Source organism: Schistocerca serialis, chromosome 9 (genome assembly GCF_023864345.2).
Source record: "Schistocerca serialis cubense isolate TAMUIC-IGC-003099 chromosome 9, iqSchSeri2.2, whole genome shotgun sequence".
Taxonomy (NCBI): Eukaryota; Metazoa; Arthropoda; class Insecta; order Orthoptera; family Acrididae; genus Schistocerca; species Schistocerca serialis.
The window spans coordinates 507365615-507437703 of NC_064646.1; positions in this window are offsets into that span (position 1 = coordinate 507365615).

Genomic DNA, 72089 nt, shown 5'->3' on the forward strand with positions numbered 1-72089 from the left:
GCACCAAATTTCTTGGTCTGAACTTGATGTTTTCGTGGTGATAAATCTAGGCGAATTGGGAGTGGCTTTCGATGTTCGAGAACTCGTCGCGCCTTGAGCTGGTGTCCCAGTTAGCAGGTGCTGTCGGAGCGGGGCACAGACTCAAACTGAAAGCTTACAAAGTAACAACAGGGCAGCGACTGACCAATTCACATACCGTTACTCGCCATCACTACTGCCAGTGGCTACTGGAGTCCGTGCATAATCGGAAAGGTGATACCGAAGAAGCGTAGCTACAGCTATTGCGGTATGTGAATTCTGCTTCTCCTTCCAGTCACAGCGATACATCGTAGTGATGTTGTCTGGTCTCCGTACAGGTCAGCGATTTTCAAACTTTTTGCGCGCACTGCTTCCTTGACCTGAACGCAAACACGGGCGGCTCGTTCGGCACATGACTTGTGACCCTAAGTGTGGGGATAATAAACTTAATTTTAAAAGAAGGTAAGAATAGTTATTTCTTTATCAACGGTTGATGTAATATATTTTAATCAACTTGTAAAAAGTTTTTCCTGCAACGAAAGCAATGGGAAGCCTGAGGTCTCCATCATCAATTCTTCAAATATTAACACAGGATTGGGAATCCCGAGTCGCATATCTTTGCCCCCCCTTTAATTCGCCATCTGTATTTCGTATTGATGACTCACTGTTCTTGAAAACGTACTTCAGGTAAGTAGAATGTAACAAGACGTATCGAAACTCGTAGGGCCTTGTTACCTACTTGCGGATACACTTGCTTCACCAAGCTCCAAAATTCGAGGAGTGATGAGGAAACTATCTTTGAGTTTTATGTGGAATCTGAAGAAATGTCGATAACTTGCTCAAGTTTTTCAGTGGGAAGTGTTGATGGAAGTTCTGTACTAAAAACAATTTTGATCCGGTTGTGTTGAGAACTTTGGAGCGTACTTCAGAAAGTAATCACTGAGGTGTAGAACTGCAGATGTAAGTCCTAACAAATTTCGTCGTCAGATGACGCTGGTGTTTTCTGCTAGCAGACGTCTTTTGGCCAGAAATGTCTCCCCCCCCCCCCCCCCTCGCTTTTTTATGTCCTACTTATGCGTCACTTGTTGTTCTCGTTCCAACGTAGCAGAATACTATCACTTTGTCTTCTTTGTGGTCATCAATTTTCATACCTGTTACGCCTCATTACATTCGTCTTTCCTCGGATAACTTCACACTGTATTCAGTCATACATCGCACTGGACACGCCACTCTCAGAGCGGATAGCAATGTTATTAGCGAATATTTCGTCTTGTATTACACTTTGTGGATTTTTTTTTTTTTTAATTTCCGTCATTGCTTCTTCGATGTGTAGACTGAGCACTTCTGTTCGTGGATTTTCAACGACTCACCCGGATGCGCTGGAAACGACTCGACCCGTTTCTGACAAACGTCACAGACTATCAAATAAGGAAAAGGTCGATGAGAGAGAGAGAGAGAGAGAGAGAGAGAGAGAGAGAGCTCAGGCGGCCCATCGCAGACGACGGACCGGCGCCGGAGTCGGCACAGGGAGATCTGGCAGCCGTCCACGGCGGCCGAACAGCTGTTCCACGCGCGGCGAACGCATTTGTCTGTCTCTGGCCGGCTTTTTGTGTCTGGCGGCGCGGAAGAGTCGCAGCTCACCAATAAGCTGTGTTCCCGGTCCAGCACCGGCAAATGTTTCCCCCGAGAGCGCGCTGAGGGGGGCTCGCCGACCAGCAGTTTACGTCACATCACAAGACTGGCGCTTTGCCGGTCTTGCAACTCACACACACTCAGCTGTCAAGTCTTACATTGTGTGTGTACCGAAGGACATCGCATGCGTATTTTGGAAAAGCCATTGTGCTGTAGTTTGTTCACTCACGTAATCTGGTAGGATTTGTAAGCATTCTTTCCCCTATTCACGTCTGAAAGGTGAACATGACGGACCGAAATTCATTTGTCTGCGAAAATTTTGTGATGGGTACTGTAAATTAAGAGATGATTGTGTTTTATTGTGTTGAAAGACTGCAGAATACATGTTCCGTCGTAAGATGTGTCTCTACATGATAAACAAACACCAGAAAACCTAACATTCGCTATATTTAATAAAACAGTGTAATGTGAAAAACCTAATACAAGAATCACATAAGACCACGAACGCTATGCGTTGAAGAAAAAAAGGAATTATAAGTATAAAACCGTAGTTAGAATACAAAATGAATCTAGGAGAATGAAACCAGTGATTTGATAAAACAGCACGAGCTGGCTACGGTTAAGCGTTATTTGGTTGGTTGTTAGTTTTTATCACAATAAATATTATATTTATAAATATCGACAAGTAAACGACCAAACGCATCAAATTTTTCCTGAAAACATATGTCTGTCACTATTTTCGACATGCTTTAACCTGCAACCGACAACTACTTTGCATCTGAATGCTTCGATCTGCAGACACACGTTTCAAAGACGAGGGACAGGCTTGAAAAACCAAAGTGAAATATTGACAAATAAACGTGAGTAAATTTATTCAATAATGTAGTTAGAATATGTCAGTATATGAGGGTAATGTACGAATCGTCGGATGTGCTTTGGACCTTACAATTTGCAGGATGATATTTTTCATAATACACGGAATGCAGTGTATGATATGAATGTAGTTTTCCGCATGCACTACGAATTTTCAGAGTTCCTAAGCAGAAGTACAGGTCGTTGACAGTTTGAAACTGCAAAATAACATTGGAAAATCTATAAAAGTTCCATCAGACAACCCTTCAAATGTAATATATATGAAATAATATGACTAGCGTCGAGAAAAAGTGTAAATAAAAGAAATATGAGTGAGACTCGATCCAGCGATCCACCACGTACGGAGCTTGAACGCTAACCAGGTGACCATCACGCGCCAAAAGGTTGTGTTCAGTCAGGGTCGCAACGCACTGGTAGCTCACTGACGCGTAAGACATGTCATGCGATTTTCACGAAGCCGACTGTGTGGTACGGCTTACTACTTGCACATCACGCTGTTCTAATGGACTACTAAAAGTGGGCGGGGTATGAAGTAAACCCGAGGTCCGAACGTCGTGGCCTTCCCTTATGACATGAAGAGTCTGGCACTGGGGAACAAGTCTGGCGGATCCCATCGGACCAGTCAGAAGTCTGTGACTAATTCGGCCACAGTAATACCGCACGACGGACATTTGCCACGTTTTTACCTGCTCCGAAGGGTCGAGTCCCGCCTCCGCCTCCGCCTCCGCCTCCGCCTCCTCCGCCTCTCCTGCTGCCCGACCCGCAGTAAAGGTACTTACTGAGCCTTTCCGCTGGTTTTCTTAACATAGAACCAGACTCTCTTTGGATTGTCGGCCACATGTCTAGAGAGAGTTTCGTTGTGGAAACTATTAAATGCATCTCGCATTGAAATCCGCACCAAATTTCGAGCCTCAGTAAAACTTCGCCAATCTTGCGTTCTTCTAAATTATACTTGCCCTTTTCGATGCTCCTGCAGCAGCTTTCTGTCGTGTTTTGTGTACCATGGGAGATCATTCCCGTCTCTTATTAATTTATTTGGTATGAATCTCTCGAGTGCAGTTGATACTATTTCTTTGAACTTAAGCCACATATGGTCTTCACTTGCATAGTGAGGAGACTGTCTCTTAGAAAGACGTCAACCGAATTTTTAGTTGCTTTTATAAATAGATATATTTCGCCTTTAGTTTTGGTGAATTTCTTTGTTACGAAATTGAGTCTCGCTACGACTGCGTGCTCACTAATCCCTGTATCCATCGTGATGCTCAGGATTATTTGTGACTAAGAGATCGAGTGTGCTTTCATAACCATTTACAATTTCAATGGCCTCGTGAAGTAATTCTTTAAAATAATTTTAAAAAAGCATTTAGAACAACAATAGAAGTTGTTTTCTATCTACAATAGAGCCTGAAAATGTATTTTTGTCGACATATGGAAGGTAGATTGAAGTCACTGCCAACTATAATTGTATTAGGATACCTATTTGCGATAAGACTCGAGTTTTCTTTGAAATGTTCAGCAACTGTTTCATCTGAGACCGGGGGTCGATAAAAGGAGCCAGTTATTAATCTTTCCGGTTGTCGAACATAACCTCTGTCTATACTAAGTCATAAGAACTACCTGTTTCAATGTCGCTTGTGAGCTGGAACACACATTACATTATTTTTCCGTAAGTTGTGCTTCTTGTTTCTGTTGTAGTGGAGATCATTGCAATTACGGCTTTTCCCTCCAAAACCTAGGATGCTTTCTCTGTGACCCTGTAAATACCAGAGCTAAACAATGTAGAACAACAACGTACGCTACTAGCATAGCATTCTGTATTACTTCATCCCCTTATTTCTAACATTTTAAAATTGTACTTCGACTTTAGGTAACATGTCAATCATAGATGTTCATATCTCTATTTAGTGAATGTATTTTGAGTCATGTTTTGAACATTGTCCCGCTACACTTTATTAACTAATGTTTCGCCGCAAGAGATATCGCATTTTAGAAAGTAAATTAACATGGAGTATGTCGTTCCTCTTTTCAAACATTCACGTACCCATTTCTTCTTTCCTTATTGTCTTTTGGGCATGCAGTTGTAGTAATTAAAGTAGACACAAATGCAGTGATCAAAAAGAAATGAATAGCGTACATTCGCATTCTCTTTACATCGATCCTTTCTTGTTGTTCCCATGGCGATGGACTGTTTCTATCGCCATCAGTAAGCGTGAAAGGACGCTACCGTACAGACAGAGGAATCTATATTTATACTTCGCAGAACTAATTACATACTGACATAATCGTCGCTATTGCTTTCGTTTACCAAAAGTTATAAATATTTCGATTTCGGAAAAAAAGCTCTGTATTTGGCCAAGATGTCGAAGAAGAAGGTCCCTTACGTACTGGTTGTATCGAGCAATATGTCAAGACGGCGGTTTGAAAGCGAACAGAAGAAGAACGAGGAAGGGCGTCCCTTACCTGGGGGATCGCTACCTGGCGAAGGGGCAAGTGTGGAAAATGTCCGGCGTGACAAATGACCGGCGTGGCAAACGTTCAGCATTCATACCGCACGAGGCTTTATCTGCAAGGCGCAGCCCCACCACCGCCTGCCGCGCCGTGGCTGCCAGGCGGGCTGCAGCCTGGAGCCCCCCTCCCCCCCCCCCCCCCAACCCTCCCTCAAAGTGCCTCCTGTGGGTACGAATGCAGTAGTACGGGGGACACAAGTGCAGGAGACGCGCTTTCCCAAGTATGCACTGAGCAAGGAAGAGTCTTAAGACAAAAGAAAGGAGTAACCACTCACCAGAAAAGAATTATCCGAATGGTACGGAAATCGGTAGGTGTGATGTACATGCGTAGACAAACAAATCATCACAATCTCAGACAAAATGGATGATTTACTAAAGAGAAAGGGCTTCACAAACTGAGCAAATCAATAATGCGTTGGTCCGCCTCTGGCGTTCGTGTAAAGAGTTATTGACGTGGCATTCATTGACAGACTTGTCGGATGTCCTCCTGAGGAACATAATGTCAAACTGTGTCCAATTGACGCGTCAGCTCGTCAAAATCCCGAGCTGGTTGCGGAGCCGTGCCTGTAATTTTGACGATATAAAGGGCCAATCGGAGAGAATTTGGCACATTATTCCTCAGGAGAACATCCAACAACTCTGTCCATCAACGCGACGCCGAAAAACTGCTTGAGTATTGGCCAGAGGTGCAGCGATGTCTTATTGACGTGTTGAATTTGTGAAGTTTTTCCTCTTGAATAAATCACCCAATTTTTCTTAAATTGTAATTTGTCCCTTTTACATTGCATCTACCGACTTACGTCCCATTCGGACAATTCCTTCGTGGTCCGTGTTCTTTTTTCTTTTGTTTTCCGTTTCCTTAGTTTGTATGGGGTCTATATAAGGGAAACAAACTCAATAGTATAGGAAGTAAATGAAAGAGAGATGGCAGACGTTATTCTGCGAGAAGAATTTGACACAGCGCTGAAGGGCGTTAAGTCGAAAGAAGATCCCTGCGGTAGACGCCATTTCCCCACAATCACTGACATTCTTGGCAGGCACAGCCGTGACAAAACTATTCCACCTGTTGTACAACACATACGTGCCAGCCGAAATGTCCTCAGACTTCCTTGAAGAATGTAATACTTCCAGTACCAAAGAAACCAAATGCCGTCAGGTATGAAAATTAACGAACTACCAGTTTAATAAACCATAGTTGCAAAATATGGACATGAATTATTTATATCTGAATGGAAAAAAACTGGTAGAAGTTGCGCACAGGGAAGTTCAGTTTGGGCAATAATCGTCGCTAGTTTTCTTTCCATCTTCAATGTGTGTTCTATCAACCCTATCTGATACAAATCCCAGACTGATGAGGCACATTCAAGCATTGGTCGAACAAAGGTATTTGGGAACTATCTACAGCGAACCTGAGTCTAATTCCTGCCTTACTGGCCATTAATGGTATGTACCCGTTTCATTTTAAATCGCTCCCCGATATTTAATCGAGATGACTGCTTCTGCTGTTTGTTTTATAATCGTGTAAAGATACAGTAATACATATTTGTGTTTATTTACGCGCAGTTTCTTACGTTTATTTATGCTGAGAGTGAACTGCCAATATCTGCACCTTTCCTTGCATTTCATTATAATTTTCTAGCGTATATAAGAGCACCATCCACGAAAAGCCTTACGGAAGTTCTGACATTATCCAATAGGTCACTTATACACAGTTTGTAGGTACTTTTTACTGCTGACCGAGAACAGCGTAGTGGACAACATTACATCAGTATTTACTTTGTTTACAGACTAATAGTAATAGCTATTAGAAGCAGCATGTTTGTAGTTTGGTTAGTGCTTCCAGGTACATGTGACAAGAGCAAGCCATCAATATTTATTTTCGCTTGGACAGCAGGTCGTGCGTTGAGGTGCGGACATGTGGACGCAAAGCGGGTAGCCTATATTGATAGGCGTAGTCCACTTACAAGGGGAACTCCCCGCCGCACCCCCTCAGGAGTTGGTGGTGAGAGGGCGCAATCGACAGCCCGTCAAAAAGTGAACACATGTCAAGCACGAAAAGCGGAAGAAGCCGTACTGAACTGTGAAAAAAGCTAAATAGAATCAGTGAGCGGTACAAGCACAATAAGTGCAATATAGAGTTGGCGGCAATAGCCGTGACGTCGTGGTTAAGTGGTGGAGATGTTGCATCGTAAAGCAACCGAGCCGTGTTAACAGCTCCATCGTCCACTTAACTCCCCTCCCCCATTCCCTCCGTCCCCCCCCCCCCCCTCGCTGCTCGCTGTATTCAGATTTGTTCGTTAGCAACAGCAAGGCGCAAGGAAGGAAAGAAGGGACCTATAATGAAACTTGATTCTGCACAGCGACCCTATTAGCAGCCGAAAGGAAGTGGCTTTCGAATGGGAACCGCAAATGGTTGATGACAAGGCGACAACTCTACCGAATTCTCCACCGCAAAACACGTCTGGTGTGTCATAGAAGGCAGCAATCACAGTACGTGTGTTATATTACAGGAATCTCTTAACGACGCCTGGTGAGTGACTGAGATATGCCTCCTTGCCCAATTTAGGTGTTCCTATGAATGTGAATGTGGTCACTCCCAAACAAATGATGAAAATATAATACTTTGTCACATAAGGTGCAACAAATGAACGGGACAGTTGCACAATCACACAGTTTTCCCTGTGCTCTGTAAAACTTTTTTTTTTTTTTGAAATCTTAGGGGACTTAACCGCTAAGGCCATCAGTCCCTAAGCTTACACACTACTTAACCTAAATTATCCTAAGGACAAACACACACACACCCGTGCCCGAGGGAGGACTCGAACTTCCGCCGGGACCAGCCGCACAGTCGTCAAAACATATGTTTTTAACGTTTTTGAAGTTGTGTTTCGGTTTGAACATTTTGACTCTTGAATTCCTCTGTTGTAACATAGTTCACACCCATTTATTTGTTGTTTCTGTGAGACGTCTATGTGGTATCTCGCCTACTCTGCCTATTCGTCACATTTACGTTCGACGACAATGTATTCTTACTACATCACTCATACTCTATAACCAATGCATAGTATAACTGCCAAGACTACATAAAGAGTACAAACAACATTTCAGTGACCGGACGGACAGTTGATAATTTTGTGAAAAAAATTAAATAAATGGTACAAAAGAGTTTTGACCAGGGTCGTCCGCGTAGCAATCCCACGCCGTGACAACTTTCTTTCTCTTTTTTTTTAAAAAAAAATTTGGAGCCTTCCTGGTATCGAAAGGCACGGTGGGGGCAAAGTGGGCAGGGGTCGCAACCCGAGGCCTGGCCACCACGTCCCGTTCACACCAAGGAAAGCGTACGGAACGTAGAGTAGAAGTACAGCGAACATAGTTTATTTATTTATTTACTTTTCTTTTCGTTCTTTTTTATTTTTGTTTATTTATTTTTGTCATTAATGCCAACGAGAATATCAGGAAACCGGCGTGACGTGAGGAGGAGGGCTCAGCAAGACGTCAGACTACTTGAGACTATCAACGTATATTTTTCCCAGAAGAACATTCCGATGACTGGTAAATATATCGGTTCTAAGTGTGGAAGAGGCGAGGACCAACTCCTCATGACAGGAACACCTCAGCTCTGGGGCGGGTTAAGGAAGACACTGCAAAGGAAATTGGAGAAAAATTCTCTATATTTTGGATTGCGGACAACTGCACAAAGTCGTTCATTGAGGAACTGCCGAAAGTCAAGTACACTTTTCTCGGCATCAGCAAACAAGTAGTGTGCTGCGTGTCCACAAATCCGCTTCACAGAGCTCCTCTTCGCTTACGGGATCTTAGTCACAAGACATATTACATATTAAGGTAGGCCTACTACATATAAAGATATCTGCACTTATACCAGTTACGCCCTGCATATTGTGAAAAGTAGGCATCCTCAACACTCACTTGGGGTGCACACGACTGTACTTTTACATCTGAGAAATGTTCAGTATGTGGTAGAACGTGCGACTTGATCTCAACAGGCAGAATGTATTGTATTGTTTTTGAATATTAACGTGACAGCAACGCGTGCCTCAGAACAGGCGTTGCAGGCTACTCGGTGCAGCGTCTTCTCTTCACACGGAATCGGCCACACGGTCATTCCGATGCTTGCATTCTACACATGAACACGTAAATAATTTTACTTAAAAAGTAAATACGCTGCGGTTAATAAACGCGCTCAGGTAGCTGACCCGGTGCATTTGCTTTCCACCGCTTCACGTTCAGCAGATTCTACTGAACCACCTTTATCGCGGACAGAAGGTTTTACCTATCAGAGACAGAGTCGTAGAGCCTTCAGTACGACACTACAGAAGGACACGCTCTTTCTCGCCGCCTATTAACGCCACTCCAGTAGCCAGTTAACGCTAGAAAGGAATGTTGTGCACAGATTCTTCCCTGAGAGGCGACCGAAATACCAAATTACTTTCTCATAATAGTTTCATTGATAAGACTCCTGTAAATCGACGCAAGAGCATCGAAACGGCATTCATGAGTTCCGAAACAATGACCACGTGGAACCATTGTATCCTCTTCTTCCTCCGTTTTTCATTCCTTTTTCTAAAATTTATTTATTGAATCTGCGTTTTCGATACGCTCCCATACAGCCATTTCAACACTGAATATGTGACTTTGCAGTTTGTTTGACAATGCAGAGTGTACATTAGTTTAAGTCGCACCGTGACACGAAGTTACATGGGTTTTACTAAGGACAAATTCCGACATAAGAAAAAATCACATCCACAATATACTGACACTAATAAAGACGAAAATGTAACACAGGGTACATGCTATATAAATCCTACTGGTAAAACAGTAAAAAATGATAAAAGGCCGTTGATACACATTTGGGATATTCCCAATTCGGCCTATATTAATAAAAACGTATCTACATTAACAATAAAAAGTTATTTTACACGTCCTATAAGAACTATTTCAAAAGCTGCCTATAATTACTTGAATATATGTGCAGGAGTATAAGTACAATCTAGACAGAACATGAGAACAGTATACAAGAACCAATTTTAGGTACTACAGCCATATGTCCAGATACACCAGCATTCAGACACATACCTATAGAAGGGACATAGTGACATACATTTATAGGCTAAGCATTCCACACCCTGCTGAGTACCAAATGGGAATATAGTCAGTTAATTGTGCTTTGGTCTTCTCCTGGCTTTCCAATTACCAAGACCATTAGATTAGCAGCGCAGGGAGCTATATCTGGATGTTGGCATTACTAACGAACTGGTACTGTATTTTATACATTGCTACATCCTTGGATCTAACAAGGTAATGAGACTGATTGTGAATTGTTGGCCAAGTGCCTGAAGACTCCTTCCAAGGACGCTGATGTGATACATGTTCCGAGGACATTGTAGAAACATACTGTTTGGTTCTTTCTCCTCTCTGCAAACACACAGGTGTTTTTTGAACTCCCAGTGATTAAATTTCAATTAACTGAAGCTCCTCGATGTTTGTGTCTTATTATACCATGGTACTCTTAGAATCGTGGTACGAAATAGTGCTTAGTGGCTGTCTTGAATTAAGATGTCCGCGACCAATCCTCTTGTCAGTCCTACGACAACTGCTTTCTGAGCATGGATATCGTATCTGTGAGAGAGAATTTATCATATTTAATAGGTCCATGTAGAGATGTTTGCTTTGCTGGGACGTCTACTTGTTCATTTCCAGGTATCCCAGAATGGCCTTCACCCATAACTTCACGATTTTTTGACCCTTTGCACCCGAAACAAAGCGTCGGTAATTGCTGCGACTATGAGGTTGGTACAACTATTATGATGGTTTCCTGAGAAACTACAGGGTGGGGCAAATAAAAGTAGCCCGGATAACAAGGTTCCAGAGTACAAAGAAACACAGCAGAGGAAAGGAAATACGGTACTATCTTGACCGTAGTAGTTGTTGAAAGTGACGACCATTCATCTCTTGGCTCTTTGGGCCTTGGTCAGTAAGCTTTTGAAGGCGGATCAAAGCCGGACTGGTGGAATTCCTGCAGTCCCATCCATTCTTTTCGTCTTCTAATATGTACATTTTATTCATCCTTGCTGTCTTTTACAATCAATCCTCCTTTATATGACAGATACAATCACAATTCCACATAAATCTACTAAATACGTCCGTTACCTACTACACTTCAACTAACAATGTTTCAGATTGCGCAGTGCTATGACAAGACCAAAAATTGTTTATCGCGCGTACACATCGATAGTACAATAAACCAAAATGACATGACCACCTTACAACTGGAGTCGACAGAGCATCTCCATGACGCTTTCGCCCTTATTAAATGAACGTGTGACGAAATGCGCTGCTGTTCTTTGGATCTTCTCTATTTCCTCTGTCAATTCTGTCTGGTCCGGATCGCAAATTGACGAGAAATATTCAAGTACGTACCTCCTTTGCAGTTGGACTACAGTTCTTGAGGATTCTTCCAATGAACTTCATTCTGGCGTCCGCTTTACTTGTGGCTAGTGTTATGTTGCCGTTCCGCTTTAAATCTCTCTGTATGCATACTCCTCGATATTTTATAGATGTAACTGCTTCCAGTAATTGTTCTGCGATCGCCTTATCATAAACTAATGGAACTTTACGCCTATTAGTGCACAATATGTTTCATTTTTGTTGTGCTGAGGGTGAACTGGCAGTCCTGCACCAAGCCGTTGGTTGCATTTTGGACTTCCTGAATTTTGCTAAAATTTTCTAGCGTTGCGATTTCTTGGAATACGCCCGAAATCACTTTTCCGTCTGAAGATTTCTCTGTCTTAAAAATGACGTGCTGTGCCCTGTTTGTTAACAATTCTTGAATTCTGTCACAAAGCTGATCTGATATTCCGTACGTCGCTCGTTGGGCGACAGTGCGGTAGTGTACTGAACGCCTTCAGGAAGTCAAGAAATACTACATTCACCTCGGCGCCCGAATCTACTAATTTCTGGGTCTCGGAGACAAAGACATAGAACAATCGAGGAATTAGCATTCTCCTGTGTGAGAGAACGATACTGGATAAATCAGCAGCTTCCACCCTATGCGACTGAGTATATGGTGACGCAGGCATTAACGTACGACGTATGGAAAAGTCCTGCAGCAGTTCGTACGAAGCGCTGGCTCCGCAGACTGATACCAAGACCAGTTTAACGTTTCAAAACCAGGGCCAAACTAACGGAACGGCAATGGATTTCCTGCCTCTCTATCACGATGTGTTCGTGGTGTAAACAGATGGGTACAAGTCTAATCACGGAGCTGGTAGTGCCTGCTGGGTATCCCGAGACAAACAAGGCCTGTACAAGCTGGATCCGCACTCCACTATTACGACAGCCGAGCTTATTGCCATTGTGAAAGCTCCGATATTCACACAGACGACCACAACAGACACTTTGGTCATGATCTCTGATAGAACGTGGGCCAAGTAAAAGTGGCCCGGACGAGTGGATACTCTTCGACGTGAATGAAAGCGTATAACCACACTCCGTGACGCGCACACCACGTGTACCCCCGTCACGTGATCCACATCTGTTCGGAGTGTAGTGCGGGCTGTCAGTACGAGTAGAGCAGGGGAGTTGGCCTTTGGCTGTGCTGCGGTGAGGACGCGCTGTTTGTGTTCCTGCCGCGGAGCGAGCGCTCGTGTTGTTTACATCGTACTCGGCCGTTTCGCGCGTGCCGTACTCAGCATAGATCACCATGGCGCACCAATACAGAAAATCGACGCTCAAATTTATGTTCCGCAACGAATTTGCACGGCCAAAAGCACTCGAAGTCGAACGATTTCTACGAGAAGAAGTTAAAATCCCGGCGACCGACATTCTCGGCATTCACTTGTCAATTGTGAATAGCATCGTATATGTCAAGATCATCAACGACGCAACATGTGAACGAATCCTTCGCGAAACGAAACACGGCCTCCATTTCTGCCATGCTGATGGCAGTGTGGGGACTGTACACGTCGATTATTCTGGCATGGGACTCCGCACGATCAGACTTTTGGAACTTACTTTCGAACTACCGGCGGAGGACGTCGTGACAGCACTGCGCCCCTACGGCACGGTGCATGATCATATTGCGGAAAAATGGACGCAATTCGAGACATATCCTGTGCTGAACGGAGTCCGCCAGGTCCGAATAGATCTAAAAAGACATGTACCTTCATATCTGAATATCGGTGTCTGCCGTGCCATCGTCATCTACGATGGGCAACGGAAGACCTGCTCTGGTTGTGGGAAGGAGGGACACCTCAGATCCGAATGTATCCAACGTCGAATCACTCAATTGCCGCCGACTGACGCGGATCCGCCATCGCAGCCGACGCTGCTTCCCGTCACTTATGCAAAAAAAAAAAAAAAAAAAAAAAAAAAAAAAAAACTGGTTCAAATGGCTCTGAGCACTATGGGACTCAACTTCTGAGGTCATCAGTCCCCTACTTAAACCTAACTAACCTAAGGACATCACACACATCCATGCCCGAAGCAGGATTCGAACCTGCGACCGTAGCGGTCGCGCGGTTCCAGACTGTAGCGCCTAGAACCGCTTGGCCACTCAGGCTGGCTCACTTATGCAGCAGCCCTCACGACCGTTACCGCTTCACCACGACAGCCGACATCCACTGCTGGGTCGCGGCTCCATCCTCCAATGCAGGGCGATGACGACACACCCGTTCCACAAGCTACGGATTCAACTCCGATGCCGCCGCCCCCGTCGACGGATAACAAGATAGATGACGATAGCATGGCCGTAGACTCGCTTATTGTGCCTACGGCTGCCTTTGTGCCGGGACGTCGTGAATCTCTGCCATCGTCTGACACAGAACGACACACCAGGAAGCAACGCTCTCCGAAGCGACGGAAGCGGAGGCATAGAGCAACTTCCGAACGGGATGCGACACAGCCTTCAGAGGACGACGACTCCACCTTCAATGACGACGCTACCACAGAGGCAGCCGCCATTTGCTGCAGTATGGCACCACCGAACGGAACTGAGGACAAACCACATATATCTACAGTGGCAAAATCGGTTGCCGATATGCAGGACTGATGCTGCCCACCACCTTCTGGAGTGCAAGCACCCATGCCGTGTCCTGAGGAAGCTAGGGAAGCCGATCTTGCTTTGAGTTCCCCGGCGTGGGCGGATGACTACGACGACGACGGCACCATGCAAGTTACGCCAACGGAGCCCACGCCATTGGCGCCGGCTCTCTAGAAAGAACTGCAGGTGAGGTTTGGGGGGATACGGAGGTGTCAATACAGTTAGAAGCGTCATAGGTAATTGCAGTCTTAATGGATAACTTAGCACCTGCGGTTCGGCAACAAGCTTATCGTATCGCCACGCTTAACCTCAACACGATACGAACGGCAGTGAAGATCCAGTTGCTGCGTGAGATGCTTCGTTCTTCGGATGTTGACATTGCCCTGTTGTTTTCTACGGTTATGTGACATATGACACCGGCGGACCGAAATGGCAGCGGTGCGGCAATACTAGTGCGCGACGGAATTGCCATCGAAGAAGTGACTTACCTTCCGTCAGGAAGGGGGCTGGCGATCACAGCACTGGGCACGCGCATCATTAACATTTACGCTCCGTCAGGAACTGACCAACGCCGCGAACGATCGCTGTTCTACTCGGAGGATATTGCCGCCCTCTTTATCAGTCGCTTCGATCAATATATCTTTGGCGGCGACTTTAACTGTGTGCTCCACCCCAAAGACCAAGTCCCACATTTCTCGACTTGTCAAGAACTTCGGCTCCTGGTCAAGAACTTCGGCTCCTGGTTCGAGATATGCTTCTCACCGACACGTGAGACAAGTGGAAAGGGGACAATGGTGTTCAGAATGGAGCAGCAGGTGTTCGTTGTTGGAAGTTGCATGACAAGAAAGTCATGGGCACGGTGTGGTCAGTTATTTTCCGAGAAGTTTAATAGGTCAAAGTGCCAGCAAAGAGTGCCATGCGAAAATGGCGTGTGACAATCTGTTTTGAACAAGTAAAAAGACATTCCGAGACGTGCTCACATACCAGAAAATGCGGCTGCAGTTCACCAGGAAATGGTTCACAGTAACACGATGCCTGTCGCAAGAGACGGCGCAACACGTCGATGATGCGGACGAATACTCCACCTGTGCCGGCCGGAGTGGCCGTGCGGTTCTAGGCGCTACAGTCTGGAACCGAGCGACCGCTACGGTCGCAGGTCCGAATCCTGCCTCGGGCATGAATGTGTGTGATGTCCTTAGATTAGTTAGGTTTAAGTAGTTCTAAGTTCTAGGCGACTGATGACCTCAGAAGTTAAGTCGCATAGTGCTCAGACATTTGAACCAATACTCCACCTGTACCTGCAGTCCTAGGTGGCCCGCCAGGTCACCTGATCTGTCAGTGTGCGATTGCTTTGTGTGTGGAGCCCTCACGTCTAAGGTATGTCGCAACAACCCTCCTAGTCATCAAGAACTGCAGCAGGACATTTTGAACAATGTTACTGTTTTTGAAGAGAAGACGTTTGAGGTAAGACTGCAACACTGTGCATCTAATTTGTAAATGATTATTGAGATCTAGTTATCTTTTCTCACTTACTCAGAGCCGAGAGAGAGACCACCCCACTTCCCCGATTCATCCACTAACATATCAATTGAGTAAGCTGTCTGACTTTTAAAGAAATTCTCTGTTAACATTGTACTCTCTTGAAATCATTGTTCACTTTGTTGAGCGTAGTACGGCTCAGACCAAAGTTACGTGTGAAACTCAAGCGAAGTTTTACTTCGTCTTTCTGAATATATACTTCATTCTAAAATCGTTGTCTTCGAATATCATTTCAGGGGAATAGTTACTCTCTGCACCCCACTTTTATAATTACGCATTATTACATGTCGAAATTTTATATGGATATAGGAATCTAGCTTGTCGCTGCCTGCTTCCTCTTTACTCTTTACTCATTGAAGAAATCTTCAATGGTATTGTCAAAACGCGAGGTAAGTGGAAATTTTGATTAGCGCCAGACAATTGCTTTACTTCTATCGCGCAGTTAATGTAATGACAGAGTGCATTCAAATCAGTTACAGTTCAGTTCAAACTGGGTTTTGTTTTTTCGAAGGTTAGCATACGAGCTTAAGTTGGATAACAGTCTGTGGGTACATAGTTTTGATAATGCGCAGGTTTTATAGAGTGGGAGGTGAAGTTGGGCTAAATTTCAGACAGAAAGTAATATGGTGGGCAGAAGCTACAACAAAGACGTAAGGCATCATGGTGTGCCATACTGTTGAATTCCGAGAGCGTACAGCCCTAGAAGCGCCTCCTTCCTCTAACGTACAGCTCGCGAGAAGACCATCAAAGGTAGAGTTAGAGGGATTAGATCTCTCGAAGAAGGTTACCAACAATCTACAACAATCTATTCTGTGTTTTCGCGGACTATTCGGTAGTCGAACAGGAGAGGGGGAAGTGTAATGTGTTTGCCACATGCTGTAAGATGGCTTGCGAAGTGCAGATGTAATTGTAGATGTAGCCTGCGTGGCGAAACATAGGCACGGAGCTAGTAAATAAATAAACACGAGTCATTCTTATCACCAAGGCATAAGAATCGTCAGCTTCAGGCGGAAGGAAGACGACATTTTAGAAACGAGTGCGAGCAAGCGTAGGTAAAACGTGCTGGCGGCGCTGTCTGGTGCAATGGACCACTGGAACCTACGAATGAAAAGTTTGTACTTGGGGCGTTCAGTAAGCAATGCAACACATTTTTTTCTTTGCCAGTTTCCGTCGAAAAAAGGCAGAATATGTTGTGGGACATTGTGGAGCTTTGCCGCTTCAGCCCCTGCAGTTTCATGAAGTTTCAATAGGCGGCAGCGCTACACGTAGCCTTCAAAACGGCGTCAGTGAGTTTCTACGGAGCAAAAGCACGGTGAGTGGTTGGGCGAGGCTCTGTTGTCACCGCAACAAGGTGGTGCAACGTGCCAGGCGCACACAGCTGTGACTCGTGCAGACACTAACTGGAGGTGACCGACGGACCACAATCAAACGCCTCGCTGCTGAAATAGACGTCCCTGATAGTAGTGCTGGCATACTCGTCCACCAGTTAGGTTATCCAAAGGTGTGCGCGCGCTGGGTACTGTGCTACCCTCAGGAAATTCAAGAAGCAACTTCAGAGTGTTCGTCGCCACAAAAATCCACACGAATTTTTATTTCTCCGTGGCAACCCAAGGCCTCACACAAGTGTATGCACCCGAGAGGAACTCACAAAACTTCACCGAACTGTTCTTCCTAATCCATCCTATAGCCTGGATGTCGCACCTTCCGACTTCCATTCGCTTGGCTCAAAGAAGGATGCGCTCCGCGGGAAGCGGTAGGTGAATGATGGGGAGTTTACTGATGCACCAACATGTTGGCTCCGACGTCAAGCAGCAGAGTGCTAGCGTGCAGAGATACTGGCTCTGCTAGTAAGGTGATGGAAGGTCGTCGCACTGAACGGAGATTACGTTGAGAAATAAGGCTTTGTAGCCAAAAGAGTGGGAAATAATGTGGTGTATTAGAATCCTGAATGAAATCAACCTGCTCTCAGAAAAAAAGTAGCATTACTTACTGGACGCCTCTCGTAAGTAAAGACTGTGACGCTGCGCAAGCGGTGTCGCTCTAGAGAAGACGAACGCCGCGACTAGACGAAATATTGTTCGATGTCTAAACTAGCTGAAAACGGACTAGAAACAGAGGAAGTTTACGAAGATTCACAGATATCTGTACTCATAGCGGCAGGCGATGCGTGACAGTAAAGAAGACGCGATATAAAATAGAAACTGGTGTTTAGAGCGTTTCAGGTCGTTTTCTCTTTGAAACGATGTTTTCTCACGTCTCCTGCCCACACTAAGAATCCGGTCGGTCTGTGGCGTAAAGTAGTACTATACCATGTACACAGCCAGAAAAAAGAAATGCGGCAGCTGCATGGACTGCGTTCAAGCCTATCTGCGCGCCTTCTGTTTTACATCTGTAGGTAGCAATTGCGCTGAGTTTAGAGCTGAACAGTATTCGCAACATTCATTCTAGCGTACAATCATTTCCCGCTAATGAGTACTTATTTCTGTCGTACAGCTTCATAAATCACTTACGAAGCAACTACGCGTTATTAACAATTTAACTTCTGAAGAGAATGATGTACCATAGTATTAAGTGGATGGCAAATTGTGCAGCTACATTAACGTCCCTTTTCGCATGTACTCTCCCCGCATACAATTTATAACAGGTTACCGTAATTGAATGCTGCTATTGGCATTTCTGTAGACAGGTTGCAAAAAGAAATTGTGTAAATACATGAAGTATTAATAACGATTGTAAAACAAATTACAAAGTTGGAATCAAAAACGAGTTATAAGCACACTAAAAATACGTACAAAACCCAAATGGCATTTGCGAAAAATGCAGTACACTCCGTAATGTAACAGTCAATTTCTAAGAAAAGCGTTTCGAAACAAGGTCAGAAATTAAAATCACTGTGTTGGTAATTATGGTTGAAGTTGTTCGGCACATCGCTTATGTGTCAGTGGGTTATGATTGCCCGTTGCAAAGCAGAAAAGCCGGACTCGACACTGTGTTTAGCCGGAGATTGTGCCCTAAAATACGGACTAACTATCTTAAATAGAAAGTCAGTTAGGTACTCTGTCTGCAGTTATTAATGAACTACATTGTTTGACGCCAGATCAGCACCAAACATGCTTAATCCTGCACACGCTATTAAAAAAAATGCTTTCACATTAACAAAGGCATCTGAGTTTATGCGTTGCATAGGCACATAATTTTCAAACCGTATTTTCCACGTTTTGTTTCCAAATATACTTAATAGAAAAAACATCTGAAAGCTATAAACATTTCATCTATAGTCGCATATTCAGACTAAACGTACTTGGCTCTGCACGTAAGAAATGGGAGCTAGACTTCGGGCTCCTCATGATTCTATAAATCTCAAAGCGGACAAAATAGTTAAAAATCTGTAACTCCTTACAGCTGTGAACACACAGCCTCCGGTTCCGTCAATCGACCATAAGGTTCGCATATCTTGAATATTGGGTTTGAATACGCCAATAAGAGGTAACATCTCTACAAAAATCATTCATTTCAACTTCATCAACGCGGTTATTTTGAGCAGGAAATAAAGAGCTCGTACTTTTCTAAAAGTGAGGTCGCACTCTTTTGTAAAAAATGTCCGTTGTTTCTTCATTATTCGCTCTCCTATATGGTCTATTATATCGTCGATAAAGAGCAAAGACCATGACTCAATAGGTAGGAACTCAGATCTTTTCGAGCAGGGCGTTTAATAACTGATATTGTTCTAGGCAAATACGTGAGAAACGGGTTAGAGAATTTTCGGGCCCTTAACAAACATTTTCTTAAGTTGCTGGTAAGAGTGGTCTGGATACGTACTTTGCAAATCAGCGTTTGTGATTCGCCGTGCAGCCGAAATATCACCCCCTGAATTTCATTGTGCATAATCAGCGTTTGTAATTCGCCGTTCAGCCGAAAATATCACCCCCTGAATTTCATTGTGCATCAACGGAAGTAAACGTGCGCCTTTGAGAATTTTAGGTCTCTACCACTGTCCTTTCCATAATCTAGGTGCAGTCTGTATCAAATCGGCGTTTGTGATTTAGATACCGTAGCAAATTTTCTAACATATTATTACTCCTACTCACTCAGAGGAGTAGCCCTACACAATACCCAGCCCCCACTATGAATGCTGTTATCAAACACGGTAAGAGTTCCAGAATGAGATTTTCACTCTGCAGCGGAGTGTGCGCTGATATGAAACTTCCTGGCAGATTAAAACTGTGTGCCCGACCGAGACTCGAACTCGGGACCTTTGCCTTCGCGGGCAAGGTCCCGAGTTCGAGTCTCGGTCCGGCACACAGTTTTAATCTGCCAGGAAGTTTCATATCAGCGCACACTCCGCTGCAGAGTGAAAATCTCATTCTGGAAACATCCCCCAGGCTGTGGCTAAACCATGTCTCGGCAATATCCTTTCTTTCAGGAGTGCTAGTTCTGCAAGGTTCGCAGGAGAGCTTCTGTAAAGTTTGGAAGGTAGGAGACGAGGTACTGGCAGAAGTAAAGCTGTGAGTACCGGGCGTGAGTCGTGCTTCGGTAGCTCAGTTGGTTGAGCACTTGCCTGCGAAAGGCAAAGGTCCCGAATTCGAGTCTCGGTCGGGCACACAGTTTTAATCTGCCAGGAAGTTTCACAGTATGAGTTGATTGAAGTTCTGAAGCAGCTGGAAATCGCCTTAACTAGTGTCAAACGATTGGCAACTGCTGCGAATCGGTATGTTGGAAGAGCTCCCGAGAGTCGTATCCCTGTGATACTTGTACCAGAGCCACCTCAAGTACCATCCTTTACTGAGGATCCTGTCTCCTCTGCAGAAAGTACTGGATCCATCATCACCCATCCACTTGACTGCGAGTGGTGTATAAGGGTGGACGGGGACCAGTGTCGATTCCACAAACCAGTAGCCTGAAGTGCATTCACTGAAACAGAGCCAGAGGTACTAACTTAACCAGTTTTGAGAAACCTGTTTCGTCCGGCATTTGGAGGACGCAAATACAAAAGGGCTTCGTCGGCAGTTCAAACGTGCGGTGAATGATGGCACCCATTAGGGAAATGTCAGCAAGGGACAGGAGAGGACGCCAGGTGCAATCTTTGCCTGGGGGCCTCATTCTACATGCTGAAGAGGCTATTCCAGCAACCACTGAGGGAACAGGGGGCAGCCAACTGCAGATGGAGGCCCGTTGGAACAAATGGTGCCTGTCGTCTGGACCCAGAGGTCATTCTTGAGTCAGTCCGGCGACTGTCAGAGGAGGTAGAGACGACCAGCCTTGTTTGTGGCGTTTCAATGAAGCTCACAATAATATGCAGCATTGTTCCCAAAATTGATTGTGATTCTCTGGTGCCGAGTCGAGTGGAAGGACTGAACCAGACACTCCGAACGTTCTGCGAAAAGCTGGGCTACGACTTCTTGGATTTGCGCCATCAAGTTGAGAAGCGTAGGCTGGAAGAGCGCCTATTCCGGATGGCGTCTGCCCTCAGGTCGCTGGTAGCTCCAGCGATGGTGCAATACTGAACGAGGTACTCCGAATAGCTAGGATCCCGGCGATATGCAAAACGGCTAGAGCAGTAGTTATCAAGAAGGGAAGTGATAAAGACCCAGCATCACCGAAAGCTGTAAACATCTTAGCGAAAGTTCAGCACGTCTGCTCTGTGATTGGTTGAAGGCGCACAGCGAGCTCTTGGATCTAAACCGAAGTCAATATTGTCACAGGAAAGAGAAATGCATAGATAATGCGGTTAGTAGAACCCTTCAAATCGTAGAAAATTCGTCAATGAAGTATACAGTTGCGCTCATAATTGACATCGTAGATATCATTCGATAATCTTTGGTGACCTGCTATGTTCGCACAGCTTCGAGATCTCAGGGTCCCTAAATGCCTATATCAGAGCTCTGTAGATTACTGTAGTGGGCGTAGCGTCCAGTGGCATTCGGGGCAGAAAAGGTAAACAAAAGTTTACCAAGGCTTCACAAGTGGTCCTTTATTCTGATATCTTAGAACTGAACCCGTATTACATCTGTTAGACGGGGCAGATGATATGGAAGGTGTTGTCGCATACGCAGACGACCTCCTAGGACCTACGGAAAAGGCGACCGATGTGCTTGTTCAGATGCAGCACTAGTGCAAGAGCAACAAAGTGACTACAGCTGGGCCGTGCAATTCTAAGCGCTTCTGTTTGGAACCGCGTGACCGCTACGGTCGCAGGTTCGAATCCTGCTTCGGCCATGGATGTGTGTGATGTCCTTAGGTTAGTTAGGTTTAAGTAGTTCTAAGTTCTAGGGGACTGATGACCTCTGAAGTTAAGTCCCATAGTGCTCAGAGCAATTTGAAACATTTTTGACTACAGCTGTTCTTAAAATCACATACATACTTCTCAAGGGAAGACTTTCTCTTGCCAGAAATCGTTCCCTGAGGCTTGACGGAATATCTGTAAAACGCAGCACTGTTTGTAGAGATTTAGACGTTCTTCTAGACGAGAAAAGGAACTTTCTAGGACATGTAAACTCTGTTACTCAGTAACCGGCTAAGCGTATCCATACGTCAGCCCATGCTGGCACTGCTCACTATAAATTATCATTGCATGTGGTGTGGTCGTACCACGAAGCCATTGTGGGCTTCGCTGCCAGCATCTGGGGGCATCGCCTTGGATTAGGCAGCTACAGAACAGTACTGCGACGAATTCAGTGGAGCGTGCTTCTGAGGCCCAGCGGTACCTTTCGCACTACACCTGTGGAGAGGGTTTCCTGGTAAACCTCGCCATATGACCGAAGGATATCGTGGTACGTTACAGGACGGCGCTCTATTAGTTGGGGCGTGAGCAATGTGATCGTGTGTACGAGGCCACGGGAAGGTATATTACTGAAAAAAGACATTTGTGAGCCTGGAAGTTAGACGAATGACAGTCTGACTGGGACACTAGCAGCTCTACAAGGTGGGTATACAGTGTATTCACAAGCTTTAGGAACAGGCCCAAACTGCTCGACGCTGCCCCTACTTGAGGTATGGTGCACCTATTAACAGGTCACGGGCCATATAGCAAACATCTGCATCGAGTGGGATGTAGTAGCACACCAATCTGTGGATGTGGAGAGGAAGGTTCCACTGATCTTGTCGTCGTCAGATGCCTTGTTTTTCGTTTACAGAGTGACTGCAGATCTGCGAACAATTGTAAGAGACCAAAACTTGTTGACTGTAGTCAATATGATAGCACGACGAATATCTAAATGGCAACTGCTTAACTTTCAGTGTATAAGATCAAGTGGACACTCTCAATATAAAGATAATGTCAACATAGCACAGGAAGTATTGCCTCAGTTACACATTATGCTAGCTACTTACAAATTAAATTAAGAGAAACTTAAAATTCATGTAAGGAAAAAGAAAATAAAAAGAAAAGAAAGAATGTTGTGGCCACCTACACGGGTATGTGCAGATCCGAGGACTTCCGAGGGAATCACATAACAGTGCGTGTGATGTAGGATAGTATAGGGACAACACGTTTGGAAGGAGGTGTAGTTGTGGTTAGTCAGCAAACCTCGAATTACTCCAAGGCTGAGAGTAACATATCGAGTAATGTTATTTACTTTGAACTTGATTTAATTCCTTTTATTTTGTGTCATCTTCTTTAAATAATTCTTACCTTTCAAATTTTCTGTTTTATTCCTGCGTTAATATTTCCATTTGTTGCTGTTAACATGATTTATTACTACACACATAATATAAAACATTGTATGTCAGCCTAATTGTTGAATATGTCCGACCTGTTTTAGACCTACAGATAACAGGTCTAAAATTCGTGGCAATAAATTGAACTGAACTGAATTTAAAGGACCCACGTTAACAGAAAGGCAAGATGGTGTGAGTTGCTTTCTACATGTTAGTCTGTGTTAACAATCGTTCAGTTCTACCAACAGAAATTTCTAAATTTTCCGTTTCTCTGAATTACATTGTTATTGTTCGCTTTACTGGTAACACTTTGTAATATAGACGTTCTGGCCTCAGCCTCTTGAGTTTCCCCAGCACTTTTGCCTTTCAAGATGTTTTTAAGTAGCTGTTACGTCAAATTAGGTGTACAGCTGATTTAGTTTTTCTAATATAACTGCGTAGGCTTCCGCGGCCTTTTCTAGTCTGTATCATGTTGATCAACGCCTTTCTGTCTTTAATTTAATATATCCACATCTCTATTGGTTCTATTTCTTTTCTTTTCTTGTTTCGTTTCAACATACGTAACCATAGTTTAAAATTCTACAACTAAATATCTTGATGAATCTCGTTTGTTAAAAAAATTACTCTTATTTTTCAATACTTGTTTAGTCATTGCAATTCTTTCTTCAGTATCCACTATACTTGTGTTGCAATCTGTTACTGTACTTCCCAAGTCGCAAAGTTCGTTTTCTTGCAACAGTATTTTATTTCCTGTTTTAATGTTTGCCCTTACTTTTCTGTTCGATTTATGTCATCACTATGTTAGTCTTGTTTGTGTTTACTTTGTGTTTGTTTGTCCAAGGTATGAGACAAAATTTTTAATACATAGTTCATGTCCTTCGTAGAATATGCTAAGACTTCCATATCACCAACAACAGAATGCAATGTGTTTACCACCGATTTTAATTCCTTTTGTGGCGCTCTTAATTCTTTATATTCCACTTTCTACAAATGTATTAAATGAATGCGGAGAGAGGTGGCAGTCTTGTCGGTTACCTCTTCTTGTCCTAGCGTAGATCTTATTGCCCCTGATACGTAGGGACTTCACAAAGTTAGTTACACTCATCGTCCCATGCTAAGACAATGTGCCGCATTGTCAGAAGAGAGTACAGGTTCTGGGTTTTCCTGAAGACACAGTTCTGCTACGGCTCGGATAACAGCTACAACAGCGTCCGAGTCAAATGGAAACGTATTCCAAAGCTGAAGTTGCGGGGATAGTACGATTCGTGTGAGCAATGCGCGTAAATGTCACACACAGTCACCGCGAATTCAGGCGGTGTGTGGACCAAATGCCACGTCGCGACCAGCTGCAGGTGGGTGATCGGCTCACACGGTTAAACGAAGGGCCGCGCAAAGGTGGTCGATGCTGACTCACCAAGTCCACGTTTTGCATCATTGTTTAAAGAGACTCGATAACTGTTGAACAATAATTTCACCTGTCTGTGTCATTCTGAAGTTTAGTGCAGCGTTCTATAAAAGTTACTTGGTCTGCCGTAATAACGTAAAAAAGCTTCTCTAGGTCAAGGAGCGTGGCGTACGTTGCTCTGTTCACCTCACTTCTTCAGTCTGATGTCTTTCGTAGCGCGATTATAGTTCCCTCAGTTCCTTTCCCTGTTGCTTAACGTTTGGTTAATCTTAGCTTTCAGTCCTTCCTTTATAATACTGACAAGGAAACCTCCCCATCGCACCCCCCTCAGATTTAGTTATAAGTTGTCACACTGGATACGCCTTGAAAAACTGAACACAGATCAATCGAGAAAACAGGAAGAAGTTGTGTGGAACTATGAAAAAATAAGCAAAATATACAAACTGGGTAGTCCATGTGCAAGATAGGCAACATCAAGGATAGTCTGAGCTCAGGAGCGCCGTGGTCTCGTGGTTAGCGTGAGCAGCTGCGGAATGAGAGGTCTTTGGTTCAAGTCTTCCCTCGGGTAAAAACTTTACTTTCTTTATTTTCGCAAAGTTATGATCTGTCCGTTCGTTCATTGACGTCTCTGTTCACTGTAATAAGTTTAGTGTCTGTGTTTTGCGACCGCACCGCAAAACCGTGCGATTAGTAGACGAAAGGACGCGCCTCTCCAATGGGAATGGAAAACATTTGATCGCAAGGTCATAGGTCAACCGATTCCTCCACAGGAAAACACGTCTGATATATTCTATACGACACTGGTGAGGGCATGTGCGTCACATGACAGGAATATGTTGTCTACCCACCTAACTTGTGCACTTGGCGAATGGCTAAAAAGATTCTTCTACCTTGCCCGATTTAGGTTTTCTTGTGGATGTGATAATCACTCTCAAAAAATTGATGAACATATAAGCGTTTGGTACATAAACTGAAAATAAAAATTTAAACTTTTCACCCGAGGGAAGACTTGAACCAACGACCTTTCGTCCCGCAGCTGCTCACGCTAACCACGGAACCACGGTACTCCTCAGCTTGCTTTCTCCTTGTTGTTGCCTATCTGGCGCATGGACTACTCAGTTTGTATATTTTGCTTATATTTTCATAGTTCCACACAACTTTTTCCTGTTTTCTCGATTGATCTGTGTTCAGTTTTTCAAGGCCTATCCACTGGGCCAACTGTGCGGGGGGTGCGATGGGGAGGTTCCCTTGTGAGTAGAATTTTTGAAGCATGGATTAGATGCTTGATTTGTACAATCATTGCTACCAGCCGTTTTTTTAAAAAATGTTAGACCGTCAGGTGGCACATAGCTGTAACACGGAACTAACACGATTCACGTAAGTGATGTTGCTGTTTACAGCCTCTCTCGGTGTCCTGAGAGATATCTCTATCGCTTACATTATATCGCTGACAGTAGTGCGGTTGTCGTGTACATTGTGACGATGGATTGTTCCATTGTTGTGTCAGTATTTCGCTTCAGATTTACGAACGTGATTGTAACGAGACGCCTACTATAAATTGTAACACAGAACTGTCCTTTACATTTGAACCGCGCGATCCAACGTGAATGTAGCATTTTTCTGTTTGTAAATACTGTCTCACTGTAGAGGAAATTAGATAGGTTGTGTTTGAGTGAGGTTTATACACATTGATTCAAAGTCCCTTTTACAAGCTTCTAGGGATTGTAGAGATTACGTAGCAGATGAAGTTCTGATTAGGAACACACGTCTGGAAATGCTCCGTCTGGACGTAAAACCACTCTGAGGATCGGATCACTTCCAAACCTCCAGCTTCACGGTACGGACAAAATGGTTCAAATGGCTCTGAGCACTATGGGACTCAACTGCTGAGGTCATTAGTCCCCTAGAACTTAGAACTAGTTAAACCTAACTAACCTAAGGACATCACAAACATCCATGCCCGAGCCAGGATTGGAACCTGCGACCGTAGCGGTCTTGCGGTTCCAGGCTGCAGCGCCTTTAACCGCACGGCCACTTTGGCCGGCACGGTACGGACATGGCGGAGACTAAAAGTCTGACTTGCGTGCTGTAGGAGAACATGGCGTGGGCGATGTTGCGAGTACTCTAGTACTCGGGTAGTCTGTCACGTGACGGAAGGCGTCCTCTTCAAAGTCTAGAAGGCGGTGCGGCGCGTTCCTAGAGCACCACAGCCAGCCTTCCCAGTGGCGAACGTATCGATGTCTCACTGCCGTTGTTGTGGTCGCACGAAGGTGGTATGTAGCGTCATAATTACAAGAGGGACTCTTCTCATCTTGTGTGCGTTCCACGAAGTGTGCGTTTTGAGAATGATCCGATCTTCAAACTTACTCTATATCAAAACGGTACATTTCGGGACATGAGTTTCTCATCAAAACATCATCTGCTAAGACATTTTTGCAAAACCCTACAAACCTGTAATGGCAATTTTGAATCAGCCTCTATAATCAGGTGATCTAACAACTCAGTACTCATTCACTGCGAGGACAGCATCGTTTCTACATGTTTCGAACATCTCGTTCTTACTTTTAGGAATACAGTTATTCTTTTTATGTAGCTTCATGGAACAGCATACGCTTTCATCAAAGCCAAGTAATTATTTCTTCGTTCTGAAATGAAAAAGGCTCGTAATGGACTAACTTTAACATAATTATAATCGTAATCAGAATATTGCGTCCTATTCACATCACCACCATACGCTGTAGTAGCTCGCTTTCCTCTCATAAATCATGCAACAAGCATGTATTCTTATCACTCCAAAAGTGACGAGCAGTGCGTAACAAGTGCTCATAAATCTCATCAACATGTGTAACAGACCTCCAGATATTACCGAACTTATCAGTAGTTCGCAAATAATGCTGCCAATATTTATGAATTTTTTTCGTTTCTCTTCCATACTTTCCGCTTTGTGCCGTTTCTCTCCGCCAATAACTGAAGTCATTGCTGACCTTCCGTAAAACACACTTACCTACTTAAAGGGGTCTCTTTTTTTTCAGGATTAGGAGCAATGGTCGCAAAGTTGGTTGTTCACCATTCATATTGGGAATATGGTAAGCCGCACACCTCTGTGGTGAGTGGTGAGCGACACGTGAGGCGGTGCAAAGCGCGACGCCACTGTACAGCGGGTGACTGGAAACGAGTGATCTGGAGTCACGAACCACGCTGTATCCCGTTAGATTAGATTAACTTAACTTAGATTCAGTTTTCGTTCCATGAACCCAAAAATAGCAGCAGAAAATGGTATAACGGGAGTAGGACTCGTTATGGACAGGAAGGTAGGGCAAAGAGTGTGTTGCTGTGAACAGTTCAGTGATAGGGTTGTTCTTATCAGAATCGACAGCAAACCGACACCGACGACGATAGTTCAGGTATACATGCCGACGCCGCAAGCTGAAGATGAAGAGATAGAGAAAGTGTATGAGGATACTGAAAGGGTAATGAGGTATGTAAAGGGAGATGAAAATCTAATTGACATGGGGGACCGAAATGCGGTTGTAGGGGATGGAGTAGAAGAAAAGATTACAGGAGAATATGGACTTGGGACAACGAATGAGAGTGAGGAGAAAGACTAATTGAGCTCTGTAATACATTTCAGCCAGTAACAGCGAATACTCTGTTCAGCAATCACAAGAGGAGAGGGTGTACTTCGAAAAGGCCTGGTCATACTGGAAGATTTCTATTAGATTACATTGTGGTCAGACAGAGATTCTGAAATCAGGTATTGGATTTCAAGGCGTACCCCGGAGCAGATATCGACTCAGATCACAATGTAGTAGCGATGAAGAGTTGGCTGAAGTTTAAGAGATAAGTCAGGAAGAATCAGTACTCAAGAAAGTGAGATACAGAAGCATTGAGAAATTGCGTTTGAAATTCTCTAAAGCTAGAGACATAGCAATAATCAATAGCTCAGTAGGCAGTATAGTTGAAGAGGAATGGACACCTCTAAGCAGGATCATCACTGAAGTTGGAAAGAAAAACGTAGACACAAAGAAGGTAACCGCAAAGCAACTATGGGTAACAGAAGAAATACTTCAGTTGACCGACGAAAGAAGAAAGTACAAAAATTTTCAGGGAAATTCAGGAATACAGTCGCTGAGGAATGAAATAATTAGGAAGTGCAGGGAAGCTACGATGAAATCGGAGCATGAAAAATGTGAAGAAATCGAAAAAGCAATGATTGCCGGAAGGACAAACTCATCGTACAGTAAAGTCAAAACAACCTTCGGTGATATTAAAGCAAGGACGGTAATATCAAAAGTGAAACGAGAATTCCACTGTTAAATGAAGAGGAGAGAGCGGATAAGTGTAAACAGTACACTGAAAACCTCTACAAGGGGGAAGATATGTTTGATGTGATAGAAGAAGAAACAGGAGTCGATTCAAAACAGTTAGGGTATCCAGTATTAGAATCAGAATTTAAAACAGCTTCGGAGGACTTACGGTCAAATAAGGCAGAAGGGATAGATAACAGTCCGTCAGAGTTTCTAAAATCAATGGGGGAAGTGGCAACAAAACGACTATTCACGTTGGTGTGTAGAATGTATGAGTCTGGTGATTTACCATCTGACTTTCAGAAAAATATAGTCCGCACAATTCCGAAACGACAAGAGCTGAAAATGCGAGAATATCGCACAGTCGGGCAATACAGATAGCCGTACAGTAGCTGCAACCACAATGGAGGGGTATTTGTTGAAAGGCCAGACAGACGTGTGGTTCCTGAAAGAAGGGCAACAGCCTTTTTAGTAGTTGCAGGGGCAACAGTCTGGATGATTGACTGATCTGGCCTTGTAACACTAACCAAAACGGCCTTGCTGTGCTGGTACTGCGATCGGCTGAAAGCAACGGGAAACTACAGCCGTAATTTTTCCAGAGGGCTTGCAGCTTTACTGTATGGTAAAATGATGATGGCGTCCTCTTGGATAAAATATTCCGGAGGTAAAATAGGCTCCATTCTGATCTTCGGTAGGGGACTACTCAGGAGGACGTCGCTATCAGGAGAAACGAAACTGGCGTTCTACGGATCGTATCGTGGAATGTCAGATCCCTTAGTCGGGTAGGTAGGTTAGAAAATTTAAAAACGGAATTGGTTAAGTAAAAGTTAGATGTAGTGGGAAATTAGTAAGTCTAGTGGCAGGAGGAACAAGACTTTTGGTCAGGTGAATACAGGGTTACAAATACAAATTCAAATAGGGGTAATGCAGGATTGGATTTAATAACGCATAAAATAATAGCAGCGTGGGTAAGCTACTACGAACAGCATAGAGAACTCATTATTGTATTCAATATAGACACGAAGCCCACGCCTCCACAATGGTATAATATTATATGCCAACTAGCTCCGCAGATGACGAAGAGATTGAATAAATGTATGATGAAATAAAAGAAGTTATTCAGGTAGTGAAGGGAGACGAAATTTTAATAGTCATGTGGGACTGGAATTCGATAGTAGGAAAAGGAAGGTGAATATGGTATAGGGATAAGGAATGAAAGAGGAAGTCGCCTGGTAGAATTTTGCGTAGGGAACGACTTAATCTTAGCTAACACGTGGTTTAAGAATCATGAAAGAAGGTTGTATACGTGGAAGAGGCCTGGGGACACTAGGATTCGGATAGATTATATGATGGCAAGAAACAAATTTAGGAACCAGGTTTTAAATCGTACGATATTTCCAGGGGTAGCTATGGACTCTGGCAACCATCATTTGGTTATGAACTGTACATTATAACTGAAGAAACCGCAAAAGGTGGGAATTTAAGGCGATGGGACCTGGATATACTGAAGGACCAGAGGTTGTATAGAATTTCAGAGCATTAGGGAACAACTGACAAGAACGGGGGAAATAAATTTTAGAAATTTCTGGTAAGTACTATGGGACCAAATTGCTGAGGTCATCGGTCCCTAAGCTTACACACTACTTAATCTAACTTAAACTAACTTACATTAAGGACAACACACACACACATGCCCAAAGGAGGACTCGAACCTCCGACGGGGTGAGCCACGCGAACCGTGGCAAGGCGCCCGAGACTGCACGGCTACCCCGCGCGGCCGGGAAAGAAATACAGTAGAAGAAGAATGGGTAGCTTTGAGAGATGAAATAGTTAAGGCAGCAGAGGATCAAGCAAGTAAAAAGGCGAGGGCTAGTAGAAATCCTTAGGTAACAAAAGCTATATTGAATTTAACTGATGAAAGGAGAAAATACTAAAATGCAGAAAATGAAGCAGGCAAAGAGGAATACAAACCTCTCAAAAATGAGATCGACAGGAAGTGCAAAATGACTAAACAAGGATGACTAGACGACAAATATAAGGATATAGAGGCATATATCACCAGCGGTAAGACAAAAAACAGTCTACAGGACAATTAAAGAGACCTTTGGAGAAAGAGAACTCCCTGTATGAATATCAAGAGCTCAGATGGAAAACCAGTTCTAAACAAAGAACGGAAAGCAGAAAGGTGGAAGGTGTATATAGAGGATATATACAAGGGCGATATAATTGAGGGAAATATTATGGAAATGGGAGAGGACGTAGGTGAAGAGAAAATGGTAGATATGATACTGCGTGAAGAATTTGACAGAGCACTGAAAAACGTAAGTCGAAACAAGGCCCCGGGAGTAGCCAAATTCCATTAGAACTACTGATAGCCTTCGGAGAGCCAGCCCTGACAAAACTCTATCATCTGGTGAGCAAGATGTATGAGACAGGCGAAATAACCTCGGACTTCAAGAAGAATATAATAATTCCAATCCCAAAGAAAGCAGGTGTCGACAGATGTGAAAAGTACCGAACTATCAGTTTAATAAGTCACGGCTGCAAAATACTAACACGGATTCTTTACAGACGAATGGAAAAACTGGTAGAAGCCGACCTCGGGGAAGATCAGTTTCGATTCCGTAGAAAATTTGGAACACGTGAGGCAATACTGACCCTATGATTTGTCTTAGAAGATAGATTAAGGAAAGGCAAACTTAAGTTTCTAGAACTTGTAGACTTAGAGAAAGCTTTTGACAATGTTGACTGGAATACTCTCTTTCAAATTCTGAAGGGGTCAAATACAGGGAGTGAAAGGCTGTTTAAAATTTGTACAGAAACCAGATGGCAATTATAAGAGTCAAGGGGCATGAAGGGGAAGCAGTGGTTGAGAAGTGAGACAGGGCTGTAGCCCATCCCCAATGTTGTTCAGTCCGTATAATGAGCAAGCAGGAAAGGAAACAAAAGAAAAATTTGGAGTTGGAATTAAAATCCATGGAGAAGAAATTACAAGTTTGAGGTTCGCCGATGACATTGTAATTTTGTCAGAGACAGCAAATAACCTGGAAGAGCAGTTGAACGGATTAGACTGTGCCTTGAAAGGAGGATAGGAGGATATAAGATGAACATCAACAAAAGCAAAACGAGGATAATGGAATGTAGTCAGATTAAGTCAGTTGATGCTGAGGGAATGAGATTAGGAAATGAGACACTTAAAGTTGTGAATGAGTTTTGCTATTTCCGAAACAAAATAACTGATGATGGTCGAAGTAGAGGATATAAAATGTAGACTGGCAATGGCAAGGAGTATAGATTTGTCAGGAAGTCCTTTCTGAAAGTATTAGTATGGATTGTAGCCGTGTACGGAAGTGAAACATGTACGATAAATAGTTTAGACAAGAAGAAAAGAGAAGCTTTCGAAATGTGGTACTACAGACGAATGCTGAATATTAGATTGCTAGATCACATGACTAATGAAGAGGTAATGAACAGAATTGGGGAGAAGAGGGATTTGTGGTACAACTTGACTATAAGAAGGCATCGGTTAGTAGGACATGTTCTGAGGCATCAAGGGATAACCAATTCAGTATTGGAGGGTACGTGGGGGTAAAAATCGTAGAGGGAGACCAAGAGATGAATACACTAAGCAGATTCAGAAGTATGTAGATTGCAGTAGGTACTTGGAGATGAAGCAGCTTGCACAGGATAGAGTAGCATGGAGAGCTGCATCAAACCAGTCTCAGGACTGATGACTGCAACAACAACATGAAACCTGATCTTTTGTCAGGCGATTGTCAAAATAGGTGAATTCATTACAGTAAACTGGAACTGCTAATATTTACAGAATTAATACAGTGCCAGAATGAAACATAGTTATGCACTTTTAATAAATTTATCATAGAAAAGATACCTAATCTTCATTGTTGTGAGCAAGTCCTGTCAGAACTGAAATCTAAGAGATATTTACTTAAGCTGATGTATCATTCCCTGTTAAGGTATAGAAGGAATAGCTTACCAAAAAGTCTTTCGAACACAGTTTAAACTGTACTTTATCTAAAACCAAGTTTTTGATGGTTGCTGGCAATTTATTGAAACTGTGTTTTCCTTAATATTGGACCCCTTTTTGGACCAAGGAAAGTGATTTTAGGTCTTCCTGCAAATAGTTCTTATTCCTAGACTCGATACTACGTATTGAGCTATTGGTTGGAAATAGAGATACATTATTAGCAACAAATTTCATTGAGGAATAAATGTACTGAGAATCAGTGGTTAGAATGCAAGGTTCGTCGAACAAGTTTCTACGTGGTGTTCTTGAATTTACAACACAGTGAGTCTTATTACACGCTTTTAGACGCTAAAAGCTTTCGCTTGGTTTGACGAGTTCCCCGGGATTTGATCCCGTATGTCATAATAGAATGGAAGTAAGCAAAGTATGCAAGTTTTTTATATTTATATCTCCTACATCTGACTTCATTCTCACTGAAAACACAGACTTGTGTAGCCGCTTCAGAAATTGGGTGGTATACCCTTCGCAGCTGACTTGGCAATCCCATGGAAGGGTTTGGGTTTGAAGAATGCCTGGAGAACGTAACCTGCTAACAATGAAGTAGTCCTACGGAGGAGGTTGTGTTACGGTATGGGGGTATTTTTCGTAGTTAGCGTCTGGTCTCCTTATTGCATCGAAGAAAACGCTAAATGCCGAAGGATATTAATACATTTTACAGTTCAGAGACGATGAGTGTTGGCGTCAGTAGGACAACGCACCCTGTCATAAACCAGCGTGTGTGAGGCAATGGACTGGACAACAGCATTCCTGAAACGGCCAGTCCCGACATGAACCCTGTGCAACACCTTTGGGACGATTTGGAATGCGGCTTCGCTCCAGATCCAACTTCTACCACCACTGCCCTGTGTGGTTTCGCCTCTTGAGGATCCCCAGGTGAGTTGACCGTCATACAGGTGAACGGTGGACACGCACCACATTAATTTACAGTAGCAGTTGTCCGGATATTTCTCGGCAAATAGCACACATACTCACAGCACCAGCAACATTTAATTCGGCGAATTACAACAGAGTGAGTCTTATTACACGCATTTAGACGCTAAAAGCTTTCGCTTGGTTTGACGAGTTCCCCGGGAGCTCGTAGTTGATGAAGTTGTGCACACATTGCACTCAATGTGGACGTAAAGGCAGTCACAACGGGTCTGGGCCACCTCCTTTCCCCTCCGCACAAAATCTGCCTACACCCGCCGCACATGTTGACGTCATGGCGGATGCTGTACACCTTGCTGCGAGCAGACGCGAATTACTCCGCAACTCGGCAAAGGTCGAGGAAGGGTCCACCAATCTATTAGGATTCCACGTCGTGCTGTTTAGCTACTAGCCTAAGAACGGAGCTTCAAAACGACGAAACTAAATTTCACGTAGAGTGTGTTTTATCCCCACATCCCTATAAGGGTGTCCTTTTTTCATTCTAAAATGTACTGTGGTGACAAAAAGTCATGGGATGGCAATATGCACATACAAAGATGGCGTTAGTATCGCGTACACAAGGTATAAAAGTGCAGTGCCGTGCAGCGCAGTGGTGGAGCTGTCATTTGTAGTGAGGTGATTCATGTGAAAAGGTTTCCGACGTGATTATGGCGGAACGATATTAATTAGAAGAGTGTGAATGCGGAATGGTAGTTGGAGTTTGACGCAATCAATTCAATATTCAGAGATCAACAGTGTGCCTAGAATATTAAATTTCAGGCATTACCTTTTAGCACTGACAACGCAACGGGCGACGGCCTTCACTTAACGACACAGAACAGCGGCGTATGCGTTGAGTAGTCAGTGCTGATAGACAAGCAATATTGCATGAAGTAATCGCAGAAATCAACATGGATCGTACTGCGACCGTCTCCGTGAGGACAGTTCGGCGAAGTTTGGCGTTAATGGGCAACGTCAGTAGACGATCGACGCGAATGCTTTTGCTAAAAGCACGACATCGCCTGCAGCGCCTGTCCTGGGCTCCTGACCATATAGGTTGGACCTTGCCGACTGGAAAACCGTGACTTGGTCAGATGAGTCACGATTTCAGCTGGTTGAGAGCTGACGATAGGGTTGGAGTGTGGCGCAGACCCCACGAACCCGTGGACCCAAGTTGTTGTCAAGCCACTTTGCGATCTGGTGGTAGCTCCATAACAGTAAGGGCTGCATTTAGATGGAATGGATTTCGTCCTCTGGTCTAACTGAACCAATCACTGATAGGAAATGGTTATGTTCAGCTATTTGGAGACCATCTGTAGGCGTCTACGGACTTCATGCTTCCATGACAATGCGCGATGTTATCTGGCTACAGTTGTCGACGATTGGTTTGAAGAACATTCTGGAAAGTTCGAGCGAATGATTTGGCCACGCAGATAGCCCGACATGAATCCCATCGAAAATTTATGGGACATAATTCAGAGGTCAGTTCGTGCACAGAGTCATGCACCGGCAACACTTGCACAATTATGGATGGCTGCAGGGAATTTTCAGCGATTTGTTGCGTCAGTGCGACGTAGATCCGCTGCACTACGTCGGGCAAAAGGAGGTCCCATGACGTTCGTCACATCAATGTAAGCACGAACTACTGAAAATAAATATTCACCCTTCCGTCATGAGACTGTATGCTTCAAAACCAGCGATTAAAATGATGATTTCAATCAAGTATCTAATCTCTCAGAATACCTTACAGTGAATTACACTGAAGCGCCAAGGAACCTGTTATAGTCATGCGTATTCAGAGATATGTAAACAATCAGAATACGGCGCGGTCGGCAACGCCTGCATAAGACCACAAGTGTCTCGCGCAGTTGTTAGATCGTTTACTGCTGCAACAATGACAGGTCATCAAGATTTAAGTGAGTTTGAACGTGGTGTTATAGTCGGGGCACGAGCACTGGGATCCAGCATCTCCGAGGTAGCGATGAAGTGACGATTTTCCCGTGCGACCATTTCACGAGTGTACCGTGAGTATCAGCAACCCGGTAATACATCAAACCTCCGACCTCGCTGCGGCCGGAAAAAGGTCCTCCAGGAACGGGACCAACTACGACTGAAGAGAATCGTTCAGCGAGACAGAAGTGCAACCCTTCCGCAGGCTGCTGCAGATCAACAAGTGTCAGCATGCGAACGATTCAACGAACCATCTTTGATATGCGCTTTCGGAGCCGAAGGCCCACTCGTCTACTTTTGATGACTGCATGGCACAAAGCTTTACGCCTCACCTGAGCCCGTCAACACCGATATCGGACTGTTGATGACTGGAAACATGTTGCCTGGTCGGACGAATTTCGTTTCAAATTGCATCGAGCGGATGGATGTGTACAGGTATGGAGACTCCATGGACCCTGCATGTCAGCAGGGGACTGGTCAAGTTGGTGGAGACCTTGTAAAGGTGTGGAGCGTGTGCAGTTGGAGTGATATGGGACCACTGATACGTCTAGATACGACTCTGACAAGTGACACGTACGTAAGCATCCTGTCTGATCATCCTGCGTCCATTCATATCCATTGTGCCTTCCGACGGACTTGGGCAATTCCAGCAGGAGAATGTGACACTCCACCCGCCCAGAATAGCTACAGAGTGGCTCCAGGAACACTCTTCTGAGTTTAAACACTTCCGCTGGCCACCAAACCCCCAAGATATGAATATTATTGAATATATCCGGGATGCCTTGCAACGTGCTGTTCAGAAGAGATCTCCCCCCGCCGTACTCTTAACGGATCTATGGACAGCCCTGCAGGATTCATGGTGTCAGTTCCCTTCAACAGTACTTCAGATATTAGCCGAGTCCATGCCACGTCGTGTTGTAGTACTTCTGCATGCTCGCGGGGGCCCTACGCGATATTAGGCAGGTGTACCAGTTTCTTTGGCTCTTCAGTGTATTATAGCTGTGGTTTTAAATCCCCGCAGGGATGTGGGAATATCACACTCACCGTGTGAAATCTTGTTTCGCAAGGATACAGACCAGTGATTCTCAAACTGCGGGCCCGACCCCGTGGAGGAATGGAGGGGGGAGGGGGGAGGGGGGAGGGGAGGACCAGTGGCGTGCAAGGGGGGGCGTTATTTTAGGAATATATATATATATATATATATATATATATATATATATATATATAATTTTTTTTTTTTCTTAGTAGGAAACAAATAGGTTTATCTTTTGCCGAACAAACGACATGCTGCTGATCTGGTTTGAATTTTGCCCGGCGTCGGTGCTAACGTTGTCGACGACGGTGAAATCGCTGTCTCGTTTTCAGCATTGTTTGAAATGATCGGTCGAGCTGTATGACGTCCTTCAACGTCACCAGGGAACAATTTCTGCACACGAGAGCTGAGCGGGCTTTGCTCCTAGGTGGAGTTCCTTCCTTCGATAGTCGGCGGAGTACCCTTGTCCCCTGAGCAATTAGTGTTTCCGTAACCGTCCCGCGCAGTGCAAGGCTTGGCTCGTGTACTTCAACACATTCTTATAGTGACGACTATAGTTACAGTCTTGTAATTATAGACTCTGCGAGGATCACTTGACTGCAGTATGAAGCGGTTCCTCACTAGCGACAAACATCAAGACAGCAGTGGTCCGTCAACTGCCGGAGGGGAGGGAGATACTGCAAAGGCGGAGGTATGATGAGAACTGTTTATTGCCATGCTTCACAAATACTGCAGTCAGTGGTGAAGAATGTCCGCAGTGTGTACTTTGTTTAATAATTTTAGTTGCTGATAGCTTGAAACCTAACAAGTTAAAGAGACACCTTGAAACCAAACATCCTGAATTAACGGGAAAAATCAAAAGATTTTTTTGTCAGGAAACTAAATGTTTTATTATCTACCCAGAAGAACTTTACTAGAACTACGAATGTGACGTCTAAGGCCTTTTTAGTCCTCACCAGATTTCTCATAGAATTGCTAAATGCAAGAAACCACACACGGTTGCAGAAACTATGGTCTTTCCAGCCAGCGATTGATATAGTATCAACAATGTTTGACGACTCATTTGCTCAACAGTTGAAAAGTATTCCTGTCTTTAATGACACAGTGAGGAGAAGAATTTTTACAAATTTCTGATTATTTACTCGAGCAGTTAATAGATAAATTGTGCAACAACTATTTTGGACTTCAAGTGGACGAAGTAACTGACATTCGTAAAGACATTCAGTTGATTGCTTATGTTCGTAGAATGAAATTTTCACTCTACAGCGGAATGTGCGCTGATATGAAACTTCCTGGCAGATTAAAACTGTGTGCCAGACCGAGACTCGAACTCGGGACCTATGCCTTTCGCGGGCAAGTGCTCTAACGACTGAGCTACCCAAGCACCACTCACGCCCCGTCCTCACAGCTTTAATTCCGCCAGTGCCTCGTCTCCTACCTTCCAAAATTCACAGAAGCTCTCCTGCGAACCTTGCAGAACTAGCACTCCTGGAAGAAAGGATATTGCGGAGACATGGCTTAGCCACAGCCTGGGGGGATGTGGAGACGAGATACTGGCGGAATTAAAGCTGTGAGGACGGGGCGTGAGTCGTGCTTCGGTAGCTCAGTCGGTAGAGCATTTGCCCGCGAAACGGAAAGGTCCCGAGTTCGAGTCTCTGTCTGGCACACAGCTTTAATCTGCCAGAAAGTTTCAAGTTGCTTATGTTCGCTTCATTGCTGAATTTAACATTCGAGAAGAATTTATTTTCTGTGAGCCGATACTGAAAACAGATACTGCTGAAAGCCTTTTTGATATGCTCAATATTTTTTGAAATCAAAACGGCATGTCATGGAATAGGTGCTTTGGAGTATGCACAGACGGAGCTCGCTCAATGTCTGGAACTCATGGTGGATTGCAAGCGAAAGTTAAAGCTATAGATCCTGATGCTGTATGGACTCGCTGCATGATACATCGGGAGGCTCTGGCCGCTAAAGAACTTAGTTCACCTCTTCATGAAGTTCTGCAAACGGTCATAAAAATAGTTAATATTCATAAGGCAAAATATATAAATTCGCGGCTTTTTAAAATGCTATGTGATGAGATTGGTTGCTCTTTTTTAGTAATCCTCCATGGCTTTCAAGTGGTAAAGAATTAAAAAGAATATTTTAACTGAGGAATGTGGTATTCTGTTTTTTAAAGGAGACAAGCCACTCTTTGGCAGACTGTTTCAACAACAGAGATTTTTTTATTTAAAATGGTTTACCTCACTGATATTTTTGAGAAACTAAATGTTCTTAACACTTCACTTCAAGGTAATCAGGCCTTTGTACTACCTTGGAATTAAAAGGTGAAAGCGTTGTAAAGAAATCAGAGCTGTGGCAAAGCTGCATGGAGGGTGGCATATTAGATATGTCCCCCTACTATAGTGTGTTAGAGGATACAGATAATCCGGTACTTCCAATGGCGATAAAAGCTTGCTTTCTTCATCATCTTGCAACTTTAAAAGTTCACTTCGAGAAATATTTCAGCAATGATTTTGATAAATTTAACTGGATTAAAAATCCATTCATAAATGCTCCTAGACCATCATTTCTAAATATAAAGAAGCAAGAACAACTGACTAAACTCACTTGTGATACTTCACTGAAGAGTAAATTTAACGTAGTGTCTTTGTTGGAGTATCGGATACATATTAGCAAGCACTTCCCAACACTAAGCCAAAATGCAATCAAGATCTTGATTTCTTTGGAACAACATACATGTGCGAGACTGGATTTTCAGCTGTGTCACCCATAAAGTCCAACTACCGTACAAAGCCAAATGTAAACAAAAAACTTCGAGTGGCTCTTTCTGCTATTCTTCCACGCCTTGAGAAACTTTGTTCTCAAAAGCAAGCTCATCCATCATACGGAACTTTTTAATTTAAATTTGTACTGCTCTTGTAATTCTTGTGTGCTGAATTGTAAATAATGTTCATTTTATAGTTTTTGAATAAATGAAAACGTGATAAAGATAAAAAAATTGTTCCGTATTTTCGTTAAAAGTCATGTTATTTTTGGTTTCGGCTGCGTAAAATTCTTTTTAATTGACGATAGTAACTTTTCTCGAAAGAACGGATACCATTGATGACCGTGCAGCTCCTCTACACACATTTTCAGCTTTCCCCATCGAGGTATATCAACAAGACCTGTCAGCAGCTGAGGGTTTTCAATTAAGTACCTTTTAAATTGATGTTGGTAAACATATGAGGAAAAAGTATAAAATATGACTATTTTTATTAATAACAAGAGGCTGGAGGGGCTGATACTATTTTTTCTGGTGAAGGGGGGGGGGGGGGGCGCGAAGAAAAAGTTTGAGAACCACTGTTGTAGAATGCTGTGATATTTCCGGTTATTTCCACATATTTTATGGCTGACGTGAAACAAAGCAATTACTTTGTACCATTCTCCGCTATCCTAAAGCAGTGATGGTGACGTGCTATTCACACAAACTCTGCAACTTTTACATGCTGGATACGTCAATTATGTATACCGGATGTCCGGAAAGTTCCGTTACAATCTTCTAGGACATATAGAGGGCAGTGAGTACGTAATATTTTGAATCTGAACCCATGATCGGAAACGTACCTTTCCCGTTCTATGACGGTTTCTTTCCACACGTGTAACGCGTTCACGTCTGCTGAACGAAAGAGAAAAGTGTCAGCAATGATCTTGGTATCGGGTAGACAGGATTACGTTCACTACGTCATACGGTCAGCTGAAGCCATTAACGTCTGCCACTGTGTCTCCAGTAGAGTAAACGTGGTTCGGTACATGTTTTCGAAACGCGTCGACGTGCTCCTTTTGAACGGCGTGGCTCGAGGTAACGGAAGAGCTGCTAGCCGGCAATGTTTTCCGTAACGCAGCACGCCACGGCACAAACTTTTTGCCCAAGTCACGCAGCGCCTGCTGGAAACAGGTGTGGCGCTCCACGGCAACACGGCACGCCGTGTCTTGAACAGGGAAGGGGGGATCAGATAGTGGTACAATAAGTACCCTCCGCCACACACCGTAAGGTGGCTCGCGGAGTATAGATGTAGATGTAGATGTAGAAGATGTAATTGCATTGCGTTGAATAGAACACGTCAACGGGCTCACCAACAATTATGCGTGCAACGGGTGTCAGTCACAATATCGTCTTTGACGTTCGGTCTGAGCAACAATTACGACTTGAAAGGGTGCGCGATATGCGTTCAGACGATTTTACGTAACACGCTGTCTACTGCACGTTGTTCCTGCGCTCCTGCATCGAGACACCCTCTTTCCACGTCGAGTTCTGTTCACAGATGAATGTAAGTTCACTGGCAACTGTGTTCTGAACTCGAGAAACAGCCATGTCAGATCAGATAAAAACCCTCCTGCGACCCATGTCCAGCGATTTCATCACCGGTTTGGTATTAACGCGTGGGCAGGTATTCTGGACGGTCATGTGATTGCGCCATATACCTTCTGCCATTCAGGATAACTGGTCCTGTATACTTGATCTTCCTGAAAAACGTATTGGACCCGTTCTTCGAAGCTGCGCCACTGAATTTCAGTCAAGAAATTTGGTTTCAGCACGATGATGTACCACCTCACCTCTTACGTGCGGTTCGGCTACATCCCAACTGACGATGTGCTAAAAGTGGTCCAACCGCGTGGTCGCCGCCAGCACCTATGGACTATTTCTCGTGGGATCTTTAATTTGCGAGACACCTTTTGACACTAAGGAAGATCTGCTGGTAAGAGTTCTGACCGCTGTACTAGAAACTGAAGAGGTATCAGTTGGAAAGGAGAATGTTTACCAGAATATGCTTCCTAGGTGCAGTGTCTGTAACCACGTTGGTGGTCGCCACATCGAGCCGCTGTTGTAATGCAACAGTTCTGCTCTGTACGTACAGCATGATGTCTTGTTTTGGTTTGGGTATGATGTAGACACGTAATGTTTAAATGTTAATGCAAAAAATGCGCTTAAGTGATAAATGGATGTTTCGTTGTGTTTATTTCCGGATTAATACCTAATAACTGTACTGCGTCACGCCTAATTCAGTTCCTCAAGCAAAATCAGATGAGTTAAACATCTGAATTCAAACCGCAGTGGAACGGAAACGGTATACTTCCGAACATGGGTTCCTTCGCAAAATATTAGGTACTCACTCCCTTCTACAAGTCCTAGTTGTAACGCGGATTTCCGTACACCCTGTGTTTGGTGAATATCGAGATAACGCTATTGTTCAATTCCGCATAGTAAATTAACTTTTTGTTTATTGAAATGTATCTTTAATAACCAGAAGCAATGATTATTTGTGACTTTAAAACATGCGTAATTGTAGAGACGTGTTATCTTCTCCTTTAAAAAGACAGCATAAGTACGAGTATATGCAGAACGTGTCAAGAATTATACTGGCTGTATTCAGACGATATATGTACGAATTTATTCCGGTTTTAACGCATTCTTTGTGTTCTCTTATATCACGAGATGTGCGTGACCCGCCATTTCTGTCACCTGAAGAAGTTGCGAATCCATCCTAAGCCATCTTTTCAGGCACCACCATAAGAGCGCAATAATATCTGTCTAGAATTGGTTTAAATGCTGTCAAAAGTGTACATATTTTAGGGGATAATATTTCAAGAGCACAAGGCAAAAATGATGATAGTAAATTTTTTCCCATTTTCAGGTTAGGACAGGAATTTGTAGCTGAAATACGGTCGAATTTGTAGGGAGGTGTACACGGCAATACTGGCAGTTACTAAGTTATTTGCCATTTTATTTTTGTTGTGCACGGTAAAACTGATGAATGTCATCTGTCTCACGGTACATATGATGAGTCATTTCATAAGGTTGGCAAAACCTGCTTGATCAGGAGTTCAACGTGCTGTCATCATTCTTTTGCTTACTTTGTATTTGTGGTTAGAAAGTTGCCAAAGTTTATAGCCTGTGTTCTTGGTAGTAGTTTCTGTGAAAATGAGTGAATAAAGTTAGTCAAGTGTGGATGAAGACTGTGAAAACGTCAGTAAACCTAGCACAAAGAAGAGAAAATCCCATGGAAGGGTAAGAGATGTGATGAAAAAACTTAAAGTGTGTACTCACAAAACAGGGCCCGAGTGCAGATGTAAAAGACTACAGTCTTTTGATAGAGTTTGTGAAGGTGCAAGAAGAAGATTGTCTCATTTTAATAGTTTAGAATCTAATGATGCTCAGTCCACATATTTGGCTAGGCTTATCAATGTTTATGACGTAAAAAATTGCAGACCAAGAAAGCCTGAAAATGAATCACGTTTTAATGATAAGAGCTACACCTACAAAGTAAGGATAAAGGATGGTGATAATTTTATTTACACCCCTGTGTGTTATAAAGCATTTTTGTCTATTTTTGGCGTAACTGGGAGAAAGGTTCAAACTATTCAAACGAGTCTGAAAGAAACAGGTGGACCCCCAACAGACAAGAGAGGAAAGTATGACCACAAACATTGTGGGACATCAGAAGAAGTTAAGCAAAGTGTCATTGACCACATTGCATCTTTTAAGGGCCGTACAAGCCATTATAGTTTTTCATAAAACTAAAAAAAAAAAAAGAAAACATACTTGCCAGGCACTTTAAATTTGAAAAAAAAAGTACACATTGTACAAGACAGGTAGGCCTAGTGGTAAGATTGTGTCCTATGAATATTATAGACAGGTATTCATATCTAAGTTTAACATAGCTTTCGGATATCCCAGAAACGACACCTGCAGTGAATGTGACAGGTACCAAGCAGAAATGAAAGCTCTAAACCTCCAGCTGGAACAGACTAATGATCACAAGGGAAAAGCAAATATTTTAAGCAGCATTAAGACAAAACAATGTGAGAGTGAACTACACTTGAGGAAAGCTAACGTGTTTTATGACACAAAGAGAAAATGTAGGTCAGGCACTTAACATCGATTTTCAAAAAAATTTGAGCTTACCTAATTTGACCACAAATGACGTTTACTACCGGCGTCAATTTTCATTGTGTTTGTTCAATGTCCGCAGCCTGTCGACCGGAAATGCAACTTTTTTTGCTTACCCAGAAACAGGAGGTGGTAAAGGTGCAGACGAAGTAGTATCGATGTTGCACTATTTACCTTCACCATGTAACAGTCCAATGTCAAAAATTTGTACATATTTTGCGATTCTTGTAGCTGACAGAACAAGAACTACACCATGTTTCGCATATGTCATTATGTGGTACAAATCCTAAAAAAAGCTAGACTGGATAACAATCATATTCCCTATTTGCGGCCACTCTTACCTATGATGCGATAGAGATATGGTCTTGATAAACGGCAAATTTCCCACAGAGATACCAGAACATTGGATAAATGAAATAAAGAATTCAGAGTAAAGCCTTCGCCTTTCACTGTGATTGAAGCTGACCAAAACCTATTTAGAAAATGTACTACTTTTTTGGAAAATCACTATTTCAAGAAATGCCCATTTGCTACAAAACCAATACGTGAAATAAAATTTTCAAAAGACCATTACAGGTTAGTTGAACACAGATCATTTTACACTGGGTACTTTCTGACGTCACCGATCCTAACACAACACCAACTTACCAAGCTTTCAAGAGAGACAGAAAACCCTGGTGACAGTACGTCCTTCTCTTTACCACCAATTCTGCGTGAAGGTAAGAGAAAATGACTCAACACTTCAACTTTGCTTTCACACATCAATAATCTGTAGACCTATAATGAGTTATAGAATAACACCTCACATCAATAGTGTACATAATGAAAACATATCAGTACAGGAAATATTTTTGGCGTTATTTCCAACAGATATTCAGTTAGGTTATTAGTTAAATTCATAATACGCTATGTAAGTAGGTAGGTTACTATTTTATGACAAACACTACCAGCAGGTTCCCTTGTTTTAGCCCAAAAGTTTGCTTATCTCGAGATCTGATTAAACTAAAACCTGGAAAGTACCAATACCTGCAGCAACTGAAGCAGTTTTGCAGTCCATCTGCTCAAAAGTACTTTGAAGAACTTTCTCATTGACAAAACATAAGTTGTAACTAACAGTATTAAAATAAAATCTATATGGGCCTAATGTGTTAAAATCTAGAATATTATAAATCTTATAAAATAAACAGAAAACAGAATCTGTTTACAGGTTACAAGATCCACTGAAGAAGCACAGAAAGATAGTGGACTTTCATCGTTTTTGCCAAGTTTCTTATGACTACCATCACTTTTACCATGTTTTTTGAGCACCTATTTAAGTTTTTAATTAATAAAGCAACTTAAAATTGAAAATGTGTTTATTGTATTACATTTATTACCTAGACAAATAGATATAGAACAATAAAAATGTTGTTGTGATAATTATACGGTGAACGTTTATGATATACGAGAGACTAGAGCAGAAAATTCGTCGTCCTGAAAAGTTACAAAAAAGTGACTATCATAATTTTTGCCTTGTGCTCTTCATTTGGAAAAAATATAAAACAATTCCTATCACACAGTGTTTTTCTTCGGTTGCTTTCGTAATGCCGTAGAAACCACCTTTCGTATGACGGTAATACAGCTCCTGGCAAAAACCGTGAAACGCCTAGAAGGGAAGGAGGAAACGAATGAAATTTACGTGTTCAGAGCACATGTGACCTTATCTCATCGCTTACAAAATCGAGTAAAATTTACAAATGTCTTGGCTGTATGAGACCACTTAGCAGTACGGCGTTGCACCCCCTATAGTCTGGATGCAAACACTGATTCGGTTGCGAAGAGTGTGACAGATCCGTCGTATCCTTTCCAAATAGAAGCGGGCTTACAACTGTTGTAGCTCTTCCTGATATACCTGCTGCTAGCACGTGAGTAAGTCCAACACGTGTCCTATCGGGACAGATGTGCGGATCTAGCTGGTCACAGGACTAGCTCAAAATCAAGCAGACAGTTCATAGAGGCACGTGCCATGCTTGGAGGAGCATTTTCCTGTTGAAAAATTGCAGAATTAACAATGTCACACAGTTCAAAATTTTTATGTCACCTCCTTGAAGTTTAATTTCTTTTTCAAATTTATGGTGTTGAATTACATCGATATGAGTCACAACGCTGTATCAAACCCTTCTCTTTTCCTTTCTTTTGACACTTGCAGCTGCAATTCGGTTTCTGTACGAGTTGTGAATCACCTTTCATTTGCTGTATTTTATCCCCGCTAAAGAATGTATTACAGTAATTAGTGTCAAAAGCTTTCTCTAAATTTAGAAATACCACAAACGTAAATATGCCTTTCTTCAATCTGTCTTGTACAGATTAAGTCGTACAGTCAGCATTGCCGCGCGTGTTACATTTATCCGGAACCGAAAGCTATGTTCCCATATGTTAGCTTTTGTCAGTTTTTACATTACTCTGAAAATAATTCGTGTCAGTACTTTGCAACCACAACATATTACGGTGATAATTCTGTAATATTCAGATCTCTCAGCATCTGATCTTTGTTTATTTGAACTTGGAACTTTTACATTGCAGATATCCGCTGATATCCACAACAACGTAGAGTTGAATCCGCAAAGTAATTATCGCTTCGGTTGGTTAGTTAGTTAGTTAGTTACATGTTCCATAATCATTTAAACGAATCTTTTATCAAAATGATGTGGACCGAGTCAATTTACGGAATATTTGTACGTAATCAGCGTTAACATTAATGGACACGTTATATTATTACTCCTATTCATTCACCAACACTTTATTTTTTATTTAATTTTTTTTTATTCGCTAACATGTTTAACGAAGAAATTCGTCAATGGAGTAGAAGGAGTTGTCCAAGAGAAATGATTTTAAATAGATTTAAAACTTGCTCCAGTACCAGTCAGAGATTTTATGTTACTGGGCAAACGATAAAAAATTTTTGCTGTTGCATGTTGAACATCTTTCTGAGCTACTGATAGCTTTCACAATGGGTAATAAAGATAATTTTTCCCTCTAGTGTTGTAGGTAAGGACATCACTGTTCTCACATTGTGGGATTACATATGCCGAATTTCATTAGAGAATATATACATTGTCACAGAGCAGTTAAAATGCCTAGCTCCTTGAAGAATTACCTGCATATTATTTTCATTGCTCGCTTTTGTGGAATCAATACTTTTTCTAAGTGATGAGATGCCGCAGAAAATTTTTCCGTAAGACATTAGTGAATGCAAATATGCAGAATATGTCAGAAGATTGATACGTTTATTTTCAAGATTAGCAATTACGCGTAGAGAAAGCTCTACTTAATTGCTTGAGAAGCTCAGTAATATGCTTCTTCCGCTTCAAATTTTCAGCAATATCTGCACCCCAGTTTGTGGTAAGGTCTTATGGGACCAAACTCCTGAGGTCATCGGTCGCTAAGCTTTCACACTATTTAATCTAACTTAAACTAACTTACGGTAAGAACGACACACACGCACCCATCCCCGAGGGAGGACTCGAACATCCGACGGAGAGAGCCGCTCGGACCGTGACAAGACGTCCTAGACAGTACGGCTAACCCGCGCGACTTTACACCCAAAAATTTGGAGAATGCTATCCTATTTACTAACTCATGCTCATGTGCTAGATCAGTTGCTGGTATGAGATATGAACGTAGGGTGTCTTTTTCAAAATTTACTGTGGGTCCATTTTCACAAAACCGTAAATAATACTTTGGAAAATACCATTCACCAACTCTTTTGTTGCTTTCTCTCTAATGGGACCTATTATAACATTAGGATGGTCTGCAGAAAGTACCAGTTGTGCTTGTTGCATGTTATGTGGAAGTATAGGAGAAGACCTAAAATTGAACCCTGTGGGACTCTTTAGAGACTTTTTTTGCCCCCAAGTGACTAAAATTTCCTATCTTTTCTACATTATCAGAATTACTCAGCATAACTCTTTGCATTCTGTTTGTTAAGTATGATTCAAACCAGCAGTGTGTAAAGCCATCAGTTCCATCAGAAAACGACTTGGAAAGCTCACAGAAAATACCAACAGGCGATATATATCTAAAGGTTCTTGGTTTTGATGTTTGAATATATGGGAAGCATTCTCAGTCGCGCAATCCTTCTGGAATCCAGTCTGGTTTTCTAAGCAAAATTATTATTGACGTGTAATCGTTTCTGCGCAGACGTCTAGCAGTGGGGTAAAGATGTAGAGCGTAGACACGACAGAATGTCGAATGACCGAGGGGACCCGAAAGTGGAGGCGGTTAATGGGCGGCACGACATCACGCCAGCCACGGCTAAGCGCGTCTTTAGTAGCTCCGGAAATAATCACGTCGTAAGTCAGGCGGCGAGCTGTGGGCACAGCTGCGGAGAGAGGCGTGGGTGTCAGGGGCAGGGCGGCTGTGGTTGGTGGTGGAGGCGGGCAGAGGGGGCAGAGGGGGGGGGGGTCGCTGCGTGTGCTGGGAGCAAGCCTGCACGAGCCCCTCCCCAAAACACCAAATCAACAGTTCGTCAATGCCTCCGAAAGATGAAAGTCAAGACGACTAGCAGAAATCAGATTAACGATAAACGTAGCACCAGAACTGGGAACCATGAACTGCTAACTCAGAATGAAAATAACACATCATAGAAAGGGGAAGGAGGACATAAAAACGAGACTAGTACAGGCAGAGACGGCGTTCCTGGCCAAAAAAGTCTACTAGTATGAAGCCAAATGATAAATTTCTGAGACTGTACGTTTGCGATCACAGCATTATGTTGTAGTGAATTATGGACTGTGGAGAAAACAAGGAGAGAAATGAAGCACGATATTTAGTTTCGGTTGGTTTCTACAAACATCTACAGATCTGTAGAAAAATAGAGGAAAATTAGCCTAAGAAAGTTTTGTACAATATACAGTACGATATAAAACAATGAATAACTTGCTGAACAAAATATCTAAGGAACCATCTCCAATAGTAAAAGCGAACATGTAACAAACCCACTTAACAGTGTTGTATAAGTAATATATTACTGCTTTTAAGATGACATACTGTCCAAACCGTAACAAAAATCATCCAGTCATGCAATTACACGCATTCGTATTGTGGGCCAACAACACATTGTTATTTTTATAATTTAAAATGTACTTGAATTTAGGTATACACCTTTTAAAAGTTTTTTGTTTTAAATTCGTTTGGCATTCTTACAACCTGTCTCTCTCAGACTGGAGTTTGTAACTACACATAGTCTTGTTCGGGCACAACAACAAATTCGATTGCACTGGGGCGAGAGGGGGTGGCAGTGTGTACGGAATAAAGATACCCGATGTTTTAACGGAACTAGTATGCTGTTTCTTCACATGGCCGTGTGGTTCGCCAGCGATCCTTCGTTTCGCACGTTAGGTCTGGACGGCAGCGACGCCTACTGGCCGTTTTCGCGCAGCTGGGAGTCGATATACTGAGGCATACATCGATAACTGAGTCATATGCCTTTTCTATGTCAAAAAAACCATTATCACCCTTTAGTTATACTCTCAACTTTTTCCATCAGTTGACGGATAGTATCAGGTCGATCGACTGAGGGAAAAAAGTTGTGAGTATAAGAAAAGGGTGATGATAATGGCTTTTGTAGACATAGAGAAGGCATGTGACTCAGTTAACAGGGAAAGACTCTGGGAAGAAATGAAGAAGATAGGTATAGAAGATGGATACATTAACGTAATAAAGAAAATATGCAGAGGACACAATTGTAGAATTAGAACACCACTGGGGAACTCTGAATACTTCGAAATATGACAAGGAATTAAACAAGTAAGTATTCTATCTCCTGCACTTTTTAATGTTGTGATGGAGGGAATGGATAGGGCATTTAAAGATATAGTAAAAGAAAAAGACAACAATCTGATTTTTTGCAGATCATATGGTAATATGGGTCGATTAAGAGGTAGATATACAGTTACAACTTGATACTTGGAAGGAAATAATGAAAAAGTATGGATTAAAAATAAATAAAGATGGGAGTGAAGTAATGGTATTTGGAAGAGACAAAGGGATCAATGGGAATATTACATTGAATAGAGAACCCCTCGAAGTGGTTGACAGTTTCATTTATTTAGGGAGTGAAATGTCTGTTGATGGAAGAATAACCAACGAAATTAATAGGAGATTACAAAAGGGAGGCAATTTCCACCAAAAATTAAAAATCTGATTTGGAATAAGAAAGTTTCAGAAAAAGCCGAACTCCTTATGCATAAGAGCTATTACTTCCCTATTGTCACCTACGAAGGAGAAGCTTGGACAATGACAGAAAGGGACTGGAGCAAACTGCAAGAAGGGGAAATGAAATTTCTCAGAGCAGTTAAGGGAAAAACAAGAATGTACAGAGTAAGGAATGTAGAGATTAGTAAGAACCTTAAACATGAAAGTATGAAGGAATAAATCAAAGAAAAGGAAATTAAGATGTTAAGAGAAGAACTAAAGATGGATGGATAAAGAGCTAGAGGGCGCCCAAGAACACGGTGGAAAACGGGAGAATATCTGTGGAAAGGAGAGGTGTGACCTGGCAGCAAGTGGAGGAAGAAAAGTGGTGGGAGGACCGAACGAAAAGGAGAGGACTCGTCAGCACCCAGACCCGGCAGTAGCTGGAGCGGGATTCGGATACAACAACAATATCGATATACATCGGTTATATACCTTAATATCCTGTCTAAATTGGTTTGAGACTGGACTCGCATTCGGGAGGACGACGGTTCAATCCCGCGTCCGGCCATCCTGATTTAGGTTTTCTGTGATTTCCCTAAACCGCTCCAGGCAAATGCCGGGATGGTTCCTTTGAAAGGGCACGGCCGACTTCCTTCCCCATCCTTCCCTAATCCGATGAGACCGATGACCTCGCTTTCTGGTCTCCTTCCCCAAACAACCCAACCCGCAACCCTATCTAAATGGCAATATCGAGTGCCGATATTTTCATTTTGTATTTTTTCGCAATTTTCAATAAATATTTGAAGTTGTTCTTTTGAAATTGTAGTAGAACATATTCTTTCAATGTGTGAAGAAGTCTTAATTTTTGAGCTTTCATCATGTCCAGTCTTTCTCTTTGACTGTGTGAAACAAGTGCAGATGGCACAAAGAAGTTCGATTGCAGTGGAGGGAGGGGGGGGGGGTGGAGGGTGGCGGTGTGAACGGAATAACAAGATATCAGATGTTTTAACGCAACTAGTGTGCTGTGGCAGAGCATTCCTCAACAACCGTAGCTGAAACTGATGAACGAAAATCTAAATGAGATGCGTGGTCTTTTCAGTGGGCGGAGACGTGTGAAGCGAAATTCCGACATAACCCGCGCTCGACGCTACGCTGCCAACAGAAACTGCAACGTTTAACTTCATCACGCAATTTTGACAATGCAACTGCGGAGTCGCTGGCGTTCGCAGAAGTGAAAAAAACAGGAAAGTCGACATGAAGTTCCCGGACAAAAACCGATATGTGACGAAACCGAACGACGGAGCCATCGGACACCTTTTATCCTGCCGCTTACATGCAGTTACCATTGTTGGAAAAGTGATTATCGCCAAGTGTGAACGTCCATCGTTTTCCTTTCAGTTCTTGCTCTTAGGGGTATAAGTAGGCTGCTATCTTGTTGATGTACAGAATATCTAATAATAAATCAATACTTAAACATACAGCTCGAAAAGCTGGAAGTATATTCACTATGTACAGCCGATTTTTTTCTTTTTTTTTTTTTGGTTGGTATCTCGATATTTTTTCCGTCCATACATTGATGAATGTATAATTGTTTCTATATATCGACGGCGCAAGATGACCTTATTATACATCGTTAGATCGGATTCTCGATATTTTTAGAAATACCAACAGTGCTATCTGCGAGTCGTGTCAGTTAGGAATGGACACCGGCGAACAGCGGGCGTCTGTCTCCTCAATGCTGCTACGCCTGGGCTGGCTTGAGCACAAGTCTGCATCGAGGGCCGGAGCGGTTCTCTTGCGAGGCCGTATCGCCGCGGCTAAACTACAGGGCGGGGGGGGGGGGGGGGGGGGGGGGCTGCTCGCGTCTTTCCCGGGAAGCGGCTAGTGCGTTCCGCCTGACGGTATTTTCTTACCTCGAAGGTTGCAAATGGCTGGTCCTTTTCTCAAGTGACCGTGGTGAGGGCGAGATGCTGCAACGTACATCTTATACATTGTCTCACCCTGTAAGGCCTTGCTGTTGGCAATCTCTAATGTGACCAGGTCTTGTTTCTAATTTAAACAGAATCAGATGCGCTGTACTACGGGGGTGAGCCGCGTGTCAACACTACGTTAATTTCTTGACTTATTGGCAGCCGCTGTTTGGCTTCGTTATTGCGCGTCTATTCAAAGATATTAAATAACGTTTCTGGCAGTTATAACAGCGACTGTGGTAGGCAACATGGGGGAGAGTATGTTTTGCGGTTAAAGACTGTTTGATAAAATAAACACTGGTTACTGTTCGTGCAGATTTGAATCTGGGTCATGCAATATGAATAAGCTCTGGCTGTTTTATCTTAGTGTGTTGTCTTTTAAATGGAAAAAGTGAATTTGAGTATTTCAGTCCAAGATTTGCCATACATTTTCGAAGTCGGACGTTCGGTTGGATGCATGCGTTGACTTGCAGGTGGCTCCGCGTTCTTTCCCGTGTCTGCTGTGCCGGCGCTGCTAGGCCACTGCGCTGCGTTCGTATACCCGTGTCGTCAGCCGGCCGCTGTGGCCGAGCGGTTCTAGGCGCTTCAGTCTGGAACCGCGTGACCGCTACGGTCGCAGGTTCGAATCCTGCCTCGGGCATGGATGTGTGTGATGTCCATAGGTTAGTTAGGTTTAAGTAGTTCTAAGTTCTAGGGGACTGATGACCTCAGATGTTAAGTCCCATAGTGCTCAGAGCCATCTGAACCATTTTTGAACCCGTGTTGTCACTGGCTGCTGGTTGTCTGCGTGGCTGGCTGCTGCATGGCTACGCTCGCAGTCGCGTGTGTCCGCTCCAGCCATGGTTCTTCTTAGGTACCCAGGAAAGCCTGATAAATCTGCTGTCTGGCTGTGTATGTCTGTTACTGAATTTGGTCCCTTCTGGTGCGGCCTAATTGTGGCCAGTCTCAGTTTGTTACAGGTGTGACTTGTTGGACTTCCGCCGCCAGTAGTAGTCTGTTATGTGTGGCGACGTCACGGTGTCTCGCCTGGAGACGAGAGCCATTGGTCTATCTGACTGGTGGCACCGAGGCCTAAGTCTCGCCGTACTTTTTGCTGTAAACTCTACAGTAGTAATTGAAGCCCCAAAGGTCAAATTAATACGTCTTAATCCCATTATTCGTGGTTAATTCACCCTTACACTGAATGTTCGACTAATATGGTTATTCATTGCCCTGGACTCGAAAATGGTAACAACGGAAGTCTTATGTTTTAGGTAAGCTAGTGTTTAGATCCATTTAGGCACGATTGTAGTTTGCCTTTGGCTGCTTCCAGTGTTAACGTTTTAGTACAATCTCAGCATGACTGAGGGTTCGCCTGTAAATTTTTTTCGCAATTTGAATTTAATATTGTCTATGAGATGCAATGCTACCCGTGTTTTCATTCCTTGAGGGGTGATATCAGTTGTCGTGGTCAAAAGTAGTTAGAAGTATTTGAAATACATTCAGTGAAGTGTTTAAGTGCAGAACAAACGTCAACACTCAAATGCGTGAGCAAAATCGTTAGCAATTTTTTTTTCCAGCCGTGCGCAGGCGAGCCACAGACGGCTGAGCAGCTGATTTGTATATCACAGACACCAGCGGTTTGTGTTTTCCAAACGTTAACACTGATTCTGTATAGCATTTAAACACTGCTGCAGCCGGCCGGAGTGGCCGTGCGGTTCTGGGCGCTACGGTCTGGAGCCGAGGACCGCTACGGTCGCAGGTTCGAATCCTGCCTCGGGCATGGATGTCTGTGATGTCCTTAGGTCAGGTTTAATTAGTCCTAAGTTCTAGGCGACTGATGACCTCAGAAGTTATGTCGCATAGTGCTCAGAGCCATTTTTGAACACTGCTGCAAGTAAAACTAATCAGTACAATTCAACTCACACTTGTTACTTTCGTAATTAAAAATATAGTCGGAATTACGAAAAATTTATAGGGTCAATTCCTCGCGATCTGTTCATAAAAATTTGCGGGTTTGCCTATGAACTGTTTGAGCATGCCCAGATAAACATTATGGCTTTCTCTGCCACGAAAAATGGGCTTACCATCCTATCGTGCATTGGGCCACACCAAACATTCAGCATCAAGCTATCACAGATGTGTTTACATGTACTGTATCATAGCCCATGTCGGGTTAGATGTGGGGAAAATTGATGCCCAGACTGTGACTATCAAGTTTATTGCTGAAAAGATGGAGCTTAATTATAGAAATACAGGAAACAGTTCTCAGTCAAGTCTCTTGAAGTGTGTGAGAACTGTTAAGTCTGGTGTACTGCCAGCCATAGAAGACTGACTCACAATTACTAAAGTCACACAAGGTGCACTAATGGTCTCTGATTGCACGGGCACTGCTATGCACAATAATACCATAGTCACGGAGGCGCAATGCGGTAGAGACTGTGCCGCTTTGCCACGGTGACGACACCTGGCGGCTCCAAGTGAGGTGTGGAGGTGAAACAGTGCCCACGACAGCAGCGCCACAGTCATGGGTGTGCCTACTGCCGTTGGAGAGACTGGCGCTTCTCGTGGCAACTGGCGACGAGTCTGTGAATAACCAACCTGCTGTTTGGTCGATGTTGTAAGAGGTCCGTGAATAAGGAATTTATTGCTAGCGCACTCGAGCAGGTGTAATTCCGATGGATTGCTCACGCGCTGCCTGCGATATGTAAGCTATAAGAGAATCTCGGACCAGAGAGCAGCGTTGGCTGCAGTAAGAGCAGTGTCAGTGGGAGTAAGTAGTAGCTAGCAGTTGGGTGAATGGAGTTGACGGGACCGGTCATGGGGGAGCGATGGCGGTGCCTGAGCAATGTAATATATGGTAAAAGCAGCCGCGCGCATATATAGTTTGTTACAACACAATTTGTACTATTGTTATATCAAGTCCCATGTAAATGATTCAAAAAAATCCTTTATAATAATCTTTTTTATAAAATTAACTCTTTGACAATTATTCGTCTGAATTTAAAGAATTTACTAATTTCTGCAATCCATGGTCATCCCGATTATCGTAAAGAAAAATCAGTTGTTTCTTTTTATACATGACAAATCTAGCGGCCAGCATTGAACTGGGCTGTGCCAGAAAAATTTCTTATAGGAGCAGATATATACGCGTTATCCGGCGACTTCATTGAGGTAAGATTTTCCAATTTATTCAGAATGAATTTTCAGGGCCATGACGCAGCGTTGCTGACGTCCAAAATTTACCAATTTAAATTCACAGTCAATTATTGAAAGATTATAAGTGAGCCATAATTTTATTGGGAGGCTAGGCACGTTATTATTGCTAGATTACAGAATGTTATACGTATTTTTTACTGTTGGTACGTTACACTTGTCGGCAACCAGCCAGGATCGTATTTTTTTGTGAACTGATGAGAAGTAGTCCGTTATATAAAATTGTTAAGGCTTTCGTGGTCACTTGTTGACAAACTGCCTATTGGCTTCTGTCTCGGGTTCTTCGGCCGACGTTTATCTAATTATTTTTCTGACGTTTCGCCAGCACGAATGGCTGGCATTGTCAAAGCTTCACCCTCCATTGCCGGTGGTGAACTGGAGCCGAGCTCGCGGCCGCAGACTATACGTACCTGGCGCGCCAACGTCCGAGGGCTTCTCCGCGGTCATTTCCGGTGCGGTTCTCCTCTTGCTACCTGCGACGGTCGTTCGCTGCAGTACGGGAAGCCAGGATCCGTTTACCTTAAGGCTTTCCTCTTTCTTGGTGAAACTGTTCTCGTGTTTTTGTATTTCTACAGCTTCTCTAAACAGGCGCGTGTGATAGTGCTTCTCTACAGCCAGAACTTCCGTGTCGGCGAATTTTATTACGTGGTCGGTCTCATTCAGTGCGCGCTCTGCCACGGCAGATTTCTCCACCTGCCCCAACCTGCAATGTCGCTTATTCTCTTTGCATACAGTTTCGAACAGTTTCAACAAGAAAGAGGAAAGCCTTAAGGTAAACGGATCCTGGCTTCCCGTACTGCAGCCAACGACCGTCGCAGATAGCAAGAGGAGAACCGCACCAGAAATGACCGCGGAGAAGCCCTCGGACGTTGGCGCGCCAGGTACATATAGTCTGCGGCCGCGAGCTCGGCTCCAGTTCACCACCGGCAATGGAGGGTGAAGCTTTGACAATGCCAGCCACTCGTGCTGGCGAAACGTCAGAAAAATAATTAGATAAACGTCGGCCGAAGAACCCGAGACAGAATCCAATAGGCAGTTTGTCAGTCCGTTATATATCTGCTCTTATTTATCAAATGTTAAATGTAGTTTGCGTCTGGCGCAACGCATTTACTAATTGGTCACTCCTTCTTTCACAGATCATTGGCAATTTATTGCTCTTTGTTGTTATTGTATTTGTTCCGTTTTGCTTTGTCTTTGATTTTGTACCTACCTATGAGATGCGAAAATGCCGCGAAAAACTACCAACAGTACATCGCGATGCGCAATGAGTGAAAAAGCCGACTTGAATAATTTGACTGATAATACTAACGACACTGTGATAATCCTCCAGTTACAGATAATCAGTGCGTGCGGACCACCAGTAATGATTCTACTCTAAATGATAAGCAATCAAATTTAGTCATGTCCACAGTAAATTTAGAGACCACTGATGACGTGGCACGTTCCGTTACAGTGAGCGCTGCCCAGTCTGACACAGCTGATTTTCAAAATTTACACAGTGAACAGATAAATGTTTCTAACGAAGATGAGCAGTGTAGTCAAAATACGTCAGATTTATTTGATTCCAATGTAGGGACCAACAGTGCACATCCAATTAGCAAACCTTTTCGTGAATCAGACAATGACCTAATGGTTACACAAAACTTGACGCATGCCGATACACGATCACACAGCACAGAAAATAGAGTCGCTAATTTGGCATGGATCAAGTTGTGACATTATTGCTACAACTTAATGAATCGAACAAAAAACTTAATGAAAATCTCAAACAGTCGAATGAAAAACACGACAGGTCGATCAAACAAATTAATGAGAACTTTAAACAGATTAACGAACAGATTGCAGCCGTTTCCGTGCAATGTCATGATACTAAAGAACAATTACGTGAGGAAATTAAGGCTTTTGCTAGGAATAGTACTGAAGAACTTAGATCCGTTGCGCAAGAATTACGCAATACACATGCAGACACAACAAAATTACTTAGAGATGAAATCAGTTCAGTTGCTAAACAATGTTCAGAAAACGCAACACAATTATGCGACGAGTTTAAATTAATGTCAGCAGAACTTTCACGCACACTGGATACGAAAGTCGACAAGAACTTTGAACAATAAAAAAGCTAAATTGACGAACGTTTTAATCACCACCTACAAAACAGTGAAACGCGTTACCGTAAATTCATACAGGAACAGAACAAAGCAAAGAAACAAGTCATGGAAACAATTACTGCACAGAGACAGGAAGATAAGCGTAAGTGCAAAGCAAAAACATACGTAGACAACAACATTGCTACAGTATCAGATGAAATCAAACAGTTGAACACCGAACTGCATGATGAAATCTCCGATCTTAAAAGAAAAACAGACGCACACACAGTAGACTTTCAGACAATGACCAGCAGACTTGAACAATTGGAATTAATACAGGATCCCGATGCCATGAAAGCAGACGTTAAAAAATTGAACAAAACCACACGAAAAATGCAAAAACAAGTTAATGCTTGCGACACTAAAAATGACGATCAGGTAAAAGCACTGACTGAAAAATTTGATGAATTAGCCAGTCGTATTGACGTTATAGAAAATAACAATCACACTAATTCAGACGATGTGTCACCAGTTTCGTTCAATGAAACACCCGATTTCCAAAACTTACAGCAGACAGTCAGTGAGATAGGTTCGTCCAATAATACATTGCGTAGAAAAGTGTCATCTTTACAGCAAGAAGTGACAGAAATCAAAAATGTTTCAGCCTCTAACACGTCACAGCATATGCCACATTCTGAACATTTGTCACACTCACACAGTCAGTATAGCTTAGGTAATTTACAGAGAGTGCGTGATTTAGATTCCGAACAGACAGAGGCAAACAGACTATCATACAATCCTGAACCTGCTCACACATTCAGAGATGATAATTTTGATTAAATGGTTCGAATGGCTCTGAGCACTATGGGACTTAACTTCTAAGGTCATCACTCCCCTAGAACTTTGAACTACTTAAACCTAACTAACCTAAGGACATCACACACATCCATGCCCGAGGCAGGATTCGAACCTGCGACCGTTGCGGTCGCGCGGTTCCAGACTGTAGCGCCTAGAAACGCTCGGCCAAATTTTGATTACAAGAACTTTCTATCCGTTGGGAAATTTAAGGTATTTAAAAAGACAGAACTCAAATCCACCCTTTGGACTGGATACAAGAATTTGCTTTTGCATTTCCACCAGCTTGGCCTGTAATGCAGAAACTAAAATTTATTTGCAGTTTTTGACCTCAGGGGATTCATTACACTTCAATGAATATGTGCCGCAGCGTGCACAGGGCCCCGAACCGTAGTAATGATATTTCTTCTTTAGTTTTCTGCACTGCTGCCTACTCATTTACTATCCTTTATATCTATCAAAACAACTCTTCAACTATCGATCTATCTAGGATTAAGAAAGAGTAAAGAAAATCTGATACGACAAGCTTTACCTGAAAGTGACAGTTATCATTATACGCTCAAGAAATGACAATCACCAGAACTTTAATAACAGAGAAAATTTTAATTATCAATATCGTCAAAATTATCAGCAACAGCAAACACATTTTGACAATAGAGGCTTTTCCCACAACAGCAACAAAACCAGCCGGTTAGCATACCTAACCAACAATATAATGTGCAAGGTCAACGAAGCTTTAACGTTTCGCCGCCTACACGTATAGCGTCGGCTCCGCCAAATACTAACGCACATCAACAAGGAAATCGCTACGCACAGAAAACACATCATTTCAACTCCTATCGCAACGCGCCGTATAGTAATGATTATTACGACAGACGTAAAACTAATGAGCACAGTTTTCAGCGTACATTTAATAACAGTAGGTCTTATCAGCAGCAGAATCATCCACAACAACAGATTATTATGAATGAACCAGACAGTCGGTATCATCCTCAGCCAAATACCTCAGGACAAAATAACAGAACAGTACAAATAGTCGAAATGCCGCAGCATCCTCCTGCAAATAACGGCACGTCATAAAGAATTTGACTGGACACAGTACAGGTTACATCTACTTTTGATACACAGAATCTTGTTCATGAAAATGTTATTACTTTTGACGACATCCGAGACACACCTTTAAATGAAAAACCAGTTATTCAAAAAACCATTTCCCACCCCGTTATTGAAGTAAAGATTGGATCATCCACACTTTCAGCAGTAAACCATTCTGGATCACCTATGCCAGTTATAAATGAAGAAACATTCAACGAACGTAACAAAGAGAATATTTATTCTACGTTACCATTAGGCAAAACTAAAGTAAAATGAGCAGTATTTGGTAAAGGAGTAGATGTAAAATTACAGACACACTTATCATTTCGTACTGCAGGTCATACGTTCCACTCAAATTTTTGGACTGTTCCCTTATTGACAACAGACGTTATTTTAGGTACGAATTTTTTGGTATAACACGACGCAATTATTGACTTTCAAAATTCCTGTTTAATGTTAAAGGATGAAAAACTACAACTGGAATTTGAATTTCAGCACGCTTTATCTGCAGAAGAACAAGCAATTAATCGAATAGAGGTCATTTCTACATCGCGCAACACACACTGTCATTCCACATTGTTCACAGATACGTACGTACACAACTACAATGCACTAGACGAAGCCGACTATGACGTTACGCAAATGATTTCTGAGAGAGTAAAACAGCAGTGCAAATACAGATGATGAATGTACAGAGCTACGCAAAATTCTTTTACAGCAAGCTCCAATTTTTGACAACATCCCTGGTACTATGTCCGGTTTCGTGTATGAATTTCAAGTTAAACAGCACGATACATTTAAAGCCAAACATTATCCCATTCCATATATTCACAGAGAACAAGTTAAGGAATTATTGAACCGGCAGTTAGTCCGTACATAAACCCCTCCATATTGTTAAGAAAAAGGATGGATGACTTCGCCTCGTACTTGATTCGCGTCATGTCAACGAAATTATTATCAATGAAACAGATCGCCCACAGACATTAGAGGAACTTCTACAGGAATTTCATGGTACTGCTATTTATTCCACATCAGATTTGAAATCCGGATTTTGGCAAATTCAGCTCCACCCGAACTGCAGAAAGTACAAAGCATTTCTCTGTTTTGGTGACTGTTACCAGTTTTGCAAATTACCGTTCGGTCTAACAATTTCTTCAGCAGCATTTATTCGCGGTTTGAATACTATACTTCCGACAGAACTTAAAGACAGAATCACAACATATGTATACGACATCCTTATCGCAGAAGCTAACTGGTCTGAACACAATCTGATTCTTGAACAACTGTTGCAAACTTTTCGTGCACAAGGACTCACAGTTAATCTTAGCAAATCAAGCAAAACTTCTAAGAAATTTCTTGGACATGTAATTTCAGTAGAAGGTATTGAACCTGACCCGGAAAAACTTCAAGCATTACGTGATATTACTGTTCCAACGACGAAGAAACAACTACGCAGCTTTCTGCGATTAATTAACTTTTTCCGTAAATTTATTCATTATTCTGCTTTAGTCACCCCTATATTATGCCAATTGACGGGTAAAAACGCTGTTTGGTCCTGTGATAGCCAAGCACAGTCTGAATTTGTTAATTTGAAACATGCCTTGTTGAACGCTCCACTTTTATGACTCCCAGATCCTACCAGAAATTTTTCCATTGCCGCCGACAGTTCCAACACAGCTCTAAGCGCACACGTTTTTCAGGAAACTGAAGAAGACGGTACTACAGTAATTAAAAACATCGCTTTTGCAAATCGAATTCTGTCACTTGCTGAACGCAATTATTCTGTTACAGAACTTGAAACATTATGTGTTGTATGGGCGTTTACCAGATTTAGGCATTTTATTTATGGAAGACATACTACCGTTTATACAGATCATAGAGCTATACAGTTTCTTCTTTCCACTAAATTTTCACATGACAGGTTACGCAGATGGAACCTTTATTTACAGGAATTTAATTTTACAGTTGTTCACATTCCCGGTACAAAAAATATTGTAGCAGACGCACTATCTCGTTCTCTCAGCAACAATCAGAAAGACATCGCAACCAGCTTCTGTCAAGCAAATTTTAGTGTCATGTATATTCAACAAGTTGCATTTGAAAATTTCATTTCGTCGTCATTACGAGACATAGCACAAGAGCAGAGCAAAGACAACGTATGGAAAAAAATTAAACACCTTTGGCAAGATAGGAATAACGTTACCATTAGAAACCTTTATACTGAATGCAAGAACATTCTGTTTCGCCGCTCTCACTCTGACAACAACAACTGATTATTATGTATTCCTGACGAGCTCGTTAAATTAATGTGGTATACTCATTTAAGCTACTCACATTATGGAGCCAGAAAATGTTTTCTTATACTGAGACAGAACTGTTATTTTGCCAACATGGAGAAACGTATTCGACGAGTTTTTGCGTCATGTAAAATCTGCAAGAAAGCTAAATCAGACACGACTTCACATATCCCTTCGTTACATCCCATTGTAGCGATTAAATTGAGACATATGGCCGCTGTAGACATTTTTGGTCCGATTCCCAGATCTAATAGAGGTTTTGTTACATCTACTTCGAAATTTGTTACCTTCACTCCGTTACGCAAAGCTACTGCTAAATCTATTTCGAGTGCATTTGTAAAACATTTTTTATTCCGTGTAGGACACATATTGAAAGTAATTTCCGACAATGCACCACAATTTAGATCTGCGATATGGACACGCACGTTACGAACTAGAAACATTTCTCCGATCTATACATTCAGGTATCACGCTTCTTCGAACCCTTCTGAACGACTGATGAAAGAAATTGGCAAACTATGTAGAATATACTGCCATAAAAGACATATTGATTGGGATACACACATACTCTCATTCCAGGATGTAATTAACTCCATACCAAATGAATCTATTATGCTATCTCCGACTGTTGTAATGAAAAATGTTGAACTACCCAACAAAATTAGAGTTAGTATCCTTTCGTATATCTCGTCGACAACGCCACCATGAAATAATTGACATTGCGCTCAACAACATCAAACGTGCCGCAGAGCGCCGGAGAAGACAGCAAAAACAGGTTTGTACGCGCCGTGACTTTCACATAGAACAGAAGATACTAGTACGCACACATTATTTATCCAACAGAGGAAAGAGTAGATGCAGTAAATTTTAGCTTCTATACGCAGGTCCATGTAGAATTCAGAGCATTCCTCACCTCAATGTAGTACATGTCGAAACTTTGAGAACCAGAAAAAGCAAGGGCTATCACCATATTTCCAATATTAAACCCTTTATTGAAAGAACATATTTTATGATTTATCACACTGTAACGCCATTTCCTGATATTTATATGACCAGTTATATCTATGTGACTACTTACTGATGATAATCGTATTTTTTCTTGGCAAGTGCCCGGCAAGGTAAGGTTAACAGGCCGCTTTTCTTGTCGTTATGTATGAGACCGTGCACATTTTCCATTTTCTTTGCTGTATATATGATGGTTTTCCTATCGAAAGTAGAATTTTCTCTGTATGCAGTATGAAATCTTTAAGATATAACAAACACCAGTTGACTTTGACATTTCTCAATATCTTGACTATTTTACAATTTTTTGCTACTACATTATGATATTGTGTGTACATTTTTGCACTTGAAAATCGTCTATGGTTTTGACCTAATACGTTTTCTGTCATGCTATGCTGTATGCTTAGTCATATCACTAGAAACAAGTTTTCATTTAATGGGTATATGAATTAAATCCAAGATATTAATCCATATTCATCATTTTCAGAAAGCAATACCATGTAAAAGAAATAAATTAAACAACCACAGTGGTTTGCCATGAAATGGAAATTTTACCATCAGAATGAACGAAAGAAAATGTAATAACCTGTCATGAAGAGTAAATGGATCAGAATTAACAAGCATAAACAAGAATATACTATACACATCATATGATAGCAGTCTTGACTAAATATTTTTCTTTCAGAATACGAGGTGATTATTGCAGGCTCTGACAGAACTACACATGTTACTTTTAGTGATGAAATATGCTACAAGTAAGAAACTGTATAATATATGAAATAATGAATGATAATGAATAGTTGTATGAGAAAATGGTAATATGAATAATGAATAATGAAGTGTCTATGTTTTGCAAATGATAATACATGATGATAAATAGTTATGTAAAGAATATGGTAATATGAATAATGAAGTTTTTCTTTGCAGATGATGATAATGATGTTTATATATTTTCTATTAGTTAATAAATGCTATGTAGTTATTTAAGTATGTGTTGAAGTTCTTTTAGACAGTATGTCATATGTCGCATAGGATAAAGACTGAATGTTTTGAGAAAGATAGCTAGAATACATACATATTAAGTACACGTTTCACTACCTGTTAATTCGAAGTTTACTACTTTTCAGCATAATATACATTTGTTCTTTCAGCTCAATAATCCACTTTATATTTTTTTCAGGAGAAGCTTTTCATGATATTAATATGCTACAAGCACTTAGTTATTAAACCTGTTCTAGTACTTGCATTTTTTTAGCCAGTTGTGTATCATTCATGAATGTGATCACATATACTCTACTTGTTTCATAACCTTGCTACAGCTGAGTCATGACGAATGACGTTATTAATCCTTATTTCCAGCAATAAGTCAAAAGCAAATATTTTCATGCCCCAGCAATTGACTATCGATCCCAACACAATACATTGCTAGCACAAAAAAAATTATTATTGGTCCCAAGTACTACCAGTATACAACTAAATCATGCTACCAGTTTAAGATATATTTCAAGTACTAAATATAAAGCAAATTTTTCAGATGTATTAATTCCATTATCTCTATGTATTATCCCGCCCCCCCCCCCCCATGAACCATGGACCTTGCCGTTGGTGGGGAGGCTTGCGTGCCTCAGCGATACAGATAGCCGTACCATAGGTGCAACCACAACGGAGGGGTATCTGTTGAGAGGCCAGACAAACGTGTGGTTCCTGAAGAGGGGCAGCAGCCTTTTCAGTAGTTGCAAGGGCAACAGTCTGGATGATTGACTAATCTGGCCTTGTAACAAAAACCAAAACGGCCTTGCTGTGCTGCTACTGCGAACGGCTGAAAGCAAGGGGAAACTACAGCCGTAATTTTTCCCGAGGGCATGCAGCTTTACTGTATGATTAAATGATGATGGCGTCCTCTTGGGTAAAATATTCCGGAGGTAAAATAGTCCCCCATTTGGATCTCCGGGCGGGGACTACTCAAGAGGATGTCGTTATCAGGAGAAAGAAAACTGGCGTTCTACGGATCGGAGCGTGGAATGTCAGATCCCTTAATCGGACAGGTAGGTTAGAAAATTTAAAAAGGGAAATGGATAGGTTGAAGTTAGGTATAGTGGGAATTAGTGAAGTTCGGTGGCAGGAGAAACAAGACTTGTGGTCAGGTGAATACAGGGTTATAAATACAAAATCAAATAGGGGTAATGCAGGAGTAGGTTTAATAATGAATAAAAAATAGAAGTGCGGGTAAGCTACTACAAAAAGGCATAGTGAACGCATTGTTGTGGCCAAGATAGATATGAAGCCCACACCTACTACAGTAGTACAAGTTTATATGCCAACTAGCTCTGCAGATGACGAAGAAATTGAAGAAATGTATGATGAAATAAAAGAAATTATTCAGATTGTGAAGGGAGACGAAAATTTAATAGTCATGGGTGACTGGAATTCGAGTGTAGGAAAAGGGAGAGAAGGAAACATAGTAGGTGAATATGGACTGGGGCTAAGAAATGAAAGAGGAAGCCGCCTGGTAGAATTTTGCACAGAGCACAACATAATCATAACTAACACTTGGTTTAAGAATCATGAAAGAGGGTTGTATACATGGAAGAACCCTAGAGATACTAAAAGGTATCAGATAGATTATATAATGGTAAGACAGAGATTTAGGAACCAGGTTTTAAATTGTAAGACATTTCCAGGGGCAGATGTGGACTCTGACCACAATCTATTGGTTATGAACTGTAGATTAAAACTGAAGAAACTGCAAAAAGGTGGGAATTTAAGGAGATGGGACCTGGATAAACTGAAAGAACCAGAGGTTGTACAGAGTTTCAGGGAGTGTATAAGGGAACAATTGACAGAAATGGGGGAAAGAAATACAGTGGAAGAAGAATGGGTAGCTTTGAGGGACGCAGAAGCGAAGGCAGCAGAGGATCAAGTAGGTAAAAAGACGAGGGCTAGTAGAAATCCTTGGGTAACAGAAGAAATACTGAATTTAGTTGATGAAAGGAGAAAATACAAAAACGCAGTAAATGAAGCAGGCAAAAAGGAATACAAATGTCTCAAAAATGAGATCGACAGGAAGTGCAAAATGGCTAAGCAGGGATAGCTAGAGGACAAATGTAAGGATGTAGAGGCCTATCTCACTAGGGGTAAGATAGATACTGCCTACAGGAAAATTAAAGAGACCTTTGGAGGGAAGAGAACCACTTGTATGAATATCAAGAGCTCAGATGGAAACCCAGTTCTAAGCAAGGAAGGGAAAGCAGAAAGGTGGAAGGAGTATATAGAGGGTCTATACAAGGACGATGTACTTGAGGACAATATTATGGAAATGGAAGAGGATGTAGATGAAGATGAAATGGGAGATATGATACTGCGTGAAGAGTTTGACAGAGCACTGAAAGACCTGAGTCGAAACAAGGCCCCCGGAGTAGACAACATTCCATTGGAACTACTGACGGCCTTGGTAGAGCCAGTCCTGACAAAACTCTACCATCTGGTGAGCAAGATGTATGAAACAGGCGAAATACCCTCAGACTTCAAGAAGAATATAATAATTCCAATCCCAAAGAAAGCAGGTGTTTACAGATGTGAAAATTACCGAACTATCAGTTTAATAAGTCACAGCTGCAAAATACTAACACGAATTCTTTACAGACGAATGGAAAAACTAGTAGAAGCCAACCTTGGGGAAGATCTGTTTGGATTCCGTAGAAACACTGGAACACGTGAGGCAATACTGACCTTACGACTTATCTTAGAAGAAAGATTAGGGAAAGGCAAACCTACGTTTATAGCATTTGTAGACTTAGAGAAAGCTTTTGACAATGTTGACTGGAATACTCTCTTTCAAATTCTAAAGGTGGCAGGGGTAAAATACAGGGAGCGAAAGGCTATTTACAATTTGTACAGAAACCAGATGGCAGTTATAAGAGTCGAGGGACATGAAGGGGAAGCAGTGGTTGGGAAGGGAGTAAGACAGGGTTGTAGCCTCTCCCCGATGTTGTTCAATCTGTATATTGAGCAAGCAGTAAAGGAAACAAAAGAAAAATTCGGAGTAGGTATTAAAATTCAGGGAGAAGAAATAAAAACTTTGAGGTTCGCTGATGACATTGTAATTCTGTCAGAGACAGCAAAGGACTTGGAAGAGCAGTTGAATGGAATGGACAGTGTCTTGAAAGGAGGATATAAGATGAACATCAACAGAAGCAAAACGAGGATAATGGAATGTAGTCTAATTAAATCGGGTGATGCTGAGGGGATTAGATTAGGAAATGAGGCACTTAAAGTAGTAAAGGAGTTTTGCTATTTGGGGAGCAAAATAACTGATGATGGTCGAAGTAGAGATGATATAAAATGTAGGCTGGCAATGGCAAGGAAAGCGTTTCTGAAGAAGAAAAGTTTGTTAACATCGAGTATAGATTTAAATGTCAGGAAGTCATTTCTGAAAGTATTCGTATGGAGTGTAGCCATGTATGGAAGTGAAACATGGACGATAAATAGTTTGGACAAGAAGAGAATAGAAGCTTTCGAAATGTGGTGCTACAGAAGAATGCTGAAGATTAGATGGGTAGATCACATAACTAATGAGGAGGTATTGAATAGGATTGGGGAGAAGAGGAGTTTGTGGCACAACTTGACCAGAAGAAGGGATCGGTTGGTAGGACATGTTCTGAGGCATCAAGGGATCACCAATTTAGTATTGGAGGGCAGCGTGGAGGGTAAAAATCGTAGAAGGAGGCCAAGAGATGAATACACTAAGCAGATTCAGAAGGATGTAGGTTGCAGCTTGCACAGGATAGAGTAGCATGGAGAGCTGCATCAAACCAGTCTCAGACCACAACAACAACAACTATGTATTATTGGCCTAAACACTTTGAGTACTAGTTCCAGTGTCTTACATTTTAAATATGTCTTATGTCAGTTGCGTAATATCATATATAAACACTAGCAGCTTGATGCTACATGCAATAAGTCCTGTTTTGAATGATGACTTCTGAATAATGCATAATAAATGATTTGTAACTGGCCAATGAGTGCCAATAATTACTGTAATGATATGACTTACGATGCCAATGTTATGTAATACTCCACTGCAATGAGATGACTTGTGAATGTTATGTAATACTCCATATGTACTACATAAATGCTGTGTAACTAGCCAATGTGTGGCAATAATTATTCAAATTGGTTGATACACTAGAGTAATTCTGAATGATGACTAGCATTAGACTTAATGTCCTTCACCCTCTGACCTAATTACCACCAATTACTGCTATATCTGTATGTCCTGTCCATAATCATGATCATGGAACACTATATTTGGTTTTTGCACTAATTCTACATTGATGTAAGTGTATGGATTCTATCAGAATGTGGTGTTGACATCAAGCTGTCCACCACCCTGACCGATGGAGATGTCATTATGGTCCTACTGCTTGGTGCACCTAATGTACTACCAAAATAATAACATAATATATTTATATAACGTTTCAGTGTCTTGGCTACACTGATAAATGCTTCAGTGAAGAGAACTTCAGATTGTCTCACTTGGTGTTGTGCTTCTGTGGAAAGATATGGACTTTTAGTGCAGCTATGTGCAACCCACTCTGCTACAACCATGTTGCTATCCTTCTCATTCCTTTCCTAGTTCTTGTAAAAATGGTAAAGACTTATACAGTGCGTATGCACTTTATTTCATTTCTTAATGTGTTTGGTTCATGCAAAAAATGCTAAAAACATATACAGTACATGTTCGCTTTATTTCATCTCTCAATGTATTTAAATTCTTATAAAGATGCTAAAGACTTATACAGTGCGTGTGCACTTTATTTCATTTCTCAATGGTTTCATTCTTGTAGATTAGATTAGATTAGATTAGTTTTTCGTTCCATAGATCCGTGCTGAGGAGATCATCGTGGATGTGGAACATGTCAATTTATTTTTTTTTAAGCTGAAATAACAATACTAATAGTATGAATATATACAGTACATCATTTGTTTCTATTAAAAAATTAGTCAATGGAGTAGAAGGAGTTGGCCATTAGTAAGTCTTTCACACTCCTTTTAAACTGATCTTTATTTGTAACTAAATTTTTTATGTTTACTGGAAAATTATTGAAGATGTGTGTTCCTGAGTAGTGGACCCCTTTTTGAACTAAAGTAAGTGCTTTTAAGTCCTTGTGCAAATCATTTTTGTTCCTGGTATTGTATGTATGAACTGAGCTGTTTGTTGGAAAAAGAGATATATTATTTAGGACAAATTTCATTAATGAGTAAATATACTGAGAGGCAGTAGTTAGTATACCCAGTTCTTTGAAGAGGTTTCTACAGGACGTCCATGAATTTATTCCACAAATAATATGTATTACACACTTTTGGACTCTGAAAACTTTTGTTTGACTTGAAGAGTTACCCCAGAATATTATACCATATGACATTATGGAATGAAAGTAGGCAAAGTATGCAAGCTTTTTCATTTTTATGTCGCCTATGTCTGCTAACACTCGAATTGCAAATACAGATTTGTTAAGACGTTTCTGCAGTTCTATGGTGTGCTCTTCCCAACTGCATTTATTATCAAGTTGTAATCCCAGGAATTTAAGACTGTCAACCTCTTCTATCTGCTCTTCTTTGTATTTTATGCATATTCTGGGTGGAAACCTCTTACAGGTTCTGAATTGCATATAGTGAGTCTTATCGAAGTTTAATGTCAGTGAGTTGGCTTTAAACCATTTATTAATATCCATGAAAATGTCATTAGCAGATCTTTCTAGAACTACACTTGACATACTATTTATTGCAATACTTGTGTCATCTGCAAACAAAACGAACTCGGCTTCTGTCATTGTAACTGATGAGAGATCATTAATGTACACAAGAAAAAGCAATGGCCCTAAGATGGATCCTTGTGGGACACCACATGTAATTTCTTCCCATTCTGATGATGACTGATGACTTAATTCACTAGTCCCTTGGACTGACACCCTTTGTTTCCTGTTAGTGAGGTATGACTTGAACCATTTTGCAGCACTGCCCGTGACACCATAGAATTCTAATTTACTTAAAAGGATGTTGTGGTTCACACAATCAAATGACTTTGACAAATCACAGAAAATACCTGCTGCTTGTAGTTTGTTATTTAATGAATTAAGTACATTTTCACTGTAGGTGTAAATAGCATTCTCGATATCAGAACCCTTCAGAAATCCAAACTGTGTTCTTGATAATATGTTATTTGTGGTCAGATGGTTGAACAGCTGCCTGTACATTACTTTTTCTAAAATTTTTGAGAATGCTGGCAAAAGTGAAATCGGTCTGTAGTTTGATGGTATCTCTTTATCCCCTTTCTTGAATAGAGGCCTTACATCTGCATATTTTAGCCAGTCAGGAAATTTCCCAGTTATAATTGACTGGTTACACAAGTAACTTAGAATTGTACTAAACTCACAAGAACATGCCTTAATTAACTTTGTTGATATTTCATTGTACCCACTAGAATGCTTTGTTTTTAAAGATTTTATTATATAAGTTATTTCTTTTGGTGAAGTGAGTGATATATTCATGTACTTGAAGCTATTTGTGAAGGCTAGTTTCAGATATTCAAGGGCATTATTTACTGATCCTGAAAGTCCCATTCTGAAGACTTATGCTGAAGACTTATGCAGTGCGTGTGCACTTCATTTCATCTGTTAATATGATCAGTTCTCTTAAACATGCTAAAGACTTATACAGTGCGTGTGCACTTTATTTCATTTCTCACTATATTTAAATTCTTGTAAAATGGTAAAGACTTATCCAGTGTGTGTGCACTTTATTTCATTTCTCACTATATTTAAATTCTTGTAAAATGGTAAAGATTTATTCAGTGTGTGTGCACTCTATTTCATTTTTTAATATGTTCTGTACTTATATTTTTTATCAATAGTGTTATATACTCTGTGACTGTAGACTGTAAATTAAATAGATTATAGAAAAATTTGTTGCTTACAGCAAGTCCAATTAACACACCATCGCTGCCAAATTTTTACCCCCCCCCCCTCCCCCCAGTGGAGGGAAGAGGTCCATGAATGAGGAATTTATTGATAGTGCACTCGAGCAGGTGTAATTTCGATGGATTGCTCACGCGCTGCCTGCGGTACATAAGCTATAAGAGAATCTCAGACGAGAGAGCAGCGTTGGCTGCAGTAAGAGCAGAGGTGTAGTAGTAGTAGCAATAGCAGTAGTAGTAGCGAGCAGTCTGGTGTGTGGAGTTGACGGGAGCGATGGCGGTGCCTGAGCAATGTAGTATAAGGTAAAAGCAGCCGCGCGCATATGTAGTTTGTTACAATAAAACTTGTACTATTGTTATATCAAGTCCCATGTAAATATGTCAAAAAATCTTTTAATAATAAACTTTTTTTATAAAATTAACTCTTTGTCAATCATTCGTCTGAATTTAAAGAATTTGCTAATTTCTGTAATCCATGGTCATCCCGATTATCGTAAAGAAAAATCAGTTGTTTCTTTTTACACATGACAAATCTAGCGGCCAGCATTGAACTGGACTGTGCAAGAAAAATTTCTTATAGGAGCAGATATATACGCGTTATCCGGCGACTTCACTGAGGTAAGATTTTTCAATTTATTCAGAATGAATTTTCAGGGCCATGACGCAGCACTGCTGACGTCCAAAATTTACCAATTTAAATTCACAGTCAATTATTGAAAGATTATAAGTGAGCCACAATTTTATTGGGAGGTTAGTCACGTTATTATTCCGAGGTTACGGCATGTTATACACATTTTTGCCGGCCGGAGTGGCCGAGCGGTTCTAGGCACCTCAGTCTGGAACCGCACGACCCCTACGGTTGCAGGTTTGAATCCTGCCTCGGGCATGGCTGTGTGTGATGTCCTTAGGTCAGTTAGTTTTAAGTAGTTCTTAGTTCTAGGAGACTGATAACCTCAGAAGTTAAGTCCCATATTGCTCAGAGCCATTGGAACCATTTGAACATATTTATTGCAGTTGGGAGGTTACAGTGTCTCGGATACTTGGTAACACGAGAGGCGAGCACTCGAGTGAATGACGCCCGGTGCTGCGCCACCCGTGGGACACAGGTGTGTGACAAGTTGCTGTCTGGTAGGTGCGTGACTGCAGATACAGCATGTTGGGTGTGTTTTCGCACGCAAATCCTGATGTTCCGGCGATTCAGATGTCCAGAAATGTGGAACATTACTGCATCTGAAAACACACTTTTGCAGGTAATCATTGTCAGCATCTATGGAGGCCAACACGGAACACACGAACGCATACCACAGAGGATGCAATGCTTTGCACTCTGCACACAGAAAGACTTGATCTCTTATGTGACATACTATGGACAGTAATCGTTCTTGCTTCCAGCTATTCGAGTGATCCGTGACAAATTGACTTACAGGAGTTGCATGGGAATGTAGGTTACACTGCATCAACGTGTGCTCAAGATACAGAAGGATGCCCACTTCTTTTGACACTTTGATCCACCTCAGTATGACACATTTTGTGAGTGGTGTCCATACTGGCGGCGTTGCCACAGGCTTGAGTT